This window comes from Bidens hawaiensis, unplaced genomic scaffold, assembly GCF_021521415.1.
Source record: "Bidens hawaiensis isolate Kalapana, Puna unplaced genomic scaffold, B.hawaiensis_p1.1 tig00005189_1, whole genome shotgun sequence".
NCBI classification, from domain to species: Eukaryota; Viridiplantae; Streptophyta; class Magnoliopsida; order Asterales; family Asteraceae; genus Bidens; species Bidens hawaiensis.
The window spans coordinates 1134407-1206495 of NW_027491334.1; the positions used below are offsets into that span (position 1 = coordinate 1134407).

At 38.7% G+C, this 72089-nt stretch overlaps 3 protein-coding genes across 3 annotated transcripts; 2 read left to right on the top strand and 1 right to left on the bottom strand.

The window, feature by feature from the left end:
• Positions 1-5553: 5553 nt before the first annotated feature.
• On the top strand, positions 5554-5907 carry LOC143629339 (putative mitochondrial protein AtMg00860). Its single transcript, XM_077098640.1, has one exon. It carries the CDS (start codon positions 5554-5556, stop codon positions 5905-5907), a length of 354 nt encoding a protein of 117 aa, XP_076954755.1.
• Positions 5908-31602: 25695 nt separating this feature from the next.
• LOC143629347 (hypersensitive-induced response protein-like protein 1) lies at positions 31603-33206 on the top strand. The gene is made up of 5 exons (XM_077098647.1): positions 31603-31808; positions 31905-32025; positions 32097-32188; positions 32260-32356; positions 32739-33206. Exons 1-5 carry the CDS (start codon positions 31620-31622, stop codon positions 33095-33097), a joined length of 858 nt encoding a protein of 285 aa, XP_076954762.1. The 5' UTR covers positions 31603-31619; the 3' UTR covers positions 33098-33206.
• Positions 33207-45403: 12197 nt separating this feature from the next.
• Positions 45404-52918, bottom strand: LOC143629340 (uncharacterized). The gene is made up of 13 exons (XM_077098641.1): positions 52361-52918; positions 52085-52259; positions 51771-51883; positions 51380-51481; positions 50160-50229; positions 49797-49852; positions 48555-48605; positions 48338-48442; positions 48132-48176; positions 47547-47655; positions 46518-46699; positions 45782-45868; positions 45404-45687 (listed from the first exon to the last, which is right to left on the bottom strand). Exons 1-13 carry the CDS (start codon positions 52916-52918, stop codon positions 45517-45519), a joined length of 1824 nt encoding a protein of 607 aa, XP_076954756.1. The 3' UTR covers positions 45404-45516.
• Between the last annotated feature and the right edge of the window lie 19171 nt (positions 52919-72089).

Sequence of the window (72089 nt, forward strand, 5' to 3'; positions counted from 1 at the left end):
TGAAAACCCAATTTTAAAACCCGGATTTGTGTGAAACTTTTATATATATGTGTGTGTGTGTGTGTGTGTGTGTGTGTGTGTGTGTGTGTGTGTTTGTGTGTGTGTGTGGAGAGAGGATCAAGAGAGAACTAGAGAACTAACAATGAAATATTTTTAATTTAATTAAAAAAATATTTTTGAATTTTTATTTTTGCCATTATTCTTATATTTGTTACCATTCACTCGAAAAAAATAAAAAAAATATATAAAAAAACTCGTTGTAGTGCACATATACAATACATTGACTTTTTTTATTGCATATGTACACTAGTGTGTATTTTGATATGTGCAATAGTGTTGAATAGCATATTTGTATTTTTTTGTATTGTATTAGTGCAATAGTGTTATTTTTATATCCATAAATACAAAAAAAATCAATATAGTGCATATATGCATTAGTGTTGTATTACGTATATGCGATAGTGTGTTTTGAGTACAATTATTAGTGTTGTACTTGCATATATTCAATAGTGCGTATTGTATAATGCAATTGTGTTGTATTATATGTAATAAAACACTATTGTATATATGTAATGCACATTAGTGCAGATATGCATTACATCAGCCGTTTTTTTAGGAACAATATCATCTTATTAGAAGAAGGAAAAAAAAATCGCAAAATATTTTTTTAAAAAGTTAAAAATAATTTTTATTAGTTCTCTAGTTCTCTCTTTAAGAGAAGTTCTCTCTAGATCCCACCCCTATATATATATATATATATATATATAGAAGGAGAGGATCAAGAGAAAACTCAACTTTAGAGAGAAAACTTAAAAACTCCTAAAGAATTATTTTTAATTAAAAATAAAAAAATATTTTCAAAATTCTGTTTTAGCCATTATTCTTATATTTCACTCGAAAAAAAATAGAAATATAAAAAAAACCGCTGTAATGCACATACTTACTGTGCGATACCATTGTATTACACTTGTGTATTACTATGTATTTTTGAGTTTAATAGTGTTTTATTGCATATATTCAATATTTATGTATTGTATATGTGTAGTAGTGTTGTACTAGATGGAAAAAAATAATAATAAAATAAAAGTCGATGTGGTGCACATGTGCATTAAAGTTGTATTACACATACGTACTAATGTGTATTCGATGTGTGTATTAGTCTTATATTGCATATATACAATAGTGTGTATCAAATATGTGCAATAGTGTTGTATTCTATGGAATGCAAACACTTTTACATATACGCAATGCACACTATTACACATGCGCACTATACCAACAATTTTTTTTATTTTTCTTTTTGAACCAATAACAACATATAAGAATAATGGAAAAAAAGAAACTTCAAAAAAAAAAATTTTTAAAGTTAAAAATAGTTTTTTAGGAGTTTTTAGGTTTTTTCTTTTAGATGAGTTTTTACTAGATCCCACCCCTATATATATATATATATATATATATATATATATATATATTCACATACATCAAGTTTTTAGCGTCGTTGTCGGGGACACGGTGATTTTTTGAAAACGATACAAGTATTTGATTTGCCTTGTTGATATTTTTGCTCTTTGTTATTTTAGTTTATTTCATTTTTATTCGTAATGTTTCAATTTTATTTTTAGTGAGTTTCCATGTGTTGTTCGTTTTTCGTTCCATGTTTCTTTCGGGTGATGCATGTCCATCACGCCCAGTCATGAGCTTGTTTTCCCCTTTCTGCACCCGAGCGACATCTTCGAGGAGGTTTGAGGAAGGAGAGCACGCGAAAATCGCTGAGGACTTTGAAAATGATGTTTTGGAGGAGGAAGCGATCCTCTAGATAGAGTTGAAGAAATGACGGATCAAAACGATTAAGATCGCATGGATGACTTTGCCGCACCATCCCTTAATGCTTACAGCAGCAGCGTCAGGCAGCCTGAGATTGCCGTGAGTTTCTAGATCAAATCGAGTATAATTCATATGGTCGAAAATTCTGTTTCTTTCCATGGTCTCCATAACGAGGATTCGCATGCTCACGTTGCACATTTCCTTCGATTATGTGCGACATTCAAAATTCGTGATTGTTCTGATGATGCCGTAAGGATCCAACTGTTTCCATTCTCACTTCACGTGTCTGCCTTGGAGTGGTTAGTGGCACTCCCTTTTGGTTCCATCACCACTTGGAGGTAATTGGTTGAGCAGTTTCTTCTTCAGTACTTCCCTCCCGATAAAACTGCAAAATATCGAGCAAACATCACTGGTTTTCGTGTCGATGATGACAAGTCACTTAATTCTACATGGGAGAGGTTCAAGGGCTTGTTGAGTAAATGCCCTTATCACAGTTTAAGTCACGGGCTTCAGTGCCGTACTTTCTTTGACGCTTTATCTGGTGCATAGAACAGGCCCTCAATTAGGTTGCGGGAGGAGATTTTTCGATAGGTGTACCTCAAATGAGGTGCTGGATATCTTGGAGAGAACTGCTAAGAAGAGTTTGCATAGAATCCGCCTCGAAATATACCTTCCTCTAAGGGTGTTCATCACGTTGATTTAAATACCCTTGTTTCCGCCTAGATAGAAGCTCTTACCGAAAAATTTGACCAAATGCAATCTGATCTTGTCAAATCTAGCTCTCGTTGTAGGGTGTGTGATGAAAAACACCAAATCAGTCAGTGCCAGCAGGCCATGGTGGTGGAGGATGTTGACTTTGTAGGCCGCCAAAACACTGCCTACAGTAACTCCTACAATCCGGGATGGAGAAATCACCCCTATTTCAGCTGGAAAGATGGTAGTGGTAATCAAAAATCAAAATCAAATGTCATCAGGTTTTGACCGAAAGCCAAATTATCAAAGTCAAACCCAAAATCAATCTTACCTGAAAAAGCCGCAGTTTCAGGGTTCCAGCAGCGATAGTCAGTCTAGTAGGGGTCTAGTGTTGAAAATATTTTGACTTATCTTTTGGCTAAAACGAGACCTCAAACAAATTGGCAGAATAGAGGAACCTGAAAATAGACGAAACTATCAAGAGACACGATCTCAAGTTGAGAAATCAGAAAGAGTTCATTCAGACCATTGAGAACCAAGTTGGACATATTGATCAACTCCTATATGAGAGACAACAGTGTATCCTTCCTAGTAACATCGAGATAAATCCAAATGCTAAGGCTAAGGCTATAACCCTGAGGAGTGGCAGATCCATCATTCCTGTTGATGCATCGGCTTCCACACTAATACCGATTGCACATGAGATCAAGACTGAGACTCCTAATGAGGTGCACCCGAGGCTAGCCCTAGAAATTATCGCACAAACCTATGAGCCGGTTAGGACTTATGTTCTTCCCATTTCATACCCAAGTCATTTGAAGAAGAAGAAGAAGATGGAAGAGAAGTACCGGAATTATTAATGATTTTTAAGCAATTACACATCAATCTTCCGTTTCTCGATGCATTGAAAGAAATGCCTAAGTATGCTAAGTTCCTGAAAGAGGTCCTCTCGAACAAGAAGAAATTGAAGATGCTTTCTTATATGACTTTGAATGAGGAGTGTTCCACGGTCCTTCACAATAAGTTGCCCAAAAAATGACTAATCCTGGTAATTTTTCCATTCCATGTTTGATCGTTAGTTTGTCGGTTAGTAATTCTTTAGCCGACCTAGGTGCTAGCATAAACTTAATGCCCTATTCTGTTTTTCCAAAACAAGACCTAGGTGAGCCTAAGCTTACTCGCATGAGCATCCTACTTGCTGATCGTTCAATGAAATACCCGATAGGTATAGTTGAAAATATGCTTGTGAAAATCGATAAATTCGTGTTTCCTATTGACTTTGTGATCTTAGAAATGGATGAGAACAAAAATGTAACACTTAACCTAGGTCGTCCCTTCCTAGCCATTGTTTGAGTTCTCACTAACGTCTGCACCGGCAGACTCACTCTTAGAGTTATAGATGAGGAGGTAACCTTTGATTTGGGATATACATGCGCAATCCAGAAGATCATGATGACGTGCTCTGCATTGATACCATTGACTCTTGCATCTGTGAGCAAATTCAGGACACATGTGAGGAGGACTTTAGATACTCAGTTGTGTGTTGGAGAGGTTTTTGACTTTTTCAGTGAGCCTCTATTTGAGGAGTTGGTCTATGGTGTAGATCATGAGCCTCCCGAGGGTCGGAGATGATTAAGGATGCTGATCGTGTTGCCGAGCCTAAGCAAAAACCTTCTGTTGTGGACCCACCATCCATCGATCTTAAGGAACTTCCATCTCATTTGGAGTACGCCTTTATGAGGATGGGTTCCGCTTTCCTGTTATCATTTCATCGAGTTTATCGAATGAGGAGAAGGTTAAATTGTTCATAGTTGAAGCACGAAATGTCTATTGGCTTAGATTCCAAAAGACCAAGCACTATCCAAGGGGGAGTTTGTTAGAGCATGAAATGTCTAGTTCTTAGCTCTTTTGTTGTTTGGTCAAGATAGCATGTGATTTGGAATGAATTGTAATATTTAACACAAAGAACAACTTATGGAGCGCATAAGTTATGCGACGCATAAGTTATACGCCGCATAACATATGTGCCACATAAGTCCCAAGTAGCCTATAAATAGGTTGCTTGGCCTTTATGTTCATTTGTCCCTCTACCTTTCTGGTGGAGATAGTCCATGTTGTATCTGATATTACATTGTCATACATCTTGTACTTATCACTACTATCAAGTAATAAACAAGGAGATTAAAGAGATATTTTCGAGTTTTTCACTTTGTTATGATTTTCGCTCATGGCATCGTAGGGTAGATCTGGTCGTGGATGTTCTTACACGTTATTCTGAAGACCCATTATGGACTTTTACTCACGGTTCTTAAAAGTGACAATCATGCGATCGCCTGGAATATCATGAATATTAAAGGGATCAGTACATCCTTTTGTACCCTTGAGATCTTGATAGAGGAGGAGTGCAAACATGTGGTGTAGCGCCAACAGCGTTTCAACCCAAATATGCAAGACGTTGGAAGAAATAGGTCATCAAGATACTCGATGCTGGATTGATTTATCCGATCTATGATTCCCCATGGGGGAGTCCCGGTGTAGGTTTTCCCGAAAATGGGCGGGATGACGGCTGTTGTGAACGAAAAAAACGAGTTGATTCCCACTCGTACCATCACGGGATGGAGGGTTTGCATTGATTACCGCATACTCAATGATGCCACGAGGAAGGACCATTTTTCACTCCCCTTCATTGACCAGATGTAGGAGCGACTGTCGGGAAAGATTTTTTACTGTTTTCTCAATGGTTTCTCGGGGTACTTTTTGATCCCCATCTCTCCTGAGGATTAGGAGAAGACCACATATCCCTATGGCACATTCACCTACCGGCGGATGCCCTTTTGACTGTGTAATGCCCCAGCCACGTTTTAGAGATGTATGGTGGCGATTTTTCATGATATGATCAAGGACTCCATGGATGTTTTCATGGATGATTTTTCTATTTTCGGGAGTTCTTTTAATCGTTGTTTGAAAAACTTGGAGAAAATGTTGGCTCGCTACGAGGAAGCCAACCTTGTGCTTAATTGGGAGAAATGCTAGTTCATGGTGAAGGAGGGCATTGTGCTAGGGCATAAGATTTCACAGGCGGGGCTTGAGGTTGATCGAGCCAAAATTGATACTATTTCTAAGCTTTCGCCACCAAATTCGGTGAAGTCTATTAGGAGTTTTCTCGGTCATGCGGGATTCTATCGGCAATTCATAAAGGGCTTTTCCCAAATCACTCGCCCGATTACTAAACTCCTCAAGAAAGATGATCTGTTATTTTTCTCCTCCGCATGTCTTCGGGCGTTCGAGCTGTTGAAGGAGAAATTTGTGAATGCTCCTATCATGGTTGCCCCTGACTGGTCGCTATCGTTTGAGTTGATGTGTAATGCCAGTGTTTTGCAGTCGAGGTAGTTTTAGGTCAAAGGCAGGATAAACACTTTCACCCGATTTATTATGTGAGTAGGACATTGAACGATGTGCAGGAGCATTACATGACCACCGAGAAAGAGCTCCTTGCTGTTGTCTTCACATTCGATAAATTTCTATCTTATCTTGTCCTTTCTAAAACCATCATGTTCCCAAATCATGCAGCCCTTCGTTGTCTTTTCAGTAAACAAGATGCGAAGCCGAGACTTATTCGTTGGATTTTATTGCTACAGGAATTTGATATCCAAATTCGTAATAAAAAGGGTTCTGAGAATGTCATGGTCAATCAACTCTCTCGTCTTTAGTGCTCAGCTTCATCGGAACAAGTGGGGGTCCAAATACATGGCAATTTCCCCACACAAGTTCCTCATGCATATCGAGACGCGTGACGAGGGTCATCTTAGGTTTGCTGACATTGCGAATTTTCTCACAAGTGGGATTGTGCTTAAGGGTCTTACTCTCGCAAGTGGGATCGTGCTTAAGCATTATTTTTGCAAGGATCCTTGCTGGTTTCATGTCGGGGCCGATCAACTAGTGCGTAGGTGTGTGTACGGTGAAGAATCTCGAAAAATCTTGAGACACTTCCATCAGGGCCTGACCGGAGGACACCATGGAGCCACATCCACGATGAAGAAGGTATTTGATGCCGGTTTCTTTTGGTCGACCATTTTCCGTGACGCTCACGATATGATGCAGTCTTGTGATGCTTTCCAGAGGACAAGAAGCATTTCGTCACAAGACAAGATGCCCTAGCGACCGATTCAGGTCTGTGAGGATTTCGATGTGTGGAGCATGGATTTCATGGGACCTTTCCTGACTTCTTTTAGCCACCGTTACATCCTAATAGTCGTTGATTATGTTTCAAAATGGGTCGAGGCGCAAGCCTTGCACACAAATGACGCTAGGTCTGTGGTGAAGTTGTTGAAGCAGTTGTTCTCTCGCTTTGGTGCCCCCAAAGCATTGATTAGTGATCGAGGGACGCATTTTTGTAATGCCCAATTGGAGAAAGGGTTGTCCCAGTATGCCGTCCATCATCGTTTTTCAACACCATATCACCCGCAAACAAGCGGGCAGGTCGAGGTCACGAATTAAGGCATCAAGAGAATCCTAGAGAAAACGGTTAGCCAGAATAGTAAGGATTGTTCCGAAAAACTGGACGATGTGTTGTGGGCTTTCTGTATCTTCTACAAAACACCGATTGCTACGACACTGCTCAAACTGGAGTACGGGAAAGCGTGTCATCTCCCTGTTGAACTCGAGCATAAGTTGTATTGGGCATTGAAAAGTGCAAATCTTGATCTTGCGTTTTTGGGTAAAAACAGGTTCGGTCAGTTGCATGAGATTGAAGAGTTGATAGGCCAAGCTTATGAAAATTCGAGAATTTACAAGGAGAGAATCAAAAAACTTCATGACGTCCGGTTGAAGGACCCCAAACAAGTAGGCTAAAATTTACAAGTAGGCAATCGTGTCTTGCTTTGCAATTCTCGCCTTCGTTTATTCCCCATGAAATTGAAATCCCGATAGTCCATCCCCTTTAGTTTGAGATAGGTATTTGACTGCGGTACCGTTGAATTCGGCCATGAGGATAGACGCATCTTCAATGTGAACGGTCATCGTTTGAAACACTAATTGGGTGAGCTGGTCGAGACCGTTTTGGAGGCTATCGACCTCCACTCCATGAACTAAGTGTGTGGAGTGTGAGTCTAGCTATTAACTCCATCAAAATTTAGCATGTTTAGAAACTTTGTAGAGTTGCGCATGTTTGTTTTGTTCTTAGTTATTTTCGGAATCGATAATTTGGGTTATATACCTTTGTTTGTCTTTTATTGGGTTTCGTGACTTAATTTTCGAGCATAAGATGTTAGGGTAGGTCTCATAATGGTTGAAATCGGGAACAGAAATGTTGTTTGGAGTTAAATTTGGAAACTACCAATTCGGCATGGTGGTGCAGGAATTCGGCATGGTCATGAAGGAGCCTGCACGGTAGTGCAAAAACATGGCACGACCGCATCGCACGGTCGTGCGAAACCATGCACGGTCGTGCACTGTAGCCTGGGAAACAGTGCAGCGGTTTTTATTCTCTTATCCACCTACCTAACTCTATTATTTCACTTTCACTCCCACCTAATAGCCGATTTTAGCCTCCTTCCCTCAAGATCTTGCTTTACTCCTTCGATTTGAGCATTCCAAGGTGTGATTCCCCTTACTTTCATCATCTTTTTCCCTTTTTTTGTTGATCAGGGGTTAATTTTTGTTTAGATTAGGACTTTTTCAATCTAACCACTGTTTTGTTCAATTTTTTTATATTTCTTGTTCTAGGGGTTAGTTTTAGGGTTGAATTTGACTATTTTATGCTTGGTTGAATTTGATTTGGGTGATTAGGGTAGATTCCGGCAAGATTCACCGTCTGCACGGTTTCTTCAGATCTGGCACGATCATGCTGGCTGAAAATGTTGGCCAAAATATTGTGTAGCCGTTTGTACCTCCTTTGTTGGTTTCGCACGGTCGTGCCATGCCACCGCACGGTCGTGCCGGCCCTAATCTCTGACCGGAGTCTCTTGCACGGCCAACTACATGGTCATGCCAGCGTGCACAGTTGTGCACTGTTTTGGCATGACCATGCCAAAAGGTTAGTCAACCAGTTTTTCGTTTCTTTTCGATTATTTTTGCTAATTCATCCTTTGTTTTGCTTAGATGTCGGGACTCGGCCATCCATTCCTCTGGTTCAACGGGAACAACACCAAAAGTCGATCTACTCTTGGCCGGTTGTGTGAATTATGGGCGAGGCGTGACCGTATCATCACAGGGCGTTTTGTATGTTATGGCACGCTTGAGCAAATTAATCAACATACTAGGTTTGAGGCCCTGCTTACGGCACCATGGAGGAGGCTTTTCAACATTCAGCGACCCGTCTATCTAGAGCTCACCTTGGAGTTCCTTTCCCCTTTTTTCATATGCCCCTCGATTCCCGATGTATATGACAAAAACGGGGGGGTCTGTTTTCGATTTGGGGACAAGTGGCACACCTGCTCCCTTGCCATCCTCTCCAGCAAAATCGAGTTGAATATAAACGAAGAGTTGGAAAGCGAGTTATTTAATGGGTTGCAGGATTTTCTGAGCTCCATAGAAAAGCATGCGTTTTGGATTCGTGTCACTAGCGAGCCTCATGATGGCCGGTTATCAAAGGCCACCCTACTGATCGACCCCCTTCACCGCCTTTTGCACCATGTCATCTTTAACTTCTTGGAGGACGTGGCGACAGTGTAGGCAATGTCGTGTTCCGCGACCTTTTTCATTTATATTGCACAATTGAGGGACATGACCTTTTGCACTATGTCGTCTTCAACTTCCTTGGGGTATAGTGTCACCGAGTGTTTTCAACGGGCAGGCAGGTCCACTTCTATTAGCTCGATTTGCGTCGGGCCACTCATTACTGATCTTGTGACATTTGAGCCAAAACAAGGTACACCTCAGTATGTATTTACCGATTAAGCAAACAAACGCTTTATACGTAACAAATGAACAATTAACCGAATGGGTCAGGTTAAGACCCAGATATTCCGAGGGGGGCATCTATAAGTGTTATACGTTTAATATAAGCTAAAATATTAGTAATATGGCCTTAGTTCGATAGCAAACAAGTTAAACGAAAACATGCTCGTTTAACTACCCGCTATAGATTTAAACGCAAAAAGTTAGTTACAAACCAAGCATTGTATCATCCGTTAAGCCGAAAAAGACTTACCAAACACTTATTTGAAATGTTTTAAGCGATCCGTGAAAATATTTTTGATTTTTACAAACATATAGTATGTTTTTATAATTTTACTCAAAACTAGCTGAAAAACACTCGTTTTCGCACTGTTTAACGCACCCGATAATTTTTTCGCGCCAAAAACCGAACCAGAACTAAATTTGGACTGGGCTTTTCGTTTTTGGGCCTTTAGAATCAGAAAATTGGGCCAAAATAGGCCCATAAGACCTCCGATCGGCCAGCATACCCCACCCCCCATTTTTTTATAAAACTTGTTATGTAAGCTTGTTTATGCATTTTAGTTGATAAAAACTAAAGTCCAAGCAGCTACAAGTCAGTTTTTCCATAAACTCTCCAAAACCCTAAGGTAACAACTTAAATAAGCTACTTTTACACTTGTTAACATTGATTAATACCAAATAAACATAGTTTGATTGCCAAAAATCATTCCTAACCATGTAAAAATCCTAAAAATGGTCCATAAACATGTTTTGATCATTCACATGGTAAGGAACCTGGTTTGATAGTTTTTTTGGCCATAAACACGGATTAAAGGGTTGAAACGGCGTTTTTACGGTTCAAAAGTTTGTTTTTGCGCACTAGCCGAAACCCTAAGTTAAAGGGCTGTTCTATTGATGAAACTTGCTTGGTTTGTGATATAGGACTTGTATCTAGCCTACATAGGAGCACAAGAGCTTGAAAAGTTGATTAGAAAGGCGGAAACGAACCAAAACCGCTAAGGTAATGCCGAAACACTCGCTTACGGGCTATTTAGGTTAAGGTTATGATGTGCATATTATTAGGCCTTGAAATATTTCAGTAACATCATGGACCATGTCAATGAGTCTCTTTTCAAATTTGGTAATTTTTCGACCATCCGAGAATATTTGGTTAATTTATTACCGAATTGGGATGTTTATTTGGGAAAAATAGCTAAAATGCTTCAAAAATTATGAAAATTTTCTGGGAACTCATATTTAATTTATTTTCATCACATATGAATTTTGGGATCATTTGGAGAAGACTAAAGGTGTTTTGTGTATATGCGTTCGTGTGAATTTTTATAGCCGAATTTGGGTCGAAAAGAATATCGCATGAGCTTTTTACATTCTGGAATTAATACAGGTTGTTTTGGGACATGATTTGAGTATTCAGGAATTTTTGTGGAATTTTTGGAAATTTTTTGGGGTAAACGGACTATTTTCAGGCGAAATATAGCAGATAAAATGAATTTTTATAAATTATTAAATCAGTAAATAATTCCAGAAATATGTTTATAACAATCTACACATTTTAATTGATAAGTGGCTAACTTTCATAATGTAATGATTAACGGTTAATTAATTATGCTAATTTAGTCTTCTCCAAATGATCCCAAAATTCATATGTGAATAAACGGACTATTTTCAGGCGAAATATAGCAGATAAAATGAATTTTTATAAATTATTAAATCAGTAAATAATTCCAGAAATATGTTTATAACAATCTACACATTTTAATTGATAAGTGGCTAACTTTCATAATGTAATGATTAACGATTAATTAATTATGCTAATTTAGTCTTCTCCAAATGATCCCAAAATTCATATGTTTTGTGCATTTCTTCTTAAATTAAACTGAATAAACAAAAATGGGCCCCGTGGCTAATCCGGGACCCCAATATGTGATCTTTCTTTATAACTTAATCATTTTATTAACCAATACATTTACCCAAGCTTATTTTCCCATAACTGTTTTCTGAACGCGTAAACGAACAACTTGGCCCAGTTGGGAAAACGGGAATCTGAGCCAAGTTCGGTTTTAAGTATTAGACATTGAACAACATCACAACCTAAGCCTATTGCCACTTTCTGGGCGTTCCAGCTATACCCAGACTAGTTATACAGCCCAGTTTAGTATTGAGATTATAATAATAATAATATATTAATATTATTATAATATTGATTATAGGAAACCGAGATTTCAAGTTATACAAACCTCAAACCGACGTGCTACTGATTGTCTACTAAACAGTGAGTTTCATGACCCCACTTCTAAACTGTTTTACGAACTTTTGGGGTGAAAAGCATGTTTGATTACGTATACATACCTGAAACATGTATTGATGTGAATTATCTAAGTGCTAACACACGAAAGTCCTCACGATCACAGTGATTAACTTCGAGCCGGTGGCTTGTAAATAGTACTATTGGTTTGACAAACCCAAACGGAATCGGCTTGGTTGCCGTGTCACATAGCGCCGTTTGCACATGACCATATTTACACAAACAGGCTATGTAGTGTTAGACATAGCTACCAGGGCATGTTGTGGGCGGAAGGGGAGCCACAGTGGTTGATTGAGCATAGGAAATGGATGCACGTAGCACATACAGTCAAGGCTTCACTGTAGCTTAGCATAATTACATCATTTACATACATACATACATACATACATACATACATACATACATACTTATTTCATGATTACAAGTGTTAACTTATGAATACTCATTAATGTTTTCTTGAAACTAGTGAAACTCACCAACTCTAGTAGTTGACCCGTTTTAAACTGCTTTTCAGGTGTACCTAAATCGGAATGATTTGGTGATCTGTTACTTGCCCAAGGTGTGTGGTTAATGCTATGTGACTAGAAGTAAGGAAGTTAGTAGTAAGATCGTATAGTTAATGAACTAGTTTGGTTTGTATCACCTAGACTGTAAAACGATGATAAAACAAGGAAATGTAATATATTGTAAATTAGTTAGTAATGTTTCTTTATAAACAATGTGTTGATACCAGAGGTGTCTGTTACATTCCCGTTTTACGCTTCCGCAATGTGCTATTGGTTATAAAGGATTAGGTTATCCCTTAGGGTACCTAAAATATAACCGTAGGCTCGATTAACTCTGGGAAATATTTAAATGGATGTCGGGATGAACTTGTAAAACAAGTGAGTTATTGTGATCCGGAACATAATAACAGACTTGCTTGTACGAGGGAATTCGGGGAGAAGTCGCAGAACCTGTGGTTAGGTAAAAGTAGCAACATATGTGTATAAAAGGTAATGTGAAAGTATATATATATGTAACACTCATACGTGCTTATTTGGAACAAGGTGTATGAATACGTGTACGTACGATACTGTTGATGACGGTAAATTTTATTATGAATATTATATTCATTTATATTCAGTTTTGATTTTAATAATAATTACAATTAAAACTTTAATAAAACTAATATTATATTATAATATAATTAATATTAAATTGGTGTAATTAATTAATCTTCTCGACAACAGTTAGCGATAGCAATAGATATTATTCTTATAACTAACCTTTGTGCAGAGTCATGTCAAGGAAAAACGACTAGGTACCGGAAGAAGAACCGGTAATCTCTGTTGAGGAGGATCCAGAGGAAGAATCAGAGGAGGATCCAGAAGAGGATCCAGAAGAGGAGGACCCAGAAGAGGAACCGGAGGAGGAGGAGGGAGAGGTGGAAGAAGAAGTTATTTGTTGAGAGCTACCTAGAAATGTGCCTGATCTGTCCGGCTACAGATGCGATAGTTATCTACCCAAGTCACCACGCAGGGATCAAAACGAAGTTAACAGTCAGTATCGTTTACCTACTAGAGTAGCCAGATCACCCACTCCACCTATTCACCTACCGCCGAAGACTTCTAAACAGATTAAAACTATTTTTCATAATCTTGACTCCATCGACTGTTAAATGTTATATTCAAGAGGGAATAAATTATCAAAGAACCTAATTCTGTATGTTAACAAACAGTCTCTTTAAGGATCATTACTATTCTAGTAGCTTATAAAACTTTAGAGCCACATTAGATGAACATTAAAACAAACTTCTAAGGTGAAGGTCAAAGAACACTTAGTCTAAGGTGAAGGTCAAAGGATTTACATATTTGCATGTTCATAAGACAACCTGAAAGTTCTAAGGTGAAGGTCAAAGAACACTTAGTCTACAAGTCAATGAAATTAAGTGTTCAAAAGGAAACTCAAACCAATCCAATGCAAACATACTTACAATCCACAAACTATAACTTAACTATTAACATGCTCATATTAATACAAAGACCACAGTTATAAACTTCAACTCCAACCAACTATAAGACTACTATTCTCAATTGAAATAGCTCAAACGTTAAAAAATAAAATTAACATAACAAACAAATATATGCATATTAAATCGAAACAAAACACGGTTAAAAGATAAAGCAATTAATTAGAAAAATATAATTGCAAAATGATTAAAAACAAAAACCTAATAAACCCGTGTGACACGCGGGCTAAAAGCTAGTAGATAATTTAATACATGCATTTATTCTTCATATACAGTTAAGTACATCCACATGTTATCATATGATATATATATTACTAGTAAAAGCAACACATAATATCTTTCTTACCACATGAGTATGCATACAGCCACCAAAACGTTAAAAAGAAAATAGGGCTAGAACTCACCTGATTCATTTAACCTTGTTGAGTTTAGTTGTTCCAATCCTTCTCTGAATACTAATCTTTTAACTGTTGTTAAAAAAATAACTATTAACATTAACTGAGATAATTGGAAGTAATCGAACTCTATCTCGCATTTACGCCATTGTCATAAATAGTGTCCCCGACACGGTTGCTTTAACTAGTGCCACAAGAACCGTCGTCTAACCTCCATTAGGTCTTAATTCCACATCAAATTTAAAAAATACATTACTTAGTTTCTCTATGATCCTGACATGGACATTAGCTAGGTTCTCTATTATCCTGGTAGGGATGTTAGCTAGTTTCTCTATTATCCTGACAAGGACCTTAGCTAGTGTTGCTGCAAGTCTAGCTGGGACATTAGTTAATGTCGTTGTAAGTCTAACAAGGACATTAGTTAGTGTTGCAATAAGTATAACTGGGACATTAGTTAATGTCTCTCTCTTTGTGTCACACCAACTTCTGTTGGGGACCTTGTAATGTTGGTGGTTGAAGGCACAATGTCGATGTTTGAAGATCTAGTTTCGATCTAAGCAGTTAATGTGGAAAAATATCGGATATCAGTCTAGAACAGATATTCAATATATCGGTTATCGTAATGAGATACTGGTGGGATATGGTAATTTTAATATCATGCAAAATTTATATATATAGCACTTTAAAACTAACAATTCAGTAAACTCTCATACTATTAACAAATTATCCTTTTGCAACTTGCAAAACACTAACAATTGTAGCAAGTAGGAATTGATTAAGACTCAAAACACTAGCATTAAACACCAAAAATTCGAAAGTTAAGACTTAAAACACTGTTGGGTTGGATTTTCTACAAGGAAGATTGGAATCTTCTCAACCTCCTCAGAAATGGCTAAGTATGGAATTCGAGCAAGCCCAGAAGATCGAGCATGGTTTTTACTACTTCGAGCAAGGTTCTGAACCTTAAATGGTTGATTCTTCTAAGTGTTGAAGGCTTCGAGCAAGCTACACTTCAACGAGCAAGAGTATTCTTCTATCGAGCATGGATTGCCAATCGAGCAAACAGCTTGATCATACAAGTTCCAGCCAAGTGTTACGAGCACAGGATGATCGAGCACATGGGGACAAGCATGGATGCAATAAGAGGATGTCACGTGAATCAAAGCAAAGACTTCGAGCACAGTTCAGTTACCGAGCAAGATTTACATCCGAGCATGCTAAAGATTGCTGAATAAGAAAAGCTGAAGACATCAAGAAGAATGAGCTTGCTCGGTGGACTAGTTCGAGCAAAGCATGGACAAGTCAAGAGGAATGAAGCTTACTCAAAGGGAATATGTATTCTTCGAAAGAGAATATATTCTAAGTAAAGTCTGCTCGAGGACACTCATCGAGCACACCTAGTATAGGAAGTCTGCTCTAGCAAGGTATGTACCTTGCTCGAGGACTGTAACACTTGTATTAGATTTATCTTTTCATTATGTAATGACTAGGACTTCTGAAAAGGAAAGTCAAGGCCTATAAATAGACGTCCTAGGGTACCTTTAGGGAACGGGTTTTTGAAACGGATTTCGAGACAGAGGCAGGCACACACTGATTATGAAAACATTCCATTTTGTTCATCATACAAGAGCCGCCGCCGTCACACAAAACCCTAGACATTCCATTCACTGTACCATCGACGAATCATTAAATATAGTGAATCTTTGTCTCTGAAAGAGCATTTACTGATTATCATTTACTATTTTGTGTTTGATATCTGTTCACAATCCTTTATTCTCAATCATTGGATATCCTGATTCCGCCGGGATATTCAATTGGTCTTTTGAGTATTTGAGTCGGTGTGTTCTTGTCAAACCTTTGCTAAGGTTTCACCCGACGGACGGTCCTGACAAGTAATTGGACTGCCCATTTCCAGTAGATTGATTGTCATCTTCAATCAGCTGCACTTTGAATCTTGACTGACTGTTACCAGATGAGTTTGCTTCTGATGGTTCCTCAATGATAGGCATACAGCTGAAGGAATTTGATATCCTTATGTTTTGCTTTCAAGGATTCATACTCTGTTTCATCCTTTGCCTTCTTCTCTGTTCTTCTCTTGTTGCTGTCAGATTCTGTTAATTTCTTTTCTTTCTCTTCCTTTCTCTTAGACACCTTTCTCACATGCTCAGATAGATCCTCCATGAGAGCCCTTTTATACAAATTATCAATCTTGTCAAAGGGTTGTAAGTTGAGGAATGCAGGCTTGTGACCAGCCTTTATCAATACTTCCCTTTTTCCTTTCCTTACTTTCCAACCCTCAGCTTCTTTTGCCACATCCTCTTTTGATAGTCTTTGAACATAAAGAGGATCATAACCCAAGCTGATCAAATATTTAACATCTTCATTTGTCTTTTCAGCTTCCTTCAATTCTTCCTCATCTTCACTTTCACCATCCAAGTCCACCACTTCTTCAAGGTTATGAAGAGCCTCAATCATTGGTTCATCATTTTGTTTGGATTGAGCTCTTCCTATTTCTTCAAGCTTGTTTAACCTCAACTTGTATACCATCTTCTTTACTGACTTTTGTCTCTTGGACTCTGGTGTCTCGATTTCAGTTGGGTCCTTTCTTTTAAGAGTTGATTGAGATGTAGTGGGTGAGTTGGGCTAATGTTCTTCAACTTCTGGTTCTTCCATTATGATTTCTTCATCCACAGATTCTGAATCTTCAAGACCGGCTTCATTCATATGAGTCTCTTCAGTTTCTTTCTTGAATAATAGGCTTAGTTGGTTCAACATATTCCTCTACTTCTGGTTCTCCTTTACTCAAGTTTATAAAGTCTTACTGAGCTTTTCTTGCTGCCATCACAATCTATGGGTGATGTCTTTCAGGATTATTTAGAATCAGTGTAAGATCCCTCATAATGATCAATTTAACCATTGTGCTTGCTGAGACTTCAATTGTTTCATCCTTTTCTTGACTAACTGGTCCCAAACTAATTTCTGGCTCATTTATTTCAGGCTCTTCAGGCTCAGTGATCAAAGGCTCTGCAGCCTTTTCTTGTTTAGGTTCTTGTTGATCAACATTCAAATTTTCTTTCAAGGCATCAGTTGTAGCCTTGATTGCTTCATCAGCTTCTCTTAATCTCCTCTCATCATCCTCCTCTTTATCTTTCATTTTAATCAAGGCTTCTATGACCTCCTGAGGAATTTCCTCCTCCTCTTGATTTAACTTTTCTCTTTCCAAAGCTTCCAACTCTTCATTCATCAATTCTATAGCTGTTTTCACGGATTCAGCCTCAGCCATGTCTTGATCAACTACATTTTCTTTAAACAAAATGTCATCTGAACTGTTGTTTGTTGAGGCAGGGGGTGTAAGTCATCGTCTGTAAGTGCAACCCCCTTGCCCTTTTCTTTCCTTTTTAAATTTTCTTTTTCAGATTCATCTTCTCCACTTTTCTCTCCCTCAACATATGATTCTCCATCATTATATGCTTAGTTTAGCATGTTCAAAGCATCAGTTGGTCCAACCTCCTCTTCAAGTCCAACCTCCTCTTCAACACCAATATTCTCCCCTGTTTTGGTGCATCTGAGGTCTTCTCAACCTCAGACTGGCCCTCAAGGGTTTGAATTTTCAATAACGCCTCCTGCAGTGCAGCTTCCAGAGCCGAGTTCTTTGCAGCCAAAATGGCATTCTTTTCTCTTAGCATTATGTTCTCAAACTCCAGTTTAGCATTTTCACACACAACATCGCAAAGATTTGGACTTGATAGTGGGGTTTCAGCATTAGGTTTTGGAGCTGGTTCAGAGAATGGTTCAGATTCTGCGGTTTCAGGGGATGGAACTTTGTATGGTTTTGGGATTTGGGTTGGGAGAGTAGGTTCAGTTGGTTCTGTAGTAGGTTGAGGATGGGTAGGTATATCTTGTTCAGTTGCCTCAGTTGTGGCAGGTGAAGAACGAATATCAGCATTATCAGTTGGCTCATGAGCTTCTTGACCAATTTCATACACAGTCTCTTCAATTACAACCTGTGCATCAGCAGCATTGTCAATAACAATCTCATATCCCCCATTGGCACCATCATCATCATCATTATCATTATCATCACCATCTTCCTCATCACTGTTGCCAGGGGTCCTCGGTACATCAATGGCACCCAGTGTAGGTACGAGTAACCATGGGAGTACATCCCAGTCATCATCTTAATGAAGTTACTCTGAGCATCCTTCATACGTTTGCATATATTTGAGTCTTGCAACTTCAAAATCTGCCCTGTCCTTTGAATGTCTGGTAAGGCTCTGTTTATTAAGATTTGAAGAAACCTTGGATACATCAGAAATCGTTGAGTAACATGCTTCTCTGCATTGGAGATCATCTCCAGAGCCGAGTTCTTTGCAGCCAAAATGGCATTCTTTTCTCTTAGCATTATGTTCTCAAACTCCAGTTTAGCATTTTCACACACAACATCGTAAAGATTTGGACTTGATGGTGGGGTTTCAGCATTAGGTTTTGGAGCTGGTTCAGAGAATGGTTCAGATTCTGCGGTTTCAGAGGATGGAACTTTGTATGGTTTTGGGATTTGGGTTGGGAGAATAGGTTCAGTTGGTTCTGTAGTAGGTTGAGGATGGGTAGGTATGTCTTGTTCAATTGGCTCAGTTGTGGCAGATGAAGAACGAATATCAGCATTATCAGTTGGCTCATGAGCTTCTTGACCAATTTCATACACAGTCTCTTCAATTACAACCTGTGCATCAGCAGCATTGTCAATAACAATCTCATCTCCCCCATTTGCACCATCATCATCATCATTATCATTATCATCACCATCTTCCTCATCACTGTTGCCAGGGGTCCTCGGTACATCAATGGCACCCAGTGTAGGTACGAGTAACCATGGGAGTACATCCCAGTCATCATCTCAATGAAGTTACTCTGAGCATCCTTCATACGTTTGCATATATTTGAGTCTTGCAACTTCAAAATCTGCCCTGTCCTTTGAATGTCTGGTAAGGCTCTGTTTATTAAGATTTGAAGAAACCTTGGATACATCAGAAATCGTTGAGTAACATGCTTCTCTGCGTTAGAGATCATCCCTTGAAAAATAAGTCTTGAAATGTTGAAGGGTTGCTGGTAAAGAATGGCGACAGTGAGAGTCCCAAGCTCTCTGCTCAATAAAGTCCAAGTCCCTCTCCGAGGAGATAAGGACTGGATTATGTGATGAATCAGAAACCTGTAGATTAAAGGAAAACTTCCCTTTTGAAATTGTCCCTCCTTAACACCTCCCTGATAGCCCATAGTCTATTGAAAAACTCTTAGTAATCTAGGGACCGAGTAGGACGGCTGATCCTCAAAATTGTCATAAAGGTCCAGTGCAGCTCTGATTGAGGCTTCGGTTATCTCAATGTCATGATTTAGAATGGACGCCTCAATTCTTTCCCCATTTACGTCATTGACATATGTTGCAGACCCCCAAAAATCTGAAATATGATTTCTGTATATTGTGGGGTCGGTAGTTAAAGCCACCCTTAGATTGGAGTTTCACAAAAAGTTTATCATTGGCTCCAACTCACGGTTGTCATCATCTGTCTCCAACCGAGCACACATATTATGCCATTTTTCAAATTTGAAGGCCATCAGTTCTGCAAGAACAAGAAGAGTTGTCAGTACACAAAGTTGCAGAACTAATATATGGGAATAGATAGATGTTTAATGGCGTCTTCAATTAACCTGTTCCGTAGTAATATTCGTACCTACAAAACAAGTAAACAGTTAGTCAATTTTTTCAATTGGAAACCCTAATTTCAAAATCGGTGCGACAATTATCGAACAGCGATGTCTTACCGAAGTCGAAACAGATCTAATGGCTATAATCAAAGTGAAATTAATGACTAATAGACCAGCGAGCAAGAGGGAAATAGCACGAGCAAGAGGGTTTTCGTCTAGGTTTAATTAGAGAAAGATGTGTGAAAAACTTTCTAAGTCCCCTTTTTATACCTAACGATTTGGTGGTACGGTACCTTGATTTGTCGTCTAGCACACGACAGTTGCCATTTAATTTCAAATTTACATGTACCTCCCTTGCTCGAGTATACAGCCAAAATAAAAGCTGGGTCCCCCTGTACACAAGTACATGGTAGAATGCTTGCTCGAGTATACTTAGAAATATATCATGTCAATTCCCTATGCTCGAGATGCATTCCTGTGTGCTCGAAGTACAGTGTGCTCGAAAGCCTTAAAACAATCCTTCCAAATCCCGCACTCGAGCACAGAAATCTGGTACCCTAGTGTGTACGAAACTCAATCCTCTAACTAAGACACCTAGCACAGACCTTGCTCGAAACACTTAAAATGTTTCCTATCATTCAGTTCTCGTGCTCGTAGACCTGAGATCATACTTACTCATGCAATCATGCTCGAAGATACTTAGTAAAATAACAAAGTATATCTTCGTGCTCGTAGATCAAAGATAACAAAACACATTAAAAGCAAGCTCGAAGTACAGTCTAATTCCTAGATCATACTCGAAAATACTTAGAACAAACACAGATATCATTGGTGAAGTCAATATCATTTGCCTAGAAGTTAAGACAAAGATCACACTCAAACTTTGCAATAATTAAGATTACAAGTTAATGAAATCATTCCGTTTGCTCAAGCTTGGGTTTAAGGTGAACAAGATATCAAAATCCAGTTCAAAAAGTTATGTCAATTAATTGGAAAGATCTCAACATGGGATCAGATTGTCCAATAACTTTCACACCACTTCATTTTCAGCCGTATTATGACTTAAGTCAGGCTGACATTAGGTGTATGCTCTTAGCATGATTCTTATGACTTTTGTGATATGCTTAAGGTTCAATTAGTTGCTTGAGTAAGAATGGTCACATTTTAGACTTTAGTTGCTCCTTATCTCTTCTCAAAGCTTATTTAGCTTTCTCCGAATCACCCCGAATTGACTTCAACCCCCTGATGCGTTGGTCAAAAATTTGTATTTTTCCGAGCAGTTTAATTTATAATAAGATACATAGATATCAGACCATAAGGTTGAACGTTGGACTTACAAGCCATCCGGACTTACATGTCTTTCATTCAGAGTGTTTAGTTGAATGCCCCACTCTTGTAGTTCTGTTAGTGCCCCTTAAGGTCATGATATATTTATTTATCATTAACGATTTTGAAGCATATTTCATTTTCTTTTTCACGCTTTCTCATTTGCTTCATTTTCTGATTATAAACTTTCAAATATATATATATATATATAGCTATTTAGTAGCTGCTCATAATTTGATAAACTGTTTTTGGTATACCAAAACATCAACAGGCTCGTGTATGATTGGATAATTGCCTTTCTGCCTATCATTCGGAGAGATGTGCAAGGAAACATACCTTAGTTTTCAAATGAATCACCACATCAAACATAGCATGAGTATAGTATTTGTATCACATAGATCACAACACTCATGAGAAGAAGCTACACAAATTGTCAGTTTACTGAACAGAAATCTTTTAAGCCTATAATCCATGAGTTAGAAGATTAGACAATATACTATCATTTCCCATATTAGTTGGATTCAATTTCCACTTGAAATACAATTTTCACTCCTGATTAGGAACTTGGATAATGTTATCATCTCTCTTGTATGATCACCAAAACCGTGTTACTTAATCAAAAACTCTTTTACCCTTTAAAAACCATTTTCCTTTTGAAAGTTCAGTTAAAGAACAGTGATTTTAAAGATAGTGTTGTCATTTAAGCATTTGCAATTAAGCACACACTTTCACAGAATCAAAACACAGACTTTCAGATAGCATAGAAACAACAAAGTATCACTTAAGTCTGTCGAGCATGCTCAGAAATTCATCGAGCATGCTCGAAAATCTATCGAGCAACCTTAGAAGTGAATCAATTGTATGATTGTGCTCGAGAGACTTAACTTTGTGCTCGAGCAAGAAGTTACAAGGAATAAGTTATCCTAAGCTTCCAAGTATGGATTGTTTATGATCGAAGAGCATTAAACACCCATCTTCAAGTCTGCATTCTCGAAACACTTGCAAAAGTTTTCAAGTCTGCATTCTATGCTCGAGCAGTTGAGCAATGACATCTGTGCTCGAGTGACTTAGAATAGTCTTACTGAAGCCTATGCTTGTGCTCATCAAGCACAGATTCATGCTCGAAGTACTTAGAATCACAAAAATTCATCATGCAAGCACAGATTCATGCTCGAAGTACTTAGAATCATAAAAAATCATCATGCAAGCACAGATTCATGCTCGAAGTACTTAGAAAAAAATTCATCATGCAAGCACAGATTCATGCTCGAAGTACTTAGAATCATAAAAATTCATCGCGCAAGCACATATCAAAGTACTAACAGCTGTAATTCTTAAGATTAACAGAAATTCCACACAAGAGCAGTCACAAACATGATTCATGCAATTTGAGTAATCATTCAAGCACAGCAATGTTATCATGCAAACATTCAAAGTGAGTAACATAGATCATCAGTAAGCACCTCACTTAAGCACACATCCTAAATCAGACTTCATCAGCATTAATCATTCATAGGCATTTTAACAGAAAATGGAATCTGGTTTTATCTAAAGGTTTGGTGAACAAATCAGCCAGATTATCAGATGTGTCTACCCTTTTCATTTCTATAAGTCCTTTTTCCTGACAATCCCTAATGAAATGATGTCTAATTTCAAGGTGCTTAGTCTTAAAATGTTGGACTGGATTCTTAACAATGAACATAGCAACAGTATTATCAATTAAAATAGGTGTGAGTAAGAAATTCAGACCATAATCCAGCAGTTGGTTTTGAATCCACAGAACCTGTGCACAGCAGGCAGATGCAGCAATGTACTCCGCTTCAGCAATAGAGATTGACACTGTGGTTTGTTTCTTGCATTGCCATGACATGAGTCTGTTCCCAAGAAACTGACATCCTCCTGAAGTTGATTTTTGACTCATGTTGCAACCATCATAGTCACTGTCAGTATAAGCCATCAAATCAAATGAAGAGTTCTTTGGATACCAAATTCCCAAGTCTGGTTTTCCTTTCAAGTATCTGAATATTCTCTTCACTGCTAGCATATGTGACACCTTGGGGTTTGCTTGAAATCTTGCACAGACACACACAGCAAACATAATATCTGGCCTACATGCTGTGAGATACATCAATTGGCCCTATATTCATGCTGGTCCACTGGCTCCCCCTTTTCATCAGATACCATTTTCTCATGTGTGTCCATTGGTGTTGACACTGTCTTGAAGTCTTGGCACTTGAACTTGGTGAGAATCTCTTGAACATAGTTTTATTGGTTGATGAAAATTCTGTTGCACTTATAGTCCAAGGAAGAAATTCATTTCTCCCATTGAGCTCATTTGGTATTTGGACTTCATCACTTGCTCACATTCCTTGCACATTTGTTCATTTGTTGAGCCAAAAATTATGTCATCCACATACACTTGCAGCAGTAGCAAATCTTTTCCCTTTCTTTTGTAAAACAAAGTCTTGTCAATAGCCCCTCTACAGAAACCATGTTCTAACAGATGGTTAGAAAGCTCATCATACCAGGCTCTTGGTGCCTAATGTAGTCCATAGAGTGCTTTGCTGAGCTTGTAGACTTTGTTTGGATGAATTGGATCTTCAAATCCAGGAGGTTGAGTGACATAAACTTTTTCATCTATCTTTCCATTTAGAAATGCATATTTTACATCAAGCTGATAGACTTTAATGTTCATTGATGCTGCATATGCTAGAAAAATCCTGATAGCCTCTAGTCTCTCTTCAAAATCTACTCCTTCTTCTTGTAGACACCCTAGAGCCACCAATCTAGCTTTGTTCTTAATCATTATCCCCCTTTCATCTTTTTGTTTCTAAAGACCCATTTTGTACCAATTGCATACTTGCCTCTGGGCTTGTCCACCAAGTCCCACACATGTAAGTCTCTGAACTGAGCTAATTCCTCCTGCATAGCTTCCACCCAGTTGTTGTCCTTTAATGCTTGATTGATATTCTTTGGTTCAACTTGGGATAGAAAATAGGCATACAGACAGATATTTGCTCTTTTAGATGCACTTATGGTAACTCTTTCATGTAGGTCTCCAATGATGTTCTCTGCAGGGTGATTTCTTTCAACAGAGGTAGTTTGAACAACTGGTGGTACAAACACTTCTGCTTCTAGATTTGTCATATTCATCTCAACAGATTCATCTTCATATCTGTCTTGATTTTCAGTAGAAGTTTGAACATGATTGAGTCCTGAAGTAGATGCCTCATTTCCTCCTAGCTGCAATGAGTCAAACAGGGTCTGCAACTGAGACATTTCTTCAGTCTGAGAGGGTTGTTGACTTTGGATTGGCTCACTTTCAATAACACTTGGACCTTCATTTGAGATTTCTACTGCAATCTCTTGTCCAACTCTCTCTACTTCATCTTCTTCTTGGATGTTTCTACCAAAGTCAAAACCATTTGCTTCAGGAGCAACTGAGGTCCATAGTTTGTCCAAATCAACTTGTTTTGCTTTTTCTTTTTCTTCAAAGCTGGTTCTGTACATACTATCATCCATGTCTTCATTATAGATTTTAAATGATTTGATCATTTTCTCAAGATCAAATAGCCATTTTGGACCATCAGTATTGTTGAACTGGTTTTCATTGAAGATGATGTCAGATGATTCAATGACCACCATGTGCTTTTTCACATAAACTCTATAAGCTTTTGAATGAGATGAATAGCCCACAAAGAAACATTCCGGTGATTTGGACTGGAATTTGTTCAAGTAGTCCTTTGTGTTCAAAAGTGAGCATTTACATCCAAAAGGCTTCAAGAACTTCACATAAGGCTTTCTCTGGTAGATAATTTCATATGGAGTCTTGTTTTGAGCCTTGTTAAGTAGAACCCTATTCTGCACATAACATGCATTATTTATTGCTTCTGCCCAGAAGGTAACAGGAAGGTTAGCATCAGCAATCATGGTCCTTGCAGCTTCAATTAAAGTTCTATTTCTCCTTTCTACAACACCATTTTGTTCAGGGGTTCTAGGAGCAATGTACTGCTGGAAAATACCCTTAGAAGTGCAGAAATCACTCATCGTGTCATTCTTGAATTCTGACCCATTGTCACTTCTAATTACCTTCACTGTCCTGTCAAGTTGATTTTCCATCTTGAGTACACAAGATTTGATCAAATTTGGCGTTTCATCCTTGGTGCCCATGAAATATACACAAGTGAATCTTGAAAAATCATCAGTTATCACTAGGCAGTATCTCTTCTTCCCAACACTTGGAACACTCACTGGACCAAACAAGTCCATGTGAAGTAATTCCAAGACCTCATCTATTGTGTTTATCAGTTTGCTCTTGTGTGAGGATTTGTGTTGTTTTTCTTTTAGGCAAGATGTGCATTTTTCTTCTAGCTTGAACTCTCTTGTGGGAAGGCCAACAACATGTTCACCTTTCACTAGTTTGTTCATGTTCTTCAAATTTACATGACACATCTTCCTATGCCATAGCACAGTTTCATTCTCAGTTGCCTTTGATACAAAGCATGAACCACCTCTTGAAGTTGTAGTATTCATTCTCAGTTCATAGAGGTTGTCATTTTTTGGAGCCATCATCATAATCATTTCAATTGGAATCACAAACTCTGGCTTCAAAATCAGGTAGTGTTCATCATTGAAGGCAACCTTGTATTCCTTGTCACACACTTGAGAAATGCTCAGCAAATTGTTCTGTAGACCTTCAACATGTAGAACATTCTCAAAGGATACTTTGCCATTTGTGAGTGTTCCCTTTCCAACAATTTTTCCTCCATTTTCATCACTCCCAAATGCAACTGGTCCCTCATATTTCTTCACATAATTAATCAATGCAGTCTTGTCACATGTCATGTGCCTTGAACATCCACTGTCCATATACCATAAATCGTTGCTACTCATGGACTGTCCCTGCACAACACAAAAGGAATCAGTTTGATTCTGAGTTACAAACTCCATCAGTTTGTAATTCAGAGATAGTGGAGGATGCATTAGAAGTTAGGATTGGAACAAATGGTAGATCTTCATACACGACTTCACAATTCTCATCAGTGTCGGACTCTGATCCAGAGTACACAGCAGACACTTTAATGCTACTATCAACATCCTCAATCACCTTATCCTTCCTTTCTTCTACTTCCTTCTTTATTTTCCACTTGAATCCTCTTGGTTCAAATCCTTTTTTTAACAGAAACTTCTCATCACCATTTAGAACACCTGATCTCTTCTTGACTTTCTCTTCATTTGGTGACCTTCTGTTCTTGTCTGTTGTTGTTAGGATTTGGTCATTTTCTTTGATCTTCAAAATTGTTTTGAGACTTTGTTGCAACATAGGCTGATGGTTCTTATCTTGAGATGGGTTTTTATTTCCATTCAAGTATCTCTCATACATTTCTTTGTAGCTTTTCATGTCATAGCCACTAACCACATCTGGAATTTCAAAAATATCCTCAAGAACCCAGCAAGAGTCAGTGTGATGCCCATATGCATCACATTTCGTGCAGAACACTTTAGCAAAGCTTCCCAAATCTTCAAGAAGTTTCTTGTCCTTGATCTTGTCACTTGGTTTAGGGAAGTCAAATCCTAAAGATGTCTTTGGATTCAAAGTGTTGGCGAAATCCATCGCTGATATGTCACTGACATGTCAGTGAAATATCGGTCAATATTACCGATATTATCGATACCGATATTCTGACCGATATTTCACATGAGGACCAATAACCGGATACCACCGAGATTTACTGCATAGGTTTCAATAACACGAACCGATAACCAATATCCAAACATTTTAGGTCTAAATTGTTTCTTTATCATCCAAATTTCTAGATCTATGATTTATATCCTTAAACACATCTAAAAGATATGATTTTTTTATGAAGCTTTAACTTTCTTAAAAACCCAAAAACTGTTGGGTTTTAACAAGATTATCAAAGTGATAAGACCTTACTTTTACCAAAAACGCAGCGGATAAATGTTTTAAATCTTGTTAGTTTATAGTGTATAAAACCAATTTTATACATGCAAAACCCAAACCCGGATCCAAATACGAAATACATACTATCAAACACATGCCTGTCACTATAAGTCCATGCATGTTAAGACTACCTTTCAAAACCAAGGAAATGTGAAAGGGATGATGAATGGTAGGCTAGAACTTCAAGATAGGAGTTCCTCAAGCTTGTATACCCTTCAAGCAAACATCTTGTAGCTAGGATTTGCACTCAAAAATTTTCTTCCTCCCTTGGCTCCTCCTCTTGGCCGAAAATTAGAGAGAAAAGAGAGAGAGAGTAGAAAACTTTTTTGTTACATGCAAAAAAAAAAAATGAGAGTGAAAGAGGAAGTAAGTATGTATCTTTTGGCACCACCCATGGCACCAATTAGAACCTTGCATGTCTCCACTAACATTTGAAATAACAATAAAATAATAAGAGAGAAAGAGATACCTTCCTTGTTATTATTATTATTTTAAACCTTTCATTTATATATTTGTGTTATAAAACTTATTACTTATAAGTGTAACACAACATATAGGCAACATGCTAGGTAACCATTTTCACATATTGTTATTTAATCATCTTAAATAACACTATGGAATGTTCTCTCTCAAAATATAAATCATCCATATGATTTATTCATTTCACAAGTACATTGTATTTAGAAACCCTTTTCCAAATAACATAAGTGTCAATATTTATTTACTTATGATCATATCATATATAAACAAATATAATTGGTGTTTGTCTAGCTTGTTATTGGGTATGACCCGACTTGGATCATAACGTACTAGCCACATCAATTATAATATGTGTCTTGGACAGACCGAGTCCAACAAAAACCTATAACTTTTATATTTCAAATCAGAAAGTTTGAAGGTGTTTCTTACTTTGATTTTGCCACAAGAGATCCCGAAACGTTCATATTTCACTCCTTAACTTGATTCGATCCACGATTGTAAAGATGAAGATGACACTTTCTATCTCTACGATTAAGATTAAGGTAAATTTATATAAACTGCGATTTTATCTCTTAAATTTAATCACTTTTTTTAAAATCTACGTATCATATTTTCCATCTATGACACTCAATTAAAAACTCGTCCATCTCATCCGCCTTTCATTTCTTCAACCTTATAAAATCTGTCACGTGTCATATAAATATCGAGAACTTCAATATTTATATTTGATCTTATTTATATTAGAGGACAAGTTTAATACGCGTACCAGAGGATGATTTTAAATCTTTGCCAATGTTTCTAGAGGATTGAAGGGAGCTTGGCGGCGAAGAGTAATAAGAGGGTGTTTGGCTAAGCTTATTTAACTCCAAAAGTGTGTTACCTAAGCTTATTTAAGTAAAATGACCAAAAAGACATTCATAAAAAAAAAAGCTTTTTTGGTATGAATTGAAATTGAATGATGGGTATATTTGTAATTTGGTTTTTTAAAAGCAAAACACAAAACAAAAGGCCAAGATTTGTTTCTTCTATAAAACAACTTTTATTTTTGTTAAAATACCGAGGCCTTGGCAAACATTTACTAGAAGACAACTTTTTAACCCATAAGGAAAAAGTAAAAAAAACGAGAAGTGCGTTTATAATACCCAAACATGTTTTTTTAAAGAAAAATAATTAAAAAAAAGTAGCGATTACATCGAAATAGAAGGCAAACAGACAACAGACCACATTGCTACCCCATTTTGAATTGCAAACTCAGTCTTTTAAAAAGTACATTGGCTAATATTGAGGTCATAACATTACTATGTATAGCCATTTTGAACGCGGCCAATTAACGCCACAGCTTCAGGCGCGAGTAAACCAAAAGTGTAAAAGACAAGTTTTTTAATGTTTAATTGCATTACATTAAATAGCTTTTAAATGCAAATAAACAACTTTTAAAAGTTTAGCCAAAACACTCCTAAATATATCTTTAGAGAATTCTTAACTTATCTTCTAAAATTATGTGAGTGAAATTTGCAAATTGTAGGGTGTGTTTATAAGTGTAAATTATAGGATGCAGAGAGAAAATGTAGTGATTTCTTTGTAAATTTGAATAAACTTTGTTTGCCCCTATTTATTTTTTAATATTTATTGAATTGGTTGTGAGTAGAGGAGAGAGAAAACTATAAAGATAAAGGAAAAATTCCTAAAATAACCCCTTTTAGAGAGAAAACCCCTAAATAGCCATTTTTTCCTCAAAATTGTTTAAAATTTGGACTTTTCAGACGCATTGGGAAAAGATAATAATATAGGGGTAGCAGGCCAAATTTCTAAGGAAAGTTAAGGAGGAGACCAGATTTGGGAAAATAATGAAGGGAAAGTCCAAATTATTTTGAAATCTAAGAGTAAAAGTTCAGATTTTTACAAAACTTTTTTTCTCAAAAAAAAAACAGTCTCCCAAGACTGTTTTTTAATGTTTCCTATCTCTTCCGTCCATATTTTCAAATTCTATGAAAAAGAGATTTTTAAATCTCATCTTGAGAAATGAGATTCCACCACCACCACCACCCATCGTTCGCCTTCTACCACCACCACTACCGCCACCGTTCGCCACCGCCACCATCCACCACCCCCACCCACCCACCTTCCACCACTACCGCCACCATCCACCACCACCCACCAATGGCACTGCCGGCAGCCGAAGTAACCAAGCTCCGGCTGATGTGCAGCTTCGGTGGCCACATCATCCCACGCCCACACAACAAGTCTTTAACCTACATCAGCGGCAATACGAGATTCGTCGTCGTTGACCGCCGCACTACCCTACCAGACCTCATTCACCGGCTATCCAAAATCCTTCTCCGATCATCTTCAACGACATGGATGGTGGATGGTGGATGGTGGCGGTAGTGGTGGTGGATGGTGATAGTAGTGGTGGTGGATGGTGGCGGTGGTGGATGGTGGCGGTAGTGATGGTGGTAGAAGGCAAACAATAGGTGGTGGTGGTGATGGTGGTGGAATCTCGTCTCTCAAGACGAGATTTAAAAATCTCATTTTCCTAGAATTTGAAAATATGGACGGAAAATGTAGGAAACATTAAAAAACAGTCTTGGGAGACTATTTTTAAGCAAATTGTAAAAATTTGAACTTTTACTCCCATATTTCAAAATAATTTGGACTTTCCCTTTATTACTTTCCCAAATCTGGTCTCCTCCCTGGCTTTCCTTAGAAATTTGGCCTGCTACTCCTATATTATTATCTTTTCCCAATACGTCTGGAAAGTCCAAATTCTAAAAAAAATTTAGGAAAAAAGGGATTTTGGGGATTCTTTCTCTAAAAGGGCTATTTTGGGACTTTTCCCTAATAATAAATGTATAAAAAAATATTATTTAATTGAAGAGGAAAGAGAAAATATAGTATTTTTAGTGTAATTATAGAGATATGTGGAGGATGGTATGGGATGTTCTTAGTAAATGACCAAATATAATCCTTAAAGCATTCTCAATCTATTCTCTCTCTATCTCTATAATGATATTAAAAGCACCCATTTTTTCTTTCATTTTTAATTAAATAATGTTTTTTTTATACTTTTATCATTATATATTCTCTTTCTTTCACTCACAACCACTATAAAAAACATTAAAAAAATTATAAAGGTGAACAGTGTGTTTTTTCAAGTTTAACCACGAGCAATAATATTTTCTTTCTCCACCTTTCACAAAAACCCCTTATATAATTTAGAGAATTAATTGAGAATGCTATTAGTAATATCAGGGTTTTAAAAACCGGTTCATACCGGCCGGTTGAACCGGTAATACCAGATTTCGCATACCAGACCGGTGTTTTGTGTCTGGTATTTTTAGGTGGTTTGCTAGAACATCGAACCGGCGGTTTTTTCTAAAATAGCGGTTCTAAGCCCAAGCAATTTTAATATTTTGCGGCCCATATTTTTTAAAAGTTACCTTTAACATAGCAATTAGCATCGAAACGAGTGAACCTTTGGATTATTTTTGAAAATCGAAAGCTTTTGCATTATTTTTTTATTATGGATTAACTTTTGGATTATATTTTATTATAGAATAATATAATTTTGGATTATGTGTTGAGTTGAAATTACGTTTATATAATATTATAAGGTAAACTGTTAACCAGGTTGAAGCTCTCGGTACAACTCGGTTCAACCGGTGGAACCGTTTTTTAGCTAAATCCGATACAAGTGAAATATCGGTTTTTAAATCATTAATTAATTAATATAAAGATGTATATATATTTTTTTTCCCTAAAATTGTTGAGATGAGGTTGAGACATGAAAAATCAATGAAGTAACAACCAGGTAAGTCGATGTGATCTTTATAAATAAATAAATTGGTTTTTATGTTCATTTTGCATAAAGTCATCCTCATCCATCGTATTGGTCTTCTTCCTTTCCTGGTAAACCCTTGGTTTTTATTTTCCTTATGATTTTTAATTTGAGTTGTTGCCCTAGGTTTGATTTTGTTCAATTGAATTTCGTACTTATAATCAGGTGTGTAAGATCAGATCATGGGGAACCTATTTTGTTTGTACCAAGTCGACCAATCCACCGTTGCGATTAAGGAGTCTTTCGGGAAATTTGATGAGGTGTTGGAGCCTGGATGCCACTGTGTCCCATGGATCTTCGGTAAACAGCTTGCCGGCCAGCTTACTCTCCGAGTTCAGCAGTTGGATGTCAAGTGCGAGACCAAAACAAAGGTACTCTTTTATTTATTTCAACTATTCTACATTATTTATTGTACCTTACCTTATCAATCAGGCAATTAGTTGAATGTTTTTACTGTTGTATTTCAGGATAATGTTTTTGTTAATGTTGTGGCTTCCATCCAATACCGCGCTCTTGCTGATAAAGCAAGCGATGCTTTCTATAAACTCAGCAACACGCGCTCCCAAATTCAAGCCTATGTCTTTGATGGTACTTACATACATACATATTATGAAATATTTTTTCATTCTTTTTTAATATTGCATCTGAGACTTTTACAGTTATAAGGGCGTTTGTGCCGAGGCTGAATCTAGATGATACTTTTGAGCAAAAGAATGAAATTGCAAAAGCCGTCGAAGAAGAACTTGAAAAGGTAACTGTTTTCATTTGATGGTGAACAAGATTGATTATTGATTTAATTCGGGTTTTCCATGTTGTTTGTAGGCTATGTCTGCATACGGGTTCGAGATAGTTCAGACACTGATTGTTGATATAGAACCAGATGAGCATGTAAAGAGGGCGATGAATGAGATCAATGCTGGTAAACATTATACCATAATATTTGTTTTTCTAACCTTTTAACTATGGCATTAAAAAGCACTCTCAGACCAGGTTATAATTAGGGTTTTGAGTTTTGAAATAAGGTTTGGCTTTGGTTTTTTAGTTTCCGTTCGGTTTTGGTTTTTGTCTATTTGGGTTCGGTTAGGTTTCGGTTATTTTGCTTTTACTATTTGGGTTTCAAAATTTTGAGCTGAAAAAGTAATTGGCTCAAGATAATGAATCCAGGCCTAAAAGTTTGAGCTTAAGTCTTTTTGTTAATTTATAATCAGATGAATTATGAATTATTTGGGTTGAGCCTAAGTCCTTTTAAAAACGAGTTGTTAATGAAGTATGAACACTAATAATAGTAATATTATTTTCAGCTGCACGTTTGAGGATGGCTGCTACCGAGAAAGCAGAAGCTGAGAAAATTCTGCAAATCAAGAGGGCTGAGGGTGAGGCGGAGTCCAAATACCTGTCGGGTTTGGGTATAGCCCGGCAGAGGCAGGCCATTGTGGACGGTTTGAGAGACAGTGTGTTGGGGTTCTCAGTCAATGTGCCCGGAACCACTGCAAAAGATGTGATGGACATGGTTTTGGTGACTCAGTATTTTGACACCATGAAGGAGATCGGTGCGTCTTCCAAGTCGTCAGCTGTGTTTCTCCCTCATGGACCGGGTGCGGTTCGTGATGTGGCTGCTCAGATTCGTGATGGACTTCTTCAAGGGTCTTCTGCCACTTGAAAGATTGGAATGCAATTTGAAACTTGCAAGTATATGATATAAACTTATTGTGTTTTGCTTTTATTTTCGTAGAGATGATGATGATCTCCTTGTTTTTGTTTGGATACTTTTTTTTTTTGGTATAATGAAGTGTAAATTCGTTTTGAAGCTTGAATAAGCGTTTATAAATTGGGAAGATCTAAACTAATTAGAGGTAAAGAAACAAAGATAATAAAAGAGCATTAATAGTTTTAACTAGTATTTTTTTCACTCTTACCAAACTAGATAACACGTACAGGTATCAGGTATGTTATCTAGTTTGTTTACGTGGAGAGTGCTCGGGTAGCGTTGACAAGTTGAGGTGTTCTTCGGGTTCGTTTTTTGGGTTTCAGGTTTTTTGGGTCGGGTTCTTCGGGTTTAAAGTTTTAAATCTTAACCCAAAACCCAACCCAAATCTCTCGCGGGTTTTTCGGGTTCGGGTAATTCGGGTTCAGGTTTTTTCGGGTTGGGTTAATCGGGTTTCGATTATCCTAGAAAATGAAACAAAAAACAAAAAAATTTTAAAAAACTTCAATGCTATAATTAAAACATATTCTTGTTTGCTAGTAACGCAAATAATCAAATAACCAAACCAACGTAACTTGATAAAGTCATAAAGCAATTCAAAAGAAGAGTAAAACTAAGTACCTAACTTGAACCATAATCGTCTTCAATCAGACGCGATTTTTTTGTTCGATTACCGTTGCTATTAATAATAAATGGAAAACATAAATTAACAATAAACGATCGGTTCATAATAATTGGAATGATAACAGTCGATTAGGCTTAGATTCTAACAACTCTAGTGACTAAGACTAAACCTATTATATCTAAAAATATATTTAATTTCAAAACTAAAAGTTTATATTCGGGTTTTTCGGGTTGACCCGAAACTTATAAATCAAACCCGAGAACCAACCTGAATTACATCGGTTCGGGTTCGGGGTTTTTGGGTCGGGTTAGTTCGGGTTCAGGTACGTGTTTTTTCGGGTTGGGTTTCGGGTTTCGGGTAAAAGTAACAACTCTATTGACAAGTGTAATCATGGTCGTTCCCTCTCGGCTATGACCGATCTGTTGTGAGGCCAAGGCTTCGGCCATTTGTTTCTCTTGTAGGTTTGCACAAGCAATTTGGCAGGTGCTCTTGACTTGATGCAAAATTCCCAACATCTTTTCTTTTATTATCAAGGACGTTTTGGACATGCGCAAATATTCAAGATTTCCTAAAACAAAGGGAAAAGTGTTTCACTATTTTCTTTTTAAGGAACACGGGTCAAACTTATGAAGGCTTTTGAGAAGATAAAAGAGCTCGATTATCTTTGGGTTCGGAATACATCGAAGATTTCGTCGCTCAATTGGGTGGATTGGCGTAGTTTTAGTTTGAAATGTTTTTGTTTACTCGAGGTGTGGTTTCTGGTTTTTGTTTTTTGGTTGGGCTTGCTGATCAACTCCTTGCTAGCTTTTAATGAAAGTTTTTTATTGGCTGTTTTATAAAAAAAAAAAATCTAGGATGTCACTGTCTATATTTAATTTTAATTTGAAAACAGATATTAAATGCAATGTCTGAAATTGACATCGACAGAAAAGTCTACTGTATATAACTTGTGGTTTTGGAATGTTAATTTCCCAATGACAACATGATGGATGGTAGACCATAATGATGTGATATACTTCAGGCTAGTATAGTATTATATGGCTGTAATCTATCTAGTGTATAATATCTTTTAGAGTTGACTTGTAGCAAACTTACTGAAGTAAACAAAAATGATTTTTAAAGATAACTTTCTTTTTGAACTACGAAGTAATATAAAAATCAAACAGAAATTGAATGAGTACAAAAATACAATAAGTGAAACTACCAACTCAATAACTAGAAACACCCTATCCCAAATCTCCTAATCGATATTATTTTGCTTCGACTAATTTCTGTTAAAATTTAACAAGCGTGTCTTAACTTTTTCGAAAATCATTTGTGACGATTCCTTAACCCTGATGAACACCAAATCATGCCGCACCTTCTACAAGAACCAGCATCAACTTATTTAAATGATTTGCCATGAGATGAGAACAAAGATGATTGATACAAAAGAAGTCAAACTTAGTTTGTAAACATGTCTTAATAACTTTTAACTAAGAGCATTCTCAATGGATTCTTCAAATTATGGAAGGGGGTTCTTCATTTTTTATAGATGGTTAAAAATAGTTGTGAAAGGATGAGAGAGAAAATGTTAGTGTTCATAGTTAAATTCGGAGAAGCTTATTGTTCATCTCTATAATTTTTTAATGTTTTTTAAAGTGGTTGTGAGTGAATGAGAGAGAAAAGATAATGATAAAAATATAAAAAAGTATTATTTAATTTAAAATGAGAGAGAAAAGATAGTGTTTTTAATGTAGAGATAGAGAATTAAATGTGAATGCTTAAGGTTTGTTTTTAAACTGAGAATAGGAAACCGGAAAATGGGTTTTTTGTTAAATAGTCAAACTGAGTTTTGAATGGAGTTGTAGGTGAGGTGTTTTGTTGGGACGGGTCGATGATAGCAGATAAGGTCACATGTTGGCAAGTTAAAGTCCACGTGTGCGTGACATATAGTTGAAGGACGCTTTAGGTGACTGAAGAAACACTAAGTGACCCCGGCAGATTACGGATAATCTGGGGGTTAAATAGATGTTTCCCACGAGGGTTAGGTCCGGCAAAGATGGTTGTTCCTCTGATGACCTGCAAAACAGACACCATGAGCTCGTCACTGAGAAGGGGGGGTACCTCCTTGTGACCACCCTCCGGCGTGAGAATCAGACTAGATTGCTCTTGAATATAAGTGTATATTAAGAGAAATTGCTAGAGCAGATACCAGATAATATATGGGGATATCAGATAAGATGTCATACCGTTCCAAGGTGTTGGAGTATTTATAGCCGAAGGTAGGTTTCCAAGCAGGTTCAGCCAGCTGTATAATATTCCTTTTCTACCAACTGTGGGCTACGCACGTGCCATGCTGGTGGTTGGTGGGTAGGCAGCAGCTGATAGTGACATGGCCGGCTGTGTACTATTCCTTTTCCACCAACTGCAGGCTATGTACGTGCCACGACAAGGGTTGGTGAGTAGGCAGCGGCTGATAGTGACATTTTGTACTAGAGCGTGCTCCTCGTCGTACTATTGTCAGTGAGCTGTCACCCTGTGATTGGTTCATGGGCTGCTTTGGTCAGATCTTGTCTATTTTGTCCATACCTTGGCAGGTATAGTACAAAAGATCCTCCAGAAGCGTACGGACTGGCTCATTTGGGCGGGAGTATTCCCGCCTTGCTCATTCCTTCTTCAGGTGACTACTGAATTATTGAGAGTTAGTGCCTTGTGCGTGTAGCCTTCCTATTAGTGCGGGTAGCCTTCCCTGATGACTTGTATCCTCAGCTGCGGGAACAGGCGGGGTACTTCACCATTGGGAGGCTTTTTCCTGCGGGAACAGCTGGCGTACTGCGCGTAAGGTCTTCATCTCTCTGAGCATGGTGGGTCCTGCGGAACCAGTTGGTCTTTGCGCATACGCCCCTCTTCAAGGTGAGTCTTGCGGGTCCAACTGGGCCTTGCTGGGACCTACCTCTTCAAGTCCCCCCCAGTCCAATGTCATTCTCATGAATTGTTAATAAGTGAGGTGAACTTTTGGACTTAAGCAAAGGGTTTTGAAAAGGGTTTTTAGTTTTAAGGTTTTCCATGGGGATTCTTCCCGCGGTTTTCCTAATGTCACGCAGAATTTCCCACTTTTCTGCTTGATCTTTGGGTATGATGCGGGTAGGTATGTAACCTCCTCGCAAGTCAGGAGCGTTGAGTTTCAGTTGTATAGGTTCTCCACGAGGTTTTGGTAGTTTTAGACATAGTGATCAATTATGTTTAAACAACCAATTCCATCTTGGAGCATCAAACAATCTAGTTCTCAATGTTCCCGCTATGCGGGGATGTTATATCCCTTTCCACAAGCTTGGCCCAGAAGATCCTTCATGGTTTCAATTCCCTGCGAGTGCTAAGTATGTGAAGGGTTTCGCCTTGACACTGTACCCGCACTCGTCTTATAGTTACTTTACTTCCAAGGTATTCTTGGCTTCAATTCCCTGCGGGTGCTAAGTATGTGAAGGGTTTTGCCTTGACACTGTACCCGCACCCGTCTTATAGTTACTTGGTTGCCAAGGTATTCTTGGCTTCAATTCTCTGCGGGTGCTAAGTATGTGAAGGGTTTTGCCTTGATACTGTACCCGTACCTGTCTTATAGTTACTTGGTTGCCAAGGTAAGGGGGTGTATTCCCTCTTATTTTTGAATCTTTTTGAATCTTTTTGAAATTCGAAGAGTTGGTGAAAGGATAAGAACAGTCCAAACTGTTGAAGGGACGTTAGCGTCGTCCGACGGTTTCTTCTGACAGTTTCAGGACGTGCAGGAAGTTATGGTGACGTGACGGTATATGGTCATTCCAGACGTTTTTTCAGGCGCGTCGGCGCGAGTTTTACGGCACGCGTCCTTTCAACAGCTGTTGCCAGCTTGCTCTTTCCACGTGTCATAGTTTCATTGCACCTGCGCTCTCTCTCTCTCCTCCGCATTAAATTCATCGCATTCATTGCGATGAGTATATAAAGGGGGAGAGGGTGCATCTTAATCCACACCTTCACTTCACTCTTCTTCTTCTAAACGATTTCCGGCGAATACTCTAACTTTTCCGTCGAGCATTCTTCTGAAATCGTTCTTCTTTACATCCAAAACATGTCTTCCATTCATGATCCTGAGGCTACTGCCGAGGAGTCTGAGGTGTACACCGAGAACCCAATGTCCGCGTCTGATAAGGACGATAAGAGTACTGCTGGCGAGTGCCAGTGTGCTCTTACCGTCGACCTGTACCAGTACATCATCAAGAAGTTCATGCTCGAGCCTTTCGAGCCTGAGTTTCCTGAGCCTCACCAGACGGTGTACGATGCCCCCAAGGGCAAGATAGGGGTTTATGCCTCATTCTTTATATATGGGAATCTCAGATTCCTATTAACGAAGTTCGTATACCGTGTTCTGGAGAGACACGGTGTACATTTGACGGAGGTGCACCCGATGGCGATCGCTAAGGTTCGCCACTTTGAATGGGTGTGCCATATTCTGGGCGTTAAGCCCCGCGTCGACCGCCTGATGACCTTCTACTCCTGGAGGTGCATCCAGGGCTGGTATACCTTGGTCACTCAGATCAAGGGTTTGAAGATCTGCGCTACCGAGCGCATTCTTCGGTCTTGGAAGCGGGAGTTTTTCTACATCTCGAACCTTCACGCCTCCAACTACCAGGAAGCGGAATGGTTTACCAAGATCTCCCAGATCCAGACTCCGGTTTATCGCTTTGCGGAGTCTGGGATGGTGATGCTTGGGATGAGCCGGGTATGGAAGGATGCTGGGGCAGAGGCGCCACAGATTCCCATCGTTCTTGAATACGGTTCGAATTTTATTCCCTATGGTATGCTCCATCTCTTTTTGCTGATTTAGGGTTTTTCTTCTAACTGCTTTTCTGTTTATTTTCAGAGGGGAACAATTTGCAGTCGCTTCTGCAACCGCGTGAGAGCGGTGGTCCCTCTCGGTTGGGTACTCGTGCTCTCGACGAGAACGAGTTGCCCATCTTGGAGCAAACGGCGGATCGGTTTGTGGAGGTCTACCCGCCAGGCCACGAAATTCTGAGCGCCACGCGGGCAGGTAAGGGTTTCATTAACCCTCGCCCTCTTCATGCTCAAACCTCTACTGGAGTTTCTCTAATTTTGTCATCTTCTGATGAGGAATCCGCAGACGGTCCTTTCTTCGTGAGGAAGAAGAAAGCTGCCGGCGTGAAGGGCAAGGCGAAGGTTGCCTCCACTGTCGATCAGGGGAACCGGTCTGACTCGGAAACCGAAAGTGAGGAGGCGGCGGGGAACCCTGGTTGTGGTGAGACAACTGTCTCGGAGGTTGAGACAGCTGCCACCTCCGCGCGACCAAGTTCTACGACGGTGGCTGGCGTGAAGAGGCCAGTTCCATCGGGTTCGTCCCCGCCTGTTCGCACCTTCAAGCTCAAGAGGACTCGTAAGTATAAACTTCATTTACCTTAACTGCATATCTTTCCGCCATTATACTTATATATCTTGTCTTCGTGCAGGCGTGGATGCTACCGCATTCCAGAGTGGAGCGGGGAGGAGCACCTCTGGACCCATGACGGTAGGTTTGGTCAACCTACCCGAGGCGATGACCCAGGCGGCTGCGCCTGCTTCAAGTGTTGGTTCAGTTGCTCACCCGGTTGAGGCAACTGTTCCAATTGTGACGTCGTCTCCACCGGCTGTCAGTGTCATATTCACTGCGTCCTTCACTGAGCCGGCGGTGAGTTTTTCTCGGGTTCCTCCGCAGCGGCGGCCACGGTTGTGAGTTCACCTCCAGTGAGTTCACCACCGATGGTCTCCACCGCGGCGGCTTCAACCGTGCCTCCGGCACCGGCGACTACCTCGTCCCCGGCCGGTTCAGCAGGTATGTTTGGAGTTGGGCTTCTAGCCAATCTCTGCCTCCTTCCCATCTGCCTGACCTCTTGGATGGATATCCCTTAGGTTCAGGTGATGGGTTTGGTGGCTATCGGCCTGTTGTCGACCCTACAGGTGCGTAGGGTTATTTTGGCCTTTTTTTTATCATCTTTTCCTAACTGTTTCTTGTTTTTGCAGTGTCGGATTCGAATGAGGTGTATGTTCCACGGTGGAACATCCGCCGGGGAACAACCCTTCGGACGGCTGTGGACTGCGTCGAGTGGGCGCGTCACGCGGCCCCAAGTGGCGCGTTGGGGGAAGCCATGTCTAGCTACCAGGAGGGTAGGCTGACAAATGAGCTTCGGATTCTCCTTGCCCGGATACAGCCGCGCGTCGAGTTACTTTGTCGTGAAAACGACAAGTTAAAGGCTGCGCGTATCCAAGAAGTGGCTCAGGCGCGGGCTATTCGGGAGGAGAACAGGAGACTTTCCGCAATTGCTGCGGAGAAGGAAAAGGCCTTCAAGGCCCTCGAGGTTGAAGTGCAGGCCCGGCTCGAGGCCCGTTCCAAGGCTACTCAAGCTGTTAACGAACAGCTTAGGTTGGCTAAGGAAACTGCGCGGAACGCAACCGAGAGGGCCACCAAGGCTGAAGCCGTTGCTGAACCTCTGCGCGCCGAGAATGAGGAGCTTAAAGCCAAGCTAGAGAGGCTTCAGCAGGCTCACGATGCTTTGGCTATGGAAGACGCCAAGAAGCTCCAAGAGATCTTGGATCAGAGGGGTATGCTTGACCATACTGAGCGTAAGCTGAAGGGCGTTGAAGAGGCTGCTGCTAAGGAAGTGTTGCTTGCCAACCTTAACAAAAATGAAGCCGAACGCGCCCGTAACCAAGCTCAAGCAGCCCTCCAGGAAGCTCTGATTACCAAGGAATGGCTTCTACGGAAAGCGTTGTCGCAGGTGTGCATAGCTTCATAATATCTTTACGCTTTTCTTTGTACTTAGAAAAGGTTTTGATACTTGTATTTTTGTTTTGTAGGTTTTGCATCGGATCTTCACAGACACATCCTATGACGATGCTATGAGCGCAGCCCTCAACGCTTCTTATGAGGATGGGGAAAAGGTTGGTTTCCTGCTTGGTCTGGGGTTTGTTGAGCAAGGCATCCCGCCTTCCAACTTCCCTCTTTATGACGTGGATACTGAAGCTGCTTATGACCAAGCAGTGAACCAGTATGCTGCCTTCCCGCATCCGGTGGTGGAGAAGGTGAACGAAGTTGCTGCCGCTGATGATGGGCTAACTATCCTCAAGAATTTCCTTGAACCGCTACAGCCAACTGATGGTGCGGGTACAAGTGGGTTTGGAGGGAGTGGTCCTGAAGTTTGAACCTTGAGGTCCCTTCCCACCGTTAGGATAGATTTTTATTTTTGTATAGGTTTATATTCTTGTATGCGGGTATGTGCCCAGCCATTCTTGTAATACTTGAATTTTTATGAAATATAAATGTTTGTGCGGGTAGGACCGCCACTTTCATTGGATGACTTACTTTATAAATGTTATATGACTTGCTCATGCATATTATAGCTTAATTTGGCACTTGTTTTGCCGCATAAACAATATATGATTCGCTCGTGCATACTTTAGTTTAACTTAGCAATTTTCCAAGTGTTTTGAATAAGTTAACCGTTCGACGCGCGGTTGTCAATAGGTTAGTGTTCAGTTTCCTCTATCATGATTGTGCGGGTAGGACCGTCACTTTCATTTAGTGGGATGACCAATCTTCACCTATAACTGACCTGCGTGAAGGTTTGCCGTTTTGTGTTTATGCGAGTTTTGCCGCCGTCCACAAGCAACGACTTCCCCACTTATTTATGCGGTGAATACCGGCATATCAGTGTTTTGAATAAGTTAAACCTCTCGACGCGCGGTTGTCAATAGGTTAATGTTCAGTTTCCTCTATCATGATTGTGCGGGTAGGACCGTCACTTTCATTTAGTGGGATGACCAAACTTTACCTATAACTGACCTGCGTGAAGGTTGTCATCTCAGAAATTTTTGCCGTTTTTTGTGTTTATGCGGGTTTTGCCGCCGTCCACACGCAACGACTTACTTCCCCACTTATTTATGCGGTGAATACCGGCATATCAGTGTGGGAAGTTCATAAGTATAAATGTAAGACCATCAGCGTCAATGTGATAAGGAGAATCATTTCCATTAGAAGTGGCTCTGAGCCTTTTCTTTACAAGTTTGGAATTGATCTACATGCAACCTGTGTAATTGAACTCCCATGTTCTTGGGATGGGGGTGTCATCGAGCCTTTCGAGCCGATATTCACCTGGTTCGGAATCTCGTTGTTTACGCAGTATGTAGTCTCCAACATTGAAGCTGCGGTTTCATTCGTGTTTTCCCCAACTGGGGTTCTACACGCATTAGCCTGCTCAGCGTTCATTACGCCACAAGGTGCGTGAGTGTCCCATCTCTGACAAATGCTTCCACGACGTCCTTCAAGTCTAAGCATTCCTCGGTGGTGTGGCCTCTTGTCCTGTGGAAGTCACAGGATTTGCTTTGATCAGCGTTTGGACGCTGTCGGATAATTGGAGCCTCTGGCCACGGGAGCCTCTCGGTGGCGAATATCTCGGTGACGCTTTTGGTGAGTGGCGTCCATCTGGAGTTCCGGTTCGACGACTGCATGTTATCCTTTCCGCCTAACCGAGGGTGCAAGCCGGATGAGGTGTCAAAGTTTACCCTTGACTGCCAAATACCTAGCTTCCTTTTTTTGTTTAGTCGGGCGGTAAGGACGTTGTTTTCTCTTGTTTTCTGAGTGTAGATGTTTGTGCTCTGGGGAAGATCTCTACCCAGTTGCTTTTCAGTTTCCGCGAAGCGTTTAGCTGCTGTCATGATGGCATCCCATGTGGATGGCATGCCGTCTTTACCCGTCAATGTGCGGATAAGCTCTGGGTATTCGGCGCCTTGGATGAAAGCTGCGCGAACAAGATCCTCGCTTATGGTGCCCAGACTCAGCTTCTTTGAGTTGAAGCGAGTGATGAAGTCTAGTAAAGACTCATCTTCCTCTCGGATGCAGTTGAGGATCGTCCACTGTTCTTCAGTATATTTCCTCTGTTGGCTGAAGTGTTGGCTGAACTTCTGTTGGAAGTCTGCCCAATCGTAAATGTGGTGGACCGGTAGGCGGTCAAACCACGCTCTAGCCGCTCCAACCAGCGTCATTTGGAACATATAACACCACGTGGGTTCCGTCCAGTTGCTGACGGTTGCCCCTGCTATGAATCTGTTCAAATGATCGTCTGGGTCGGATATACCATCATAAGTGCCGATGTTGGGCATCTGCTTGGCACTCTTCGGGGCGATTGCTTCTGCAATGTCCCTTGCAAACTTGGAAGTTCCCGCATTTGCAACAGTTGGTCTGAAGGCTTTGGAGAAGTCACGTGGGTTTCCACCCGCGTTTTTTGGTTTGAAGGTTTCTCCAAAATTCCTTCTTGGTTGGAAGTCCGTTTCCTTACGCTTCCCTTTCGCCCTGTGGCGAGGGTTTGCGTCGCTATCGGATTCCTCCTGATTATCATCCCAGTACTCGCACTCATTGCTCATGTTGAGCTGTTGAGTGCTTCCGAATTCGTCAGCCTGTTGGAGTGAGCGTAAGCGTTCATCCAACTCAGCTTGGAATTCCCTCTGTCGTGCTTCCGCCCACGCTTTAACTTGATCAAGTGTTTGGCGGGGGAGCCTCGTCTGTTGTCTCTCCAACTGGGTATTGGTGAATCCCAGTGAAGGATTGTTTACTGCACTTGTCCCGGCTCGGGTAACCGGGGTAGTGTTCGTAAAATTTACTGCACTTGCCTCGTCTGTTGTCTCTCCAACTGGGTATTGGTGAATCCCAGTGAAGGATTGTTTACTGCACTTGCCCCGGCTCGGGTAACCGGGGTAGTGTTCGTAAAATTTACTGCACTTGCCCCGGCTTGGGTGACCGGGGTAGTGTTCGTAAAATTTGTGTACTCGCCGGTGTTCCCCCCAGTAGCTGGGGTTGTGGTTACCGGGGTTTCTTGGTCACTCGTTGGCCTTGGCACCGGAGTAACGTTAACCATCTTTCCAGAAGTTTTGAAAAAACTGAAAAAGAATTAGTTCTAGCTTTTATGCACGGATGGCGCCAATGAAGAAACACTAAGTGACCCCGGCAGATTACGGATAATCTGGGGGTTAAATAGATGTTTCCCACGAGGGTTAGGTCCGGAAAAGATGGTTGTTCCTCTGATGACCTGCAAAACAGACACCGTGAGCTCGTCACTGAGAAGGGGGGGTACCTCCTTGTGACCACCCTCCGGCGTGAGAATCAGACTAGATTGCTCTTGAATATAAGTGTATATTAAGAGAAATTGCTAGAGCAGATACCAGATAATATATGGGGATATCAGATAAGATGTCATACCGTTCCAAGGTGTTGGAGTATTTATAGCCGAAGGTAGGTTTCCAAGCAGGTACAGCCAGCTGTATAATATTCCTTTTCTAACAACTGTGGGCTACGCACGTGCCATGCTGGTGGTTGGTGGGTAGGCAGCGGCTGATAGTGACATGGCCGGCTGTGTACTATTCCTTTTCCACCAACTGCAGGCTATGTACGTGCCACGACAAGGGTTGGTGAGTAGGCAGCGGCTGATAGTGACATTTTGTACTAGAGCGTGCTCCTCGTCGTACTGTTGTCAGTGAGCTGTCACCCTGTGATTGGTTCATGGGCTGCTTTGGTCAGATCTTGTCTATTTTGTCCATACCTTGGCAGGTATAGTACAAAAGATCCTCTAGAAGCGTACGGACTGGCTCATTTGGGCGGGAGTATTCCCGCCTTGCTCATTCCTTCTTCAGGTGACTACTGAATTATTGAGAGTTAGTGCCTTGTGCGTGTAGCCTTGCTATTAGTGCGGGTAGCCTTCCCTGATGGCTTGTATCTGCAGCTGCGGGAACAGGCGGGGTACTTCACCATTGGGAGGCTTTTCCTGCGGGAACAGCTGGCGTACTGCGCGTAAGGTCTTCATCTCTCTGAGCATGGTGGGTCCTGCGGAACAAGTTGGTCTTTGCGCAGACGTCCCTCTTCAAGGTGAGTCTTGCGGGTCCAACTGGGCCTTGCCGGGACCTACCTCTTCAGTTACGGTGACACGGTTATAGTTCACTTTGATTGGCAGAAGTGTAGGCCCCATGTTGACAGACAGCCCGAACACAACAAAACCCCAAGAATATTTGAAAGTGAACAACATAAAAGTATGAAGTTTTGTTTAGAACATTTGTACTTGGTTGTACTAGACAAGTGCATGCGTGATGCAACGGAAAACACACACCGTTGATAATTGTTCAGTTTCAATTTTCAATTGTTTGGTTTCGATTTATGATGGCAAAAAACCGTTACTAACATTTTGGCTCACGATTTAATTTAAAAACTATCAAAACCAGATTGTAAACACCGCTACGTAAAATGTTAATTCTTTTTAACAAAAAAAAACAAAAAAACAAAAAAAAAATCTTTTGATACCAACAGTACCCACTTTTGACAATTTTCAAAATCACTACCTTCGGTACAGGTACCAGTACAGCCTATTCGCGTGCGAGTTCAAGCATCTAACAGTTTGGACAGCCCTACAATGCAGTCACTTATATAGTTTTTAATCACTAGATTGAAGCGCGTTTTATATAGAACCTCCAAATACATCTCTTTTTTTCTTTTTTATTTTTTCATTTTTCTTACACATAAGTATAAAACATTTGCTTATTCTCTTGTCATTGAGCCAGTAAAAGCCAAGACACGAGAAAAGTCAGCGACAAAATGTGAAATTGCAAAATTTTTATCATCCTCGGCAAAAATTAGGTTTAAATACACGTAAAAACCACAATATAGAAGATACAACAAAACTACAAAGAAATTGAAAACGCTAACTTATTCGTCATCTATAGTGAACCCACCAATCCGTTGTCGCCTTTTATCAAAAACAGCTTTAAATGACTGGCGTTCAGCACGAATCTGTTCTTGGAACACGCTTTGAGTTGAAGGCTCAACAGCAATCTGAGCTGGCTTAAGGTACTCTTCTTCTGATAATGGGTTTGATTTCTGTAATAAGATTCATAAGAAATCATTAGCCCGTGTTCATATGGAATAAAACAACACTTAGGAAAATTTCTAAAGTACCCCTTCAGTAACTTACCAAGTTGTAGCCAGGACCAGGGCCGATAACTAATGATCTTGTGATTGTTTTTCTTGTTGCACTTATTGAGAAGCCAATATTTCCACCCTGAATCAAGAGTCCGAGGTTAGGGACATTTGGCAATAAACAATAATAAAAGTTGAGATAGGAAATCGGATAAGGCAATCACAAACGAGCAAAGACGCTCGTGAGCTACTCGCAAACAGCTCACTAAAAGCTTGAACCTAATATAGGCTTGTTTAATGAATGTGACAGGCCGACTCACGAGCCTAAATGAGCCTGTTATTTATTTTTAAAAATATAATTGGATTCGACTAAAAAGTTAATTTTGCCTAAAGTGTATAAAAGGACAAACTAAATCATTCATTTTATCAGTTTTGAAAAAAGTTATAATACAAGAAAATTATTAAAGTGTGAGGTTAGTTCATCTCTTTTATCATTCTAACGGAATACATAAACATAATTTGTTTAGTGTGCAGCTATATTTCCTATACATAACCTACACATACCTAAAAGTAACAAATATTTAATGGTAATTTTAGGTTATATAATATAACATAGACATTTGTATGCGAGAAGCAAAAATTTCTAAAACACAGAACCACTGAAAGAAAAAATAAAATAGTTAGGTTTGTTCTTTTTGTTCTCGCGATAACTTAGTCTTTTGCATTGAACCTCTCCGTATATCCATATCTATGTATGTGTGTGCGCGTATGTATATAACTACAGCACATACCTGATCACCCCAGGATACGGATTTAGCTTCCATATTGCTATACGTTTGAACCAACCCTGAAAGAGCCCCACCACTATTCTTTTCTTCTTCTTCTGCGTCAAAATCATTTGACCATTTACTTCTACTCAAATCCTTCACCTCTTCTATTTGATGGTTTTTCACAGTAACATCCTTCACCTCATCTGCATACACAATTATGGGCACAAAAGTAAAACTATTAATCAAAAGACTGAAATATAATGAATAAACTCTACACAAATATTAACATCCTATACACAAGGATTTAAATAAATATAAAAACATGTAGGGACACCATAGTTATTAATAGCACTAGGCGCACTCAAGGCGCATAGGTCTCGCCTAGGGCATAGGCGCAAACCGCAAAAAAAGCGAGGGCCTAAGAAAAAAAAGCACACTGAAATGAAAAGAATTAAAAATATGTTATGTATTAGATAATATACTATTATTCATGTATAAAGAGCAAAAGCTATTATGTAATACGCAAACAATTTAAAATCAAACAATAAGTTAAAAAATTTAAGATATAGGGATTAGAAAGCTAAAAAGATTCATAAAACCTTCAAATATTATTTTAATAGTTCAATAACATATTGTTTTAAAATTAAACATTTATTTAAGTTAGCCCTATCATTATTCATAAAAAAGTAATCTTAAGGTTACTGTAGCACACTAGCATCAGAGCTGCAAACAGTGCACAGCAGCTACAGTATTGCTTTATAATATAAAACAAAATGAGCTTGTTGCAGCTTTTCTATACTTTAAACCCGTGTACAAAAAATGAGAACACCAAAAGGCTCTCCTCCGCTTCCTTCCAGGTAATTCTCCTCCATTTCAGGCCGGAATTTCCAGGTTTTAGCCGGAATCTGGCCAAAAGCGCACCTCGACCGCCACCAGGCGCTCTACCTACGCTGCGCCTTGAATTAGCGACTAGGCATGCGCCCAGTGCGCTTTTAATAACTATGAGGGACACTATTATATTTTAGGTAAAAGCATCTCTTGAGAACATACCATGAGGCCTAAAATCATCCACCTGATCTTTCGTTTCATCGTGTGGCTTTTTAACATCAGAATCCGGTGATGCATCGATAGCATCCTCATCTTCCATATCCATGTCGACCTGTCAAACTCATAAGGGTCATTGTCTGTACGGTTCGACTTAAATGTGATTTCACATTAAAGAACATCTTCGTATATTTTAAATTGCTAAATCAACCGTCAAGGTCTTATCGTGTTTAACAGGTAGACTAGAAACGACTCGCTTAATACAAGTATCAAGCATGAATACGACTCATTTAACTACTTTATATGTCATAGCTCTAAGAAGGTTTCAAATTTCATGTACCAATAAGGAGAAATGATGGAGCCTAGCAAACTAATTTCAATTATTTAAATAAGTAAAAAAATCACATAGCTCACTTTTTTGATTAACATTTTTGATTAACAGGTCTTATCGTGTTTTAGGCAGGTGCCTAATTGACAGCCCTAGCTAAATGGAAGTATAAACAGCGTTCATAACTCTAAATTGATGACTCACAGATATGTTTTATGCAGAGTACTTCAAGCATATTGACAAAAGCAACTAGCAAAACTTACCTCTTGAATCTCACTTTCAACCAGACCATCTCCATGGAGTAAACACTGCAAAACCAAGTAAAAAGATTAAAAAAACACACGTAATTGTAGTGCTGTTCTAATAATATACTTCAGGTATATATTTAATTCCTATATTTGTGTCTTGATCAAACTAATAATGCTTTAATAATATGTCACTGCTAATTTGTGACGGCGGGAGTAAAAACCTTGATATCCATTTTCAAGTATAAATATGGAGCTTCTTCCCATTGTCCAGCCATCTTTTGTATATCAGGCAGTGTAAAATTGTGTACATTTCTAGCAGCACAGCCCTACACATAATGCGCGCGCACACAAAGAAAAAAAAACTGGTTAACCATGTTTTGCTGGTACATGACATTTGGAATACAAAAGATTTGTGTGATAAAATAACTTTAAACTCACTGCGGGATCCTTGTATGAAGCTTCCACCAAATATACCTCATATCCCGATCTCTGCAAGAAAACACGAAACAAATGAATAACAGAAGGATAGACTTAAATTAGTCAACCTAAAAATATTTGACCATCGTAGAACAACTTTGCACTTTCATTAAAAACACCAAACCGTGCGATTTCTTGTGTTTTGTAACCGTCAACATGCCACTTTGTAGCAACATGAAAATATTGTAAAACTAGATTGTCTTGAACTACAAATTCACTAGTAAATCGGTCGGAACCTAATTCAGTCATAACATTAAATTTATTATATGCTGTGAAATTTAGAAAATAAAATCAATTTTGCATCAGGCATAGGCCCATTGTCATGATTATTACAGATATTTCAAGACTGCATGTATACAGTGCATAGGCCCATTGTCATTATTACAGAGATTTGAAGACTGCATGTATGCAGTGCACACAACAGTTTCCATATTTTAAGTCGGTATCAACACAAAGCATAGATACACCAAGCTATGCTTGTGTACCACTTCATAAAATTCTAAATTGCCCTTCAAATATCAGAGCAGATTTCAATGAATTGCAAAAAAATACAAAATACAAATAGAATTTTTTTATTGGAGAGCTATAGCTCAATCTAGATAAAAAATTTTCTATTTTCATATGTACGAGTCTATATAATATGTATGGTTAGAGGTACTAGTTAAATCAAGTTTGATTTGGTATTAAATGAGGGTATTCAAGCATTGTTCTTTTATTTGGAATATAAAGATACTTTGTGTGCAACCAATCATTGAATGAATAAACGCATACAGTCAACTAAACAAAAAAAAAGACAGCTTTGCCACCTCAAATGAAAACAAATAATGAAGCATAAAAAATATAACTGATGCACATGCACTACATACAAATCCAATGAAAAACTGTGTATGTGCAATTATTATACATAAAAATAACTTGAAATATATATTATATTACTTGAACACACACATTAATATATAAGAAAATATAATAATAATAAAAATAAATAATAATAATAATAATAACAATAATATATCATTGTATATATAACTATCATTAATATCTGCAAATAAACCTCACTTGAGTTAGAAAATCCCACGCCTTATTTAACAAATACACCATGTTTGCTTTTCTTACCTTAATATTCTATCCAAATTAGAGAAAATAATACACTGAAAAAAATAGGGCCCACCAGATAACACAAAGAGAGAATTGAGGGTATACCTTAGCAGTTGCCCAAAACTGAGCAAAATCAGCTACCCGCAGATTGCGGTCATCCACTAAGCCCAGGCAACAACAAATAAGTCAATTTGGTCAACAACAAAACTGCATCCCTTGTTAGTGTAAATTGTCCACCACTTATTCTATACTGGATACAACTATTTTCTTTTATGTAAAGAAACTTTGTAATAACATTTGCATTAAACTTATGATCACCAACTCTAGACAGCCAGTTATTCATATAGATATTGAAGTGCGCCAAAAATTAACCATACAAAATTTAGAAAAACAAAATGCAAGATAAAAGACAGAATATAAATCCTTAATATACTAGAAGTTGGCAATTGTGCCTCAGATAAACCATACCAATTATGAAGGAGTAAACTCCCTCATCAAGGGTCTTTTTAAATGCCTTCAGCATGCTTGCTCGATAAGCCTATCCAAATATAATGCCAATATTAGAATAATCAATAATCTAACGGTTATTGTATGACAAACTACTAAACAAACTTCATAATGAAAATTAGATGAGATAACAACAGATTAATGAAAAGGGGATCAGATAAAATCAGATATATAGCAAAGTAAGCAATTTCTAACAGCTAGTGTGACAGATACGATTACAAAAACTATAATATTTTGGTAACAATATAATAATTTGAACAGAATGATTCAGAAAGTTTGGTGCACTAAAAATAAAATACACTTTGCGTGACTCACAACCCACATGATCATTTCCTTTTTTGCTAATCTTCTTGTAACTTAACAGTCTGACCCGTTAAAGATAAAAGCATAATACCCGAACCAAACCAATTATGAGTAAATTAGTCTAAATTACCACCTCTAAAACTCAACAACAAATATGACCCTTTTTACAGTTAGCTTGTGTTAACAGAAAGCATAAATTCATACATAAATCAGAATGTACATGACTTAGAACAAATGCTTTTTAAAAGATATAAAAAAAGGGTATAAGAGGTGATAATAAGACTTAAATGCAAAACCAGATTAAATCTTTAAAGCTTTAACAAAAAATAATAGAAAATATTATTCTTATTTAAGTACCGATTTTAATAGTTACATGTATGCAAAAATATCAACACCAGCCTCTCTTTAAAACATCAAAAAGAAAAAAAAATCCTAATTCATAATATTGAAGGGATGAAAAGTAGATGCGTTACTTAGAATGAAACCAAAAAAGCCTCAAAATCACAAGCAGTATACACGCATATTAGGGAAAAAAAAAAGAAAATAAAAGAAAAAGCCCTTCTAATAACATAAAAAACAAATGAAAAATATATCCACTCATTGAGCAGCCACAAATAAAAATACAGATGTGAGAAACAGCTTAAAAATACAGGTGTTCATGAGATGAAAAAAAAAACTTCCACAAAGATCGCAGCTTAAAAGCATAAAACATAATACATGAAACTGATCTACTTCATTAATGAAAACATAAGACCTTTTAAGTAAATAAAAACATATCAAGTTTTAAAAGCACAAATATAAAGATTAAAAATTTCATATTAACACCAATTAGTTCATCCATAAAAACACACTGTTGAAAATAGTCGTTATATAAATACCTCCTCCATCTCAGGTTCATAACAATACTCCATCACTGTCTTCATTACTTGTCTCTTACCTCTCAGCGAACCAGATGACTTTGATAACTCACTTTCTTCAGCCTATAAAAGTTATTAAAATAAACAACAGAAACAAATGCAGCATAATAGTACAAAGAATATGTAAGATAGTAACGGATCAAAGTCCGGGTCAGAACAGGTAATTGAATAAATATGATTATGAAAAGTGATCACTTGAACACACGTTGGGAAACTTTTGATCAGTTGAGCCCGTTCCTCGCATTTCATATAATTCATTTTCAGGTGATTTTATATCTTATTGTTTGACCTGTTACCAACATAATACGGTCCAAATTGACCCGTTTCCAAACAACCGGACTGAAATTGCTACCTTTTCAACTTCAATCATAAAGTACTCATCCATGGAATGAATTCGTGGAGCTTCCCCACCGTTTTCAACTTCAATATCACGCAGCAGTTTAGCCAAGTAACTTTTTCCGCTACCTGTAATTGTGGATTCGGGTTTCAGTTTTAATTGGCAAATGCTGACATGCCACCCCACATGAACTCATTAATACAAACAATAATAATGTTAAGAGAATACACAACTTAGAAGATGAACTGTAATTTGAATGATATATATGTATCACGGAAACCATTCTTTCAAAAAAATTTGAAAGCCCTTATTATAATTAAGCAAACTACCTGGAAGGCCACGCAGGATAATCACAAAATGATCAGGACGAGATGCTCGGTGTGGTTGCTTAAATATGCGAGAAGCATCAATAATATTTTGCTTGTCTGAAGATAAGCGCCTTAATGGATATGGTTGAATATCTCTCGTGTGTCTTTCAGATGACGATTGTGAAATGTGAAATTCCTAAATTGATCATTTGAATATCTCTCGCATCAATAATGTTCATCTGAGTTATTTGTAATACTGTAATCTATCTATCTACTAGAAAAGAATTACTATTATACCTCAGAATGTGGAGTTGCATTATTTGAAGAATAATAAAGTGGCGCATCCGATGAAGAAGTAACAGCAACAGGAAACAAAGAGGGGTTTTTTGGGTGTGGCGGTGGTGAAGCAGGAAGAGGAGGTTGATAATCCAATTGATTAGGATGATAATGCTGCTTCCCATAGGAATACGGTTCATGGTGACCACCTTTAAATCCAATATGATCACCATTGCCATGATCATGAATGAGTTTCAATATCCTCTCATTGTCCCTGGGTTCAATTTTCATCCTCTTAATTCCGCCGCCATAATAAGCTCTGGGATTATCATAGGGAGTGGGATGGAAGGTAGGGTTAGGTGGCCTTCTAATATCAATCGGATTGCAGTAATGATTTACGGTGTGGTGATTGGGATGAAACGGAGGAGGATGATCAAAGTAATTGGGGGGTTTTGGATGATGAAATCTAGGGTTTTGGATGAAGGGCGGAGGGCAAAATGGGAAGTGAGAGATTGAACACACTGGGCACACGGTGGTGTTACCTGCTGGTGGCGGCGGAGGACGCCATGAATGATCCATCGGACCGGACCTTTCCTTCCCTTCCTTCGATTATTGGATTCCAGGAACTACGTCACAACATAGGTGGGTGCTTAGGGCTTTAACCAACGGAAACTTTGTTTATATTTTTTTGGAGTTAAATAGTGTCATTTCGGTACCTTTGGTTTCCCAAAGTATACAACTTTAGTGTCTATACTTTATTTTATGCAAATGACTACCCCAGTTTCAAAAAACTTGCATTTTTAGTACTTCTTTTAACTCCGTCTAGTTTATAAGTTAAGTCAAGGATACTTTGGTAATTTTGTAATTTTCTTAATTTTTTTAAATGTCTTCCCCTCTTTTAAATGCCGGCGACATTCACCCCCACCGGAAGTCCACTGCCAGAAACTACTTCAGCTCGTCAGCGAATGCACCAGGTTTGCCGGAAATGTTCGTGAACTCCATCGCCGTCGTCGCTTCGTACTGAACCGTCATAAGCCTAATCCGTCGCTGCTCGTTCTTCTCCACCATTGTTGGATACTGTGGCGGAACCCTAGCCGCCATCATCACCGTCATCATCATCGCCACCAATTGAACCAGTAGTAGCGGCGGCGACAAACCTGGTATCCGACACATTATCCGACAATGGTGGAGAAGAACGACCATGGTGGTTCAATTGACAGTATCCAACACAGTATCTTACAACTGAACCACCAGATTATCGCCGTCGTTGCTACTGGTTAATTGGTGGCGATGACGATGATGATGATGGCGGCTAGGGTTCCGCCACAGTATCCAACAACGGTGGAGAAGAACGAGCAGCGACGGATTAGGCTTATGATGGTTAAGTACGAAGCGACGACGGCGATGGAGTTCACAAACATTTCCGGCAAACTTGGTGCGTTCGCTGACGAGCTGAAGTAGTTTCCGGCAGTAGACTTCCGGTGGGGGTGAATGTCGCCGGCATTTAAAAGGGGGAAGGCATTTAAAAGAAAAGAAAAATATTAAGAAAATTACAAAATTACCAAAGTACCCTTGACTTAACTGATAAAATAGACGGAGTTAAAAAAAAGTACTAGAAATGCAAGTTTTTTGAAACTGGGGTAGTCATTTGCATAAAATAAAGTATATGTACTAAAGTTGCATAGTTGGTCAAACCACAGGTACCAAAATGGCACTTAACTCTATTTTTGTGCTTAATAAACGAACCCGACATGGACAAAAGATTTTGTTAACATTAATAGTGTCTGTGAATGTCCAGTAATATGCTTGTTTACGTCTATTTACGTTCCCCGGTTAGCTTCGTTTATGTCCGTCCGATAAAGTCCATGCATTAAGTGTTTTTTAAGACATCATATTGAAATTCTTTGAAGGATGAATTTGTGGATTTTCAATTCCAAGACATTATTTTGGTATGATTATGTTTGATTACTTTGTGTTGTGACAAAGATCTTTGATCCTTGAAGATCAACTATCCTTGGCGTTTACAAATATCAGATGCCAGTACTAAGGATCCTGTATGGTTCAAGGATCCTTAACAGTTGACTTCAAATATGTTTAATCTATTTTTGCAAGTATTGAAACATGTTTACCAGTAATCCTATTTTCACGGAAGATATATTTTACCAAGTCGTCTCAGCTCATCCTCCCTAGTGAACGGTCATGAAGAAGTGGTAAACAAACGTGGCCGAGTTTATAGGAAATTAGTTAGTATCCGTTGTAAACTTTTGTATATATAAACATTGAATTATGGCTGATCACACACAATACTATAGCATTCATAGAATTCTCAGCAAGAACACTTTGTACTCATACTTAGCCGTAATTCCGACCTTTGTAATCATTTTTTGAGAATAATATAAACTGGTAGTGATATTTTTCACTACCTGAGGTTTTTATGCCGGAGGTATACTAGTTGCCAAGGGCTTTTCCTCGTATAAATCCCATTGTTCATCGTTTAGAATAATCATTTTGTCCATTTCATTCATATAAGCATCAAACCTCACAAACGAATTTGGCCACTTCATCCTTAAACCGATTTTTGACCAAAACAGTTTGGCGCCCACCGTGGGGCATTTGGTTCTTTAATCTCAAAAGTTTCTACCTTTATTCAATTCCTATACTCAAAGTTATCACTCAAGTGTTTCGGTTCAAATGTCTTTGCCACCACTACCTTCCTCCATGAAGCCACAAAAGCCCATAATTGTTGCTCGGAAGAAGGAGACTGTCGTTTTCTCTGGATCAAAATCCGCTACCGTCTCCAAACTGTAACTGCTAACAATGATGTTTCTTTTTTATGTGTGGAGATGAAAAATTATATGGAGCAGCAGAACAAAACCAACCAGAGGATCCTCCACGAGATTGAGGAAATCAAGAGAACTAGGAAGACTGCTGAAAACGCAATTCCCATCATCCCAAAGATACTTGATTTCAGCACTCCGGATTTCCCAGGTTAAAGGTGCCCAGGATCCTCTTATCCACAACACAGATCCTCGGATCTCTTCCAAAAAGGATACGCTGCGCAGCATTCACAAGGATCATCCATCCTCCAACAAGGATCCTCAAGTCAATACTCAAGATCCTCTAGCCAGTTCTCACAAGGATCCTCCGCCTTCCAGTCTGGACCTTCTGGTTTCCATCAAGGATCCTCTACCCACTAGCTTCAAGGATCCTCTATCTTTCAACCAGGATCCTTGGGTTTCCAGACAGAATCCATCGTTCACCATCACCCAGGATCCTACAACCCTTATGGAAAAAAACCTTTGAAGGAGCCACGATCAAGGCCAACTGAGGTCCACAAAGGGGACTTCATACCCATGCAGACCAATGCTTCTACCGGACTAACTCTAAACGCTGAGACAACACATCCCAGACACAGCTATGGAGTGGGATCTTTTAATCACACAAGAGGCAACACTTACAATAACTTATCTTTTGGCACTAATCACGGTGGTATGCAGGATGCAGGAATCAATCAAGCCATAGCCCGAGAATTACAGAAACTCAAGGACATGATATCCAGTGTGCCATGAGTTATCAAACCCATCCCGGAGTTACCAGCAGGAAGTCATAACATATCCAGATTCGCTTATCCAATCTGTGATGCTGAAATACCAAATCGCTTCACCGCCACTAGCATGAAATTGTATGATGGGTCCACTGATCCTGAGGAGCACGTAGCCTTATACCGAGAGAGGATGGAAATTAATCCTGTTCCGGATAAGCTGAAAGAAGCTTGCTTATGCAAAGGCTTTGGATCAATACTCACAAGATCTGCCCTCAAATGGCTGCTAAGTCTTCCTCCCTATTCGATTACTTCTTCTCATTTGATTAATCTATTTAATAGTCAATTTTCATGTAGTAGATCTTCTCAAAAATTAACTAGTGATTTATATTGGATTGTCCAACCTTGTGGGGAACCCCTTATACAGTTCCTTATTAGGTTTGGAAGAGAGGCCTTGGAGCTTCCGAACCTTGATGTCCCGACAGCTGTTGAGGCATTCAAAATGGGATTACAAAAGGACTCTCCATTTTATCAAGATCTTGTTATGACCCTTGCAGGAACCTAGATGAAGTTCGGAATAGAGCTCTAAGGTTCATCAAGTTAGAGGATGATCAGAGGATAGAAGATCAACTGAACACTCCAACAAAAAATGAATCTCAAGACAAGAGACAAGGATCCTACTTCAGGAATAACAATTCTAAACCATTTTCCAAACCCAATAGCCAAAAGATCAATGCTGTGGAGGAAGAAGATGATGATGAAGATTGTCTAAAGTTATCGATTATTGCTTCTCTGTGCATATGGGAGGAGTAATGCTTGCTGTTAGGAACTTGGGTGATAAAGCGAGATGGCCAAGGAAGAATGAGAAGCCACCCCCCCCCCCCAAATATAAATCAAAATGGTGTGCTTTTCACGAAGACTTAGACCACATGATAGAGGATTGTATTGCCTTGAGAAAGAAAATCAGTTACCTCCTCAGCAAAGGCTACCTCAAGGAGCTGTTTGGAAGAAAGAAGTCTAGGACCCAGGATCCTAAACTGGTACTCCCGGAAAAGGCTGCTCCACCTCCTCCAGATGTCCAAGTGATCAACGTAATCTTTGGAGGCTCTGACATATGTGGGACTTCTTATTCTGTTGCGAAGAAACACGTTAAAGAGTGCAAATTGGAGAATGGTGAAAGGCTAATCACGACTTCTACAACAATCGAGAAAAAAGTCATCTCTTTTGATGAGGATGATCGAGTCAATGTCTAAGACCCTCATCATGACGGTTTGGTCATTACTTTGTTTATTTTTAGCCATTATGTTCGCAGGATCCTCATTGACGCGGGAGTTAAGTCAACATCATCCAACTAGAAGTACTCAGAAAGATGAATATTCCAGAATCTGAAATCGTCCCAAGACCCTCAGTCCTTGTAGGATTCGGTGGAGAAATGAAGAATACACTGGGGGACATCAAACTTCCCATCTACATAGAGGGAGTAAATTCTGTTCAAAAATTTTGTGTTATCGATACTTTGTCTTGTTTCAATGTCATTCTTGGCAGGCCGTGGATACATGAAATGAGGGCGGTTCCCTCTACATACCATCAATGTGTGAAGTTGCCTACCCCATGGGGAATAGCAAAGATTGAGAGTGACCAGCAAGATGCCAAGGATTGATATACTTCTTCAATGAAGCCTACAAAGAAGCTTAGGGAAGCATAGCAATTACAGAAAGCAAGGAAGAACATCATGGAGACTAGGGAACAAGATTCCAAGGAAGTACTCTTAGACCCAAAGGATCCTAATGATAAAGTCCTAATTGGGGTGGAAATTCAAGAATCCATCGAGAAGGATCTAATATCCCTCTTACAACGAAGAAAATAAACTTTTGCATGGAAACACGAGGATATGACAGGTATCTCTAAGAACATTATAACTCATAAACTTGGAATTGATCCTTCTTTCAGGCCTGTTCATTAAAAAAGAAGGAAGTTTGCCCCGGAGAGAAATGCAATCATCCAGGAAGAGGTACAGAAGCTGTTGAAGGCAGGTATGATTAGGGAGGTAAAGTATCCAAAATGGTTAGCCAATGTGGTTGTTGTTCAAAAGAAAAACGGAAAGTGGAGGGTATGTTTCGACTTTACTGATTTGAATAAGGCATGTCCCAAGGATCCTTTCCCTCTCCCCCACATTGAATCTATGGTGGATGCTACCGCAGGGCATGAAATGCTGACTTTTATGGATTCTTCATCCGGATTTCAACAAATCCAGATGGAACCATCTGATCAAGAGGATACAACATTTATAACCCCTACAGGCATATATTGTTATATTGCAATGTCGTTTGGTCTTAGAAATACAGGTGCCACGTATCAAAGGCTGGTCAATATGATGTTCAAGGATCAGTTAAGTGACACCAAGGAAGTCTATACTGATGACATGGTAGTGAAATTGAAGAAGGCTGAAGACCATCTCAAGGATTTAGAAGTAGCATTTGACATCCTTGGCAAATACAACATGAAGCTAAATCTTTCTAAGTGTGTATTTGGCGTCAAGCCAGAAAATTTCTTGGATATTTGGTGACCAAAAGAAGCGAGTCCAGAGCAGATCCAAGCTATCATAAACCTCAAGTCCCCGACGAACGTCAACGAGGTTCATAGATTAACAGGAAGGGCAGCAGCATTGAATAAGTTCGTCCCGAAGTCCTCAGAGAAATGAAAAAATTTCTATGACATTTTGAGGAAAAACAAGAAATTTGAATGGACGGAGAAACATGAAGCTTCCCTCACCGCTCTAAAGAACTATTTATCCTCAGCCCCCGCTCTGATGAAACCAGTGGATGGAGAACCATTGATCCTTTATATGGTCGTTTCTCTCACTGCTTTAAGTGCAGTCTTAGTAAAGGATCATGAAGGTAACCAACACCCTATTTACTATGTAAGTAAAAGTCTCCTTGATGCAGAATCTAGGTATTCTCACCTAGAAAAACTTATTCTTGCTCTAATTATGGCTTCCACTAAGTTAAGACATTTTTTTGAAATTCATACTATTATTGTAAAAACTAATTATCCTATAACGAATGTCCTTAGAAAACCAGAAATGCCAGGAAGAATGGCTAAGTCGGCTGTCAAACTGAGTGCTTATGATATTCAGTATGAGCCTAAAAACGTGATCAAGTCACTGACCCTAACAGACTTTGTGGTTGATTTCAGTAGTGATATCGAGGAACAAACCATTCTTGAAGTTCAACAGCTTGAAGAGACCAAGGATCCTGGGATACTCTTTACTGATGGAGCCTCAAATGAAAAAGGAACAGGATTGGGAATACTACTAAAATCGTCACAAGGGGACATACTACCCTACTTGATAGCTTGTGAATTCCAGGCCACCAACAATGAAGCAGAATATGAAGCACTTATCGCCGGTATTCAGCTAGCCAAAGGTATGAGAATCATGTATCTTCAAATCTATGTGGATTCATTATTAATTGCTAATCACTTTAACGGCTCATATGCAGTCAAAGGTGAAAAATTAATAAAATATTTAGACATAGTAAAGGATCTTGCAGGATTCTTCGATTATTTTAACATTACACAATTACCTAGGGAATAAAACATAGAAGTTGATGCCTTAGCAAACCTAGCTTCAGCCTTGAAGCTCCCTGAGAATATAAAAATTTCTATTATTCATGTCTTATCTCTTGCAATTTTGGAATGCAAAGCAATGGAAGTAGATGGGAATCTACTTAAAGATCCTAAGGATCATCCTCATGACCACTCATCCTGGATCCTTCCAAAACGAAGTACATCTAGGGTGGAGAAATCCCGGAAGGAGAAAACCCCAAAGCTTTCAAAGCCAAGGTATCTCAATTTACTATTATACATAATATGTTGTATAAGAAATCCTTTGCAGGTCCATACTTAAGATGCATTGAAGAACCCAAGATCCAGGAACTTTTTAAGGATTTCCATGAAGGAGATTGTGGCAATCACATAGGGGGCAAAGCACTATCCTCCAGGATCCTAAGGACTGGATACTTCTGGCCTACTATGAAAAAGAATGCTATGGAATACTCAAGGAAATGTGATGCTTGTCAAAGGCATGGCAATATCCTACACCAACCAACAGAACCCTTATATCCCATTGTCTCCTCATGGCCGTTTATGAAGTAGGGAATGGATATAGTTGGCAAACTCCCCACTGCTCCAGGAGGGAAAGTCTTTATGTTAGCAATGACTGACTATTTCTCCAAATGGATAGAAGCTGAAGCATTTCCTCAAGTCAGGAAGAGGAGGTTATATCCTTTATTAAACGAAATATTATTACTAGATTGGTATTCCTTCTGAAATTATTTGTGATAATGGTTCCCAATTTATTGGGAAAAGAACAACCAACTTTTGTGACAGTTGCGGAATTAAGATGATCACTTAAACACCAGTTCATCCACAAGCAAATGGCCAGGCATAATCAAGCAACAAAATTATCATCAACAACTTAAAAAAGAAGCTTGGAGCAAAGAAAGGCAAATGAGCTGAGGAACTACCCTATGTGCTTTGGGCAGATAGTACAACTCCAAAAAATGCCACATGAAAAACACCATTCTCGTTAGTCTTTGGAGCTGAAGCAGTAATCCCTATTGAAATGGTATATCCAACTGCCAGAACAAGCATCTGTGATCCTCAAACAAATGATGAGAATCTTGCCCAAGACTTGGATACTGTTGAAGAAGTTAGAGATAAAGCAAGGTTCAGAATGGCTGCTTACCAACAAAAGATAGCTAGTGCATACAACAAGAATATCATAATAAGAAGATTTGAAGTTGGGGATTTAGTTCTACGAAAGGCTTTCCAAAATACAACTAATCCTGCCAACGGAAAGTTAGCACCCAAGTGGGAAGGTCCCTACTTGATTGAATCTGAAGCTGGAAAGAGGCATATCGTTTATTGAATATGGAAGGCGACATGCTCCCAAGGGCTTGGAATGCAATTCATCGCAAAAATATTTTTGTTAATAAGGATCCCGGATCCTAATCAGTTCCATCAACCCGTTACTTGGTAAAACTTTACTTCATGTTTATAGTTATGTTAATAATGTCAAGCTTTTGTTTTGTCAAGAATGTCAAGTTTGCAGAAATGCCGAGCAATAGGGCCCTCAAGTGGAAAAATGGGTTGGCCAACTCTCTCCTAAGTTTAATTGGACTTGTCCCCAGGTTTATAAGGTTTTCACCTTATCGTATAAATTTAGGGTTTTGACACCCTCGCCTAGAGCGCACGATTATCCGGGTATGGTTGGAGGCTGTGGGACTAGTGCACTATACGTGGCTGACAATTTCATGGATAAAAATCATATCTTGGATCCTACGAATTAAATGGTAGATGTACCATATACACAAGTTAAGGCCAACGCCGGGTTAGGCTCTTCACCGTGTTTAATTAGGCCAACGCCAAGGGTCTGCTCGTCGCCCGTATTTATTGGGCTTGACCCCAAGTTTTATTGGGCTTGTCCCCAAGTTTTATTAGGCTTGTCCCCACGTTTTGTTGGGCTTGTCCCTAAGTTTTACTGGGCTTGTCCCCACGTTTTATTGGGCTAGTCCACACGATTTATTGGGCCTGTCCCCAAGATAGTTGGATTTAAATCCAACTTTTCTAACTGTTATGTTTTCTTTTGGTTATTTATTCTAACAGGTAAAGAATTCAAGACGAAAGCTATAAGGATTAAGAATCCTCTATTCTAGTAACACAAATGATGAGTCAAAAACCAAAAGAGTTATATTATTACTAGCATAAAATAAAGTTGATCTGGGCTTTACCAGCAACATGTGGATCATCCACCCGGATCAAACCACGACAAGGTTACCATACGTTCATACAGAATATAAAGAGAGAAAGGTGGCTAAGGCTTCATCCCCAAAACAGAGGATCACTCCACCATAACCACCTTTCATAATTTTCTTAAGGATCGTCGGTCTGAAAATTACAACTACCATTGTTCAAACAAACTACCATCAAATACCATCCTAAATCTTATAAAAAATGGGCTCTGGCCTTGTCTTTGATATCCATCATCGCCCATTACCCCCACCTACTCCTTCACCACGCCTCCATTACCGTCACCAGCATCTTTGATCTCCACAACATCATCCTTGGCCCCGCTCGTCCCAGCATCCTCGCTCCTCTTCTCAGCTCCAACATCCTCACCCTCGTCATCGAAACTAGCAAGTGTCTTCTTCTACATGGCCACGTTCCAAGTAGACCTGTCAAATATAGCATCTTCAGCTTCCTCAGCAATTTTGATCCTGGCTGTAAGCACCGCCTTGCTGGCCCAAACCTTAGCCTATTCCGTGACTTCTACCACATGCTCCTGGGCTCGGACATCTGCAAGGGCCAACCGATCTTCCAAAGCAACCTTCTTAGTCTGAAGCTCAGCAATCAGTTTGTCCTTCAATGATATTCCGGAGCGATATTTGGCCAACTCCTTCTCCATGTTAGCCATGCTTTCATCATAAAGAGCTTTGAAACCAGCCACAACCTGCAAAGAGATTACCCGTTAAAGATATGAACAAACCATCAACACCTATGGATAAAGGATCCTTACCTCTGAGAGCTGGTCAAACACCTGCCGGGCACCATGGACCTCCACCTCAGGATCCCTCTTCCTCTTCCCGCTAGCCTTGGAGCGTGTCATCATGGTCTTTGGTGTAGCAAGGCTGGAGCTCTTCACAGGTTTCTTCTCAGTAGAGCGAGAGGAGATTAAGCTATCAACGTCTTCCAACTGGAACTGACCCAAGAGGTTCTTGGAGGGTTTGTTTCCTGACTTCTGAGCACCTACACAAACATAGAAGAAAACGATATGTTTTTCTTAATCTATTACCTTCCTATTTGTTTAATATCTTTTATTAAATACAAAAGACTAACTTACTTGACATGGTTTCGGAGGAGCTTGCAGTTTTTTCACTTGATTCAGCTGATGACTCTTCGCCCACGGTCTTGAAAGTCCAATCGAAGGGGTCCAAAGCAAGGAATACCTTTGCTCTCTTGATCCTGTCTAAGTCAGCAGCAAGACTTGAGAAATTGGACACTGCATAAAAAACAACAAGTTTATAATCAGTAAATCAGTAAATAGAAGATCACATATTCTCTGGATCCGCTATCCTACCCTTGAGGATCCAACGAGTTGGTAGGGAATTCCCATTCGGGATGGAGTCCTTCAGAACAAAGAAAAACTGATTCTTCCAACTTTGGTCATTATGAGTGGTTTTATTGATTGGAAGGGGCTAAAAAGGTTTGCTCTTGAAGATGAATCTACTGGAACCATGGTTACGAGGTTGTACAAACAAGACAGGGCTGAAAGGGTGAAATCGAGGTTCTGTTCTTCGATCAATCTCTCAATGGTGTGCAGAGTTCTCCACATCATTGGCATAGCCTGAATGTAGCTCATGCTAGTGAATGATAACAAGGTCTCTGTTAGGTCAGGGAAGGGATACGAAAAACCAAGTAAGAAGGGAAGTGTCGGAAAGCAAACCCATTCGCTAGAAATATGTTCACTTTTGATTTGAGGATCGTAGGGCCTGAATACAGTTCCATCAGGAAAGCAATGAGAAATGCTCTTGATTTCCTCATCAATAAACTTATAGATCTAGGAGGCTGGATCTTTGAGAAGGTTTTAGGTTTGGAGTTCAGGAACAACCTCCCCCGGACTCGAGCCAAATGAGGCTTTTCAATTTCTTTTGGGTATCGTTGAAGATTGTGAGAAAAGATTTGAGAGAATGAAGGAAATAACCCGATAGAGAAAAAGAAGGATACCTGATTATGATCGCCGAAATAGCTCTTTTGATCCGATGAAAGGGGAGTTATAAGGGTGCCAAGCCTATTAAATAGGGTTAATGATGCGATGGAAGGCGACGATCACGTCAAATTATCACCAACGGTTATGATTCTAATTTCTCAGGATAAACATGACAGCTGTTTTCCAATCACACCTATCATGTTTGGGGGCAATTGTTGGGACCAAGATCTTTGATCCTTGAAGATCAACTATCCTTGGTGTTTACAAATATTAGATTCCAGGACTAAGGATCCTGTATGGTTCAAGGATCCTCAACAATTGACTTCAAATATATTTAATTTATTTTTGCAGGTATTGAAACATGTTTACCAGTAATCCTACTTTCATGGAAGATATATTTTACCAAGTCGTCTCAGCTCATCCTCCCTCGTGAACAGTCATGAAGAAGTGGTAAACAAACGTGGCCGTGTTTATAGGAAATTAGTTAGTATCCATTGTAAACTTTTGTATATATAAACATTGAATTATGGCTGATCACACACAACACTGTAGCATATACAGAATTCTCAGCAAGAACACTTTGTACTCATACTCAGCTGTAATTCCAACCTTTGTAATCATTTTTTGAGCATAATATAAATTGGTGGTGATATTTTTCACTACCCGAGGTTTTTGTGACGGGGGTATACTAGTTGCCAAGGGCTTTTCCTCGTATAAATCCTGTTGTTCATCTTTTAGAATCATCATTTTGTCCATTTATTCGTACAAGCATCAAACCTCACAAACGAATTTGGTTACTCGATCCTTAAACCAATTTTTGACCAAAACACTATGTTAAGCATTAAGGTTTTTTGAATATCACATGATATAATTCCAGATTTGTTGGTGAACTTGTGTAGATTTATGATTATTAATCTTAAGTTACTATGTAATTGCTTATGTTCATTTCTCCGTTAATGTCATTTCTGTTTGTTTGCCCGTTAAGTCGTTTATGTTCGCTTGTCCATTCACATTTATTAGGGCTTGTTTCTTTCTTTCTTTGTTTGTTTATTAGTGTCCATTAGTGTATGTTTGTTCATTAGTGTTCATGTGTTCGTTTGTCCATTAGTGTCTGTTAGTGTTCGTTTACAACAAACGGACGAAAACGAATACAAACAAACTAAATTCCTTAATGAACGAGCACGAACACAAATTTTTGTTCGTCAGAGTGTTCATGAACCATTCGTTTGTCCGACAAAAGCTTAATGAACGAACACAAACAAGGTTTTTGTTTGGTTCGGTTTATTTTTTTGAAGTTTTTAAATAGGTACATGTCAGCCCTACACTGTCACCTAAGTTTTACTCTAAACTATCCCTGAACTACCCTAAAATCTCCCTAAACCATTTTTATTTTTGAATTAAATATTACCATTAAAAATAAAAGATAAACTATGAGAATAAAAACTATTTAAAATGTAAACTTATTTTTGTTTAAGGAAAATGATTTTGAAATTAAAATTAAAGGGGTAGTGTGTAATTTATCAATGTTTGAGGGGCAAAGCTATTATTAAAATATCATCCTCATTTTGATCTCCCACGTTTTTTCCAGTTTCAAGTTTCTGGACGCCCCGCTAACAACAGCGAGTGTTAAATCGACCAAATTAATGCTCCAAGACCTTATATTTTGACTCGTAATCATGGCTCCACTCACAAACATCGCTCTAATTGTGACAATTGAGACAAAACTAGGTACACCTTAATACACAATTACCAATTTAACGATTAAACGCGTATTACGTACCGAACAAACGAATAACCAAACAGGTCTGGTTATGACCCAGATATCCGAGGGGCATCTATCAGTGATATACGTTTAATATAAGCCAATATATTAATATTATGGACTTAGTTCGATAGCAAAACAGTGAAACGAAAACATGCTCGTTTAACTACCCGCTATAGATTTAAATGTTAAAGAGAGTCACAAAACAAGCATTGTATCATCCGTTAAGCCAAAACAAATTTACAAAACACTTAGTGGGAATGTTTTAAGTTATCCGTGAAAATATTTTCGATTTTTATCAATGTATAGTATGTTTTTATAAATTTACACAAAAATAGCCGAAAAACACTCGTTTTCGCACTGTTTTTCATACGCGATCTATTTTTCGCACCAAAAACCGAACCTGAAATAAAATTGGACTCGGAATTTCATGTTCGGGCATGTAAATTGAGAAAAGTAGGCCAAATGGGCCCAAAAGGGGGCCCAACAAGCCCAGCCCGCCAAAGTTGAAAAAAAAACCTTAAGCATCCATTTTCTTTATATTAACCTCCAAAGATATTTTCATGCCTCAAAATCTGATAAAAACCTCTGGAATTTCCTTGTTCTTCAGCAAACCTCAAGAAACCCTAGGTATTTTTATTAATTTCATCATTTTTAACGTGTTTTAATTATGTGTAATATCATATAAACATGGTTTAATAGCCAAAAATCATTCATAACTATGTAAAAAAATCCTAAAAATGGTCCATAAACAAATTTTGATCATACACATGGTTAGGAACCTGGTTTGATAGCTTTTTTTTTTGCCATAAACACGTACTAGAGGGTTTAAACGGCGTTTTTACGGTTCAAAAATTCGGTTTTATACCCTAGACAGAACTCTAAGTTAAGAGGCTGTCATGTTGATGAAACTTGCTTGTTTTGTGATATAGGACCTGTACCTAGTTTATGTAGGAGCAAAATAACCAGGAAATTGGATTAAGAAAGTAAAAATGGGCGAAAACCGCAAAGGTAATGCCGAAATGCTCGATTACGGGCTGTTTAGGTTAACGTTCTGATGTGCATATTGTTAGGTCTTGAAATTTTTCAAGGACATCAGGGACCATACCATTGAGTCCCTGTTCAAATTTGGTAATTTTTTGAACAACCGAGAATATTTGGCGAATTTATTACCGAATTGGGACGTTTATTTGGGAAAAATAGTTAAAATACTTGAAAAATTATGAAACTTTTTGGGGAACTCAAATTTGGTATATTTTGATCACACATAAAATTTGGGAGCATTTGGAAAAGCCTAAGTAGGCTTTATTTATTTGCGTTCATATGAGTTTTTATAGTCGTTTTTTGCCCGAAAAGAATATTAAACAAGGTTGTTACATTCTGGAATTAATACAGATGGTTTTGGGATATAATTTGAGCATCCAGGAATTTTTGTGAATTTTCGGAAATCATTTGGTATAAACAGATGATTTTCAGGCTAAATATAGAAGGTAAAATGAATTTTTATAAATTAATAAACCAATAATTAATTCCAGAAATATTTTTATAAAACTCTACATATTTTATTTGATAAGTGGCTAAGTTTTAATAAATTAATGATTAACGGTTAATTAATTATGCTAATTTGAATATTACACAAATTCAATTCTGATAAAAACCGGCAAGTTCGTGATTAACGAACCCGTGGGAATATCAGAACAACAAGAGTGATCAAAAATCATATTTTTGGATTAATTATGTTAAAATGAACCTTTTTATGAGAAACCTGGACAATCTCGATAGATTGTGCGCGTTTCTCCTCAAATCAAACTGATTAAATGGAAACAGGCCCCGTAACGAATCCGGAACCCCAATGTGTGATCTTTCTTTATAGGTTAATCATTTTATCGACCAACACATTTACACAAGTTTACTTCCCTATAACTGTTTTCTGAACTTATAAACGAACAACTTGGCCCAGCTGGGAAAACGAGGGAACTGAGCCAAGTTCGGTTTTAAGTATTAGACATTAAACAACAACACAATCTAAGTCTACTGACACTTTCTGGATGTATATGCTATATCCAAACTAACTATACAACCCGATTTAGTATTGAGAATATAATAATATTAAAATATTAATATTATTATAATATTAATTATAGGGACTAAGTGATAGCAAGGGAAACGAACCCCGAGCTGACCTCGCATTGAGTGCCTACAAAACAGTTAGTTTCATGACCCCACTTTAAACTGTTTTTAAGAACTTTTGGGGTGAAAAACATGTTGATGCATATCTATATATACTCTGAATTGTTTGATGATGGGAATTATCTAAGTGCTAACAGACAAAACTCCTCACGAACACAGTGATTAACTTCGAGCCGGTGGCTTGTGAATAGTACTATTGGTTTGAGAAACCCAAACGAAGCCGGCACGGTTTGCCAAGACATAAAACCATTTGCACATGACCATAATATACAAACACGCTATGTAGTGTTAGACATAGCTACTCAGGGCATGTTGTGGGCGGAAAGGTGGCTACAGTGGTTGATTGAGCTTGGGAAATGGATGCACGCAACACAGACAGTCAAGGCTTCACTGTAGCTTAGCATAATTAAATCATAAGTATACAAACAAACGTACTTCTGAACGTACATACATACATACTTGCGTATTTACAACTGTGATTGTTGTACGCACAACTGATTTCTTGAAACTCGTGAAACTCACCAACTATTTATAGTTGACCTGTTTTAACATGTTTTTCAGGTATACCAGACTTGGACTAGAAAGTCAATGTGCTACGTGTTTGACTTGCGATCAATGCTGGGCTAATTGATGCAAGTGTGCTAGTAAGAAGTAAAGTCGCTTAACGGGCTGGATTTAGCTTGTATCACTTAGTTATAAACAAAGTTAGATCGATGTAAAATATTGTAAACTAGTTTGTATTGTTCTTTATAAACAATGTGGTTGATACCAGAGAAGTCTATTACATTTCTGTTTTACGCTTCCACAAATCGCGCAACGGGATGTGACACAAATCGCGCAACAGAAAATCTTTCAGCGGGTAGTTATACCCATAGTCACAACGCAGAAAGGGAAATAAGAGTGGTTGACGGTGGTGTACCCGGAGTACCAGGGGCAGTGTGCTCGTGGGCACTACCCACACTACCGCTAGCTTTTTATAAGCACAATTTCAGTTAATAACTAATAATAAAACTAAATGTTATAATTTTTAATTAATTTCTTCTTTGAAAGATAAAACAATTTATCATCAAAGAGTTTAAAATAATTTCTCTCTCTCTCTCTCAATGGTTGGGTAATGGTTGGGTTCAGACAGCTGGAGAATCACTGTAGAGATGCCATACACGGTATCGACAAAGACGGCGGGGAGGTGGTTCACAATGGTTGGGCTTGAACAGCGCAAGAGTTGCTTAAAATATGCGACACATTGTAGCAACAAAGATGGTTGGGAGATGGTTCACAATAGGAAAGAGATGAGAGCAGAATTTGAGGGAAATAAGAGACACAAGCTTAAAGAAACCACTTTTTATGTCCCTAACCTACCGAACGGTAAAGAGGTTAGGCAGACCAAACTTTTTCAGGACCGTTTTCTTCGTGATTAATACTAAATCGGACAAGAACATACACGAAACAGAAAATATGAAGACCCCTAAATGTAGCCAGCGGAATCAACTACAAATTGTATCTCACACCCCCAAATTTCGACTAACGGAGTTTTACCGCGAGGCGTGTGACATACCAGGACCTAGCTCATTCGTTACACCAAACAACCAAATTAAAGTATTCAAAACATTTATTTAAGTCTCATTCAAACTTGAGAAAAACAAAATCGAAATCGACAATTTAAAAGTGTTGCGGAAGCGTTAAAGTAAGTGTTTTAAGATAAACAATAAACCATGTGTTTGAACACGTACAACCCATCATATATAAACAGTGTGAAATAAAAGTTCATGCAACAAGTGTGACTCCTGACATATGCAATGCAACTCGCTCCTTAGCACACCTAGCAACCTAGGCATGTATAAATAATCAAGGGTCAACGAGGTTGGTGAGTTCATAAGTAGTGTATGTAGATTTAGCACTTTTCAAATATACCAGGGTAGCTAACCCATTTACAAGCTACTAGACGTTTGATCCGAAGCTGACTGTTTGTATGCCTTCTTACCTGGTCTATCACAAAACACTGGCGATGTATGTTAGGACAATTTACACCCGTCCGACCTTCAGTCGAGTTATAGCTGGTGGGGTTTGTCAAACCCAGTAGTACTACTTAAATTTCCCCGCGATCCCATTCTAACGGTTCAAGGTATGTAAGGACTTTAAGTGATATGAGGGCATCTGGTATACACTTGTGGTATATAAGAAACTACATAAATCCAAAGTAAGTCGCTGCGTTTTCACCCAGAAAACCAATACGTAAGTGTATCCATATTTTTAATCCAGAAAACAAGTAAGTCACTGCGTTTTCATCCAGAAAACCAGTATGTAAGTATGTCCATGTTATCAATCCAGAAAACTAGTAAGTCGCTGCGGTTTTCATCCAGAAAACCAGTATGTCCATGTTTTCAATCTAGAAAACCAGTAAGGAAAATGTTTTGTTGTTTTCAATTAAGAAAACAAGTATACGAAAATAGTTTTGTTTTTTCAAATCCAGGAAACAACTATGAAAAAGCATGAACTCACCTGGTGACGCGTGTAATGAACTTTTCTCAAACCAAGGTATGCACTTGACTCGTTAACTGCTACCTAGTATAAGCATTAATGTTATGAGAATGTGTTTAACAACACAAGACTCTAAGACTCATGTATGGACACACACACACACACACACAAACACAAGCTTGACCCGGACGACTCGTTGGTGATATTAAGAAATTTCAGCTGTAATAAAAGTCCTAACATGTATCCACACATCATTTCTTGGCAAAGTAACCAAATATAAATCATACAACCTAACTTATGATCATTTAGTTAACGAGGCAGATTCTAGCATGTACAAACTGATTTTATTCACTATGCAAAACTCAAAGACGAATTCTAAAATATTTCTCATAGTAGAATATATGGATTAGGTTTCTCAAAAAAATTTTATTATATTTTTATCATATATGAAAAGCTCACAGTAATTCAATCATTGCAGATAGGTACAAACAGTTCAGCAGATTGTGCAACAAAAAGTATTTTCATGGTTCTCTCAACTCATTTACCCAAATTATGCAAGTCCAATTGGGTTGTATCTTAAATTCATAATAATAAGTTCCAAAAGTGGAACCAACCCATTTAGCTTTGTCAATCCCAAGTTATAATGTCGGGAAGTTAGACCAGAAAACATCTTCCCAAATCAGATTAGATATGAAATCTTGTAAAATCATAAAACCTATCTTCTGTATATCCAAAAATTACAATTCATAACTTTCTTGAAACTAGCCTCGACGAACTATATCCTAGAATCAAAAATATATTAAAAATCATCGTTTATCATCAAGTTACAGTCAAAACAATAAGCGAGTACAAAGCTGCCAGCATTCTGATTTCAATAAAGCTCAATCAAGAATCATATTAACGACATACCTAGGGTTCTAATCGATCATATATCAAAAACATATCAAACACATATAATCATGCACATGATTCATTAACCATATTTCAAAATAATAACCTCTAGGGTTTCTATCAAAAATTAAAACACAAGATAAGCAAGAAACTAGGATCGAACGAGAATTGCTTACGTATATTGGTTTATGGTGAAAGCTATGAACCCTAGCACCTCCAATATACCAAGGAACATCCAAAATCACCCAAGGAAGTGTGACAAATCTTTTTGAGATGGCTGCACTTGATTATATGTGATTTAGGGTTTGAAAATCGTTTTTATTCAAATATTTCAACTTGGCAATCCCCCGCACGGCGCGAGGGAGTTAGCCACATCCTTCGCGTGGCTCGGGGAGCTTTAATGTATTTTTTGTAATTTTTATTATATTTATATATATATATATAATAATCAAAGTATGAACACGCAAAGCAAGTAATCACATAACACGCACATGTATTCGTTTACGGGATTGACATTTATCACCAACGCGTACAAACCGACTCTTGTGTGTGACTCGTTACTGACTCCTATAAATGTTATGCGTGATGTGTGCGGAAATGGAGTTGGGTTAATGGTGTTAATGTGAAAGTGTGGGGTGTCACATTATCCCATTGTTGAAAGAATATTCATCCCGAAAATTGATAGGTGCCGCTAAATAAATAAGTAGACTCACAGTCTGTAAGTACAAACAACATGAGTTCGGTAAACTTTCCGTCTATTGAAAGATCGAAATGAGTTAAGTAGACATCTCGTCTATTTGTTACTGTTACAGTCGTTTCGGAAGTGTTGCAAATGTTTAACAAAAATTTTTCCGTTTGTCACATTGTAAGTTGCTAAAATAAGAAAGAACAGAAGATCAAATTAAACACAAAAGATTTCCATCGCATTAATTGAGTAATCAGTAGGTATAAGGAAATGGGTGTCAACTCAAATGGTTTTCAAATGGGTGTCAACTCAAATGGTTTTGTTGAGCTCTAGCCAGCCTGAATCTATATTCATAATCATACAACAACAGCTTAACTAGTTCTGATAATTGCTTAACTGTGAAGTCCCTGAAATGTTCTTTATGTTTCACAACCC

Coding starts and splice junctions, on each gene's coding strand:
- LOC143629339 (XM_077098640.1), top strand. CDS start 5,554: ATGGTGAAGGAGGGCATTGTGCTAGGGCATAAGATTTCACAGGCGGGG.
- LOC143629347 (XM_077098647.1), top strand. CDS start 31,620: ATGGGGAACCTATTTTGTTTGTACCAAGTCGACCAATCCACCGTTGCG. Junction 32,026..32,096: donor TCAAGCCTATGTCTTTGATG/GTACTTACATAC, acceptor AGACTTTTACAG/TTATAAGGGCGTTTGTGCCG. Junction 32,189..32,259: donor TCGAAGAAGAACTTGAAAAG/GTAACTGTTTTC, acceptor TGTTGTTTGTAG/GCTATGTCTGCATACGGGTT.
- LOC143629340 (XM_077098641.1), bottom strand. CDS start 52,918: ATGGATCATTCATGGCGTCCTCCGCCGCCACCAGCAGGTAACACCACC. Junction 52,260..52,360: donor ATGCAACTCCACATTCTGAG/GTATAATAGTAA, acceptor TGATCAATTTAG/GAATTTCACATTTCACAATC. Junction 50,230..51,379: donor ATGAACCTGAGATGGAGGAG/GTATTTATATAA, acceptor ATATTTGGATAG/GCTTATCGAGCAAGCATGCT.